Source organism: Ranitomeya variabilis, chromosome 6 (assembly GCF_051348905.1).
Source record: "Ranitomeya variabilis isolate aRanVar5 chromosome 6, aRanVar5.hap1, whole genome shotgun sequence".
Classification (NCBI taxonomy): domain Eukaryota; kingdom Metazoa; phylum Chordata; class Amphibia; order Anura; family Dendrobatidae; genus Ranitomeya; species Ranitomeya variabilis.
The window spans coordinates 407,733,232-407,805,320 of NC_135237.1; the positions used below are offsets into that span (position 1 = coordinate 407,733,232).

The window sequence follows — 72,089 nt, forward strand, 5'->3', positions numbered from 1 at the left end:
CTTGCGATGCCCCCCTCCTGTTGCTTCATCACTCCCCGTAAAGTACTGCAGTGCGCAGGAGCCGGGCCTCTCTGACCTTTCCCGGCGCCTGCGCACTGCAGTACCTTGCTCTGCCCTCAACAGGACAAAGTACGCCTGCGCCGGAGCGCGATGCCGGGGAGTGATGAAGCAAGCAAGAGGGCGGCATTGCAAGAGGATGGGAGGCACCAGACCTGTGACACCCACCAGACCAGACCGCCCCCAGGGTGAATATAATAAAACGTATTATTCTTATCTTGCAGGTTGAATCGGGCGCTTATCTACAGTAATATAGAATGCTGTATATCAGCCCTGAAAGGCGGTGGCCGCATCTTATAACGGCCAAAACTGTTGACAGGCTCACTTTAAGTTTATAGTTTTCTCACTTCACCGACTTAGGCCGGGATCACACACAGCGAGATACGGCCGAGTCTCGCAGGTTAAAACCAAGCTCTGGCACCGGCACTCCGGAGCGGAGCGTGCGGCCGAATAGCAATACATGGAGCCGCACGCTCCGCTCCGGAGGGCCGGTACCAGAGCTTGGTTTTAACCTGCGAGACTCGGCCGTATCTCGCTGTAGTGTGACTCCGGCCGACTACTTAGCGCTGATGCATCACACAAATCGGATTATAATAAACAAAGGTTGTAATGTAGCAACATAGGAAAAAAGCCAACGGGGTCAATATTTTCACAAGTCACTGTAGGTCCAAGCTATTGGTCCTGACACTAGTGCCCCCACCTCCTTAGGCTTACTTCAGTAATGCCCCCCATAGCGCCCACAGATGTCAGATGTTATGCCCCACTCCCTCCTTATAGCGCCCTCTCCCTTCTTCTCTATAGCCCCCTCTGACTTCAGCTGTGCACCCTCACTCCTAAGGTCCTCGCAGTACAGCTGAGGTCCAGGTCCTCCCCCTTCTAGCGCCCCCTCAGACGATAGCAGCGCCTCCTCCGCCCGCTGACTCCACCGTCTTGTGTGCGCTACGTCTCCAATGGCAAGAGATGAGCCGAGCGCGTCATAGCCAATCAGAAAAAAGGAGTGTGAGCAGGGCGTTCACTGATTGGATGGTGACTTATGAGACTCCAGACCCGGGCGAGATTCACAAATCGGGTCCTGCTGCAAGATCGAGAGAGCAGCCAGCGAGTGAGGAGGCGGCGAGGAGGGATTACCGCTGCTAAATCTCAGGTAGTCCGGTCCCGGTCACCTCTGCTCCTATACGCACAGCTGCCGGAGGGGGCACTCGCCAAGAAGCCATTCCTAAATTCGGAGCAAGGTGTTTGAGAAGCCAATATGCCAAGCCAGGTGAAGGCGACGTCTCAGGGGGCTCCAGAAGACGAGGGGATGACCTATCAGCCCGCAGAGCCCCTGCAGGAGCATGCCCACGTCCCAGATCTGAGGACATACAAGGATCTGTATGAGAAGTCCATCCACAACCCTCAAGGTATTCCTCCTGTAGAGGCCACTGTGCCCATCTCCCTGTAGCAGCAGGGCCGGCCTGAACGTATAGGCGAACTAGGCGGCCGCCTAGGGCGCCGACCCTAATGGGGTGCCAGAGAAAAAATAGAAAAAATTATAAAAAATCTTTTCAAAAGGCAAAAGGTGTATGGAGCGGAGCTGAATGTGTATGAGGTGTATGGAGCGGAGCCGTGTGTATGAGGTGTGCGGAGCGGAGTTGTGTGTGTATGAGGTGTATGGAGCGGAGCTAAATGTGTACGAGGTGTACGGAGCGGAGCCGCGTGTGTAGGAGTAGCTATGTGTGGCCATTATACGGTACGAAGTATCGTGTGGTCATTATACAGTATGGAGCATCATGTGTGGTCATTATACAGTATGGAGCATAATGTGCGGTCATTATACAGTATGGAGCATCATGTGCAGCCAGTATACAGTATGGAGCATCATGTGTGGCCATTATACAGTATGGAGCATCATGTGTGGTCATTATACAGTATGGAGCATCATGTGTGGCCATTATACAGTATGGAGCATCATGTGTGGTCATTATACAGTATGGAGCATCATGTGTGGCCATTATACAGTATGGAGCATCATGTGTGGCCATTATACAGTATGGAGCATCATGTGTGGCCATTATACAGTATGGAGCATCATGTGTGGCCATATTTTTGTTTATAATTATTCTTTATGAAACAGTGTTATCAGCAGGGCTAAATGGGTGTGGTTGGGACGTGGATATGGGTGTGGCTAGTTATGAATGGGTGTGGTCAGAGGCGTAGCCTAAATTTTGCCGCGGCGCGCGAAGCAAACTTTGTCCCTCTTTCCCATCTTCAAAGGTTGGGAGGTATGTTAAAAGTAGTAGGAGCGCAACAAAATAGTTTCGCCTAGGGCGCCGTAATCTCTCAGGCCGGCCCTGTGTAGCAGACCTGGGTGACCTCTAGGTGCGGCAGAGCTTAGCGACTGACCTGTAGGTGCGGCAGAGCTGAGCGGGTGACAGCTGAGCGGGTGACCTGTAGGTGCGGCAGAGCTGAGCGGGTGACCTGTGGGTGCGGCAGAGCTGTGGGGGTACCAGACTGCATTATGTGTAGTTTTACATAGGACTGCATAATATACGCCCAACACAGGTGATCTCCGTGTCTAAATACAGCAATATCAAAGGGTTAATGAATGACTATTTTCTGTCTGAAGAGCAATAGTAAAGCTTGCAGTGATGTGCTCCCAATGATGCCCTTGTCTTCCTTCTGCCCAGAATTTTGGCTGAATGTGGCTTCTGAGTTTTACTGGAAGTCGCCCCCTACTGGCAAAGTGCTGGATTATAACTTTGATATCACCAAAGGAAAAATATTTGTGGAGTTCATGAGCGGGGCCAAGACCAACGTCTGCTACAATGTCGTGGACAGAAATGTCCTGGAGAAGAACCTTGGGGACAAGACGGCATATTTCTGGTAATGTATATGTGAGAACGTATTAATACAAATGATGACGTGACGGAGACCACCTAGGTAGTACACTGCTGCCCCCACTTGCCACCTGGATGTGCAGGGTACTGCAGCTGGTCCCACTTACCTGACTGCATCTGTTCCATCCAATTGTAACCGATCCATTGCTAAGTCAATGGCTAAAAAAGCTCAGGCAGTCTACCTGTTTTACTATTTGGATGAAGGGGGGAGAAAAATTGATGCAAAATCGATAAAACGCAGGAGAAAAAAAAGTCTGATTTACACAATGGATGTGTGAATGCAGCTCTGGGCAGTGTTCAGGTGAGGAAATGGAAAAATCATGTTTTCCTTCTGAATTGACATTCGTATCCCATCAGTATGTGTGTTTTTGTGGTGTTTTTCTCTGGCTCTATTTTTATTGCAATGTATCCATAAGTCAGTTGTAATACATGATCTGCAGTGTGTGTGTATTATTTTATATTTTTGCCCACCCACAGACTTAAATTGGTGCGTCCCATCTAAAAAATGGAGGAGATTACCATACATCTTGCCATATTTATTTATTTTCCACGCGGACACCTCATCCATGTGGAGGAACCTGTGTAATGTGAACATTGGCCAGATCTGACTTGGGCTGAGCTTCTACTTCCAGTCTTCTCTTCTGGACAAGTCCTTAGTTCGGGATGGGGTGATTTGGAAGTAACAGACCGGTCTGATCAGCTCGCTTGTCTATTGACGGCCAGTATGCCGCCCACAGATCAGTACTTCTATCTGTAACCTGGTAGTAAGTGACATTATACCCATCTTACTCTGTAGCAGATGATGACCAGAAATTCTGGTTGGTGCACCGGTAGATGAAGAATAGAACCGGCTGTTCGAGTGGATCTACTTGTTTAGCCGTTGTTCATGCAACATAATTTCTGTACTATTTAAAGAATTTGTTAGGTTCCTTGGGGTAATGCTGTTTCTAAAAATACAAACTATAAAACCAACACAACTCCTTCTTGTAGTCACCCCGGTCTTGGGGGTGACCAAAATCCATTGTTGGACCAGGCATAATTCCCTTTGATGAAATTACCCAGTGACTAAAAAGTTGTGTGCAAATTGTTCAAACGGAACCTAATAAAACTTGTGTGCAGCACTCCTTTATGAAATCTGCGCCAATGTCCCGATTTGAGATCCCATTTTGTGATTTAGGAAGTTTTTATTCCTGCATTTGTTCAAATTTCTTAACTGCGAGAAAGGTGGGTCACCTAAATACAGTACCGTAAGTATGTTTTTATTAAAGGGGATCTGTCAGCAGGTTTTGCTATGTTGTCTGAGAGCAGCATGATGTAGGGGCTGATACCCTGATTCCAGTTATGTCATTTATTGGGCTGTGTGTTGTGGTTTCAGTAAAAAAAAAAATCTGTGTTTTATTAGCAGGAGATGATCACTACAGCAGTAGATGTCCTGTGCTGTTTGGCAGATATTTGTGCACACTGTAAATTGGCTAATCAGTGGTGTGGGCAGGGTTATAGCAGTGCTCAGAATGCTGTGATTTTATCTAAATGATGTGGAATGCAGACAAGCAAGTGGCACATTGTTGGAAGCAGGGTTTCAGCCCCTACATCATGCTCCTCTCAGATTACAGGGGAAAAAACTGCTGACAGATTTCATATAGTTTCCAATTGAAGGACATGGAAACCACTTTCTGGTTCACGGACTAACTACTTACCAGCTTTTCTTCTATCTTTCTGTGACAAAAAAATAAAATTGTGTGTGTGTGTGTGTGTATATATATATATATATATATAATTAATATATTTTTATCAGATTGCACTCATCCGTTTTTCTCCCATATGGGTACTTGCCCTGATCCAAATTCTCCAGTGCTTGAACGGCTATTATCCAATTACAGGCGCAGAAGACGTCTCACCCAAGCCTTCGAGGTGATTTTGGGGATGACCCAGATTTTGAAGCTAACTTGAGTTTGGGCCAGTCCACATTGCATCATGTCATTGAATAGAGAAGGACTACATTCTGTCCTCATTACAAAGGATCCGAGCCTGTGTCACCGCTAAGTGATATTCTTAGTGCCTTGCAGTAAGCAGGGTAGATATTGAATGACCTTAAAGGACGCACTGATAGATCCGAATGACAGTGACACACAGGGAACGCTGATTCATTATTCACTGCTGTATGTTAATTATATTTAATAAACCAATAATATGCACGATAAGATCCATTACATAGTTGGTTATTATCAGAGAAATCTACTTCATTCACCATGTAGACTGCTTTTTCATTCCTGGTTCTTGAGTAAAATCTGTACTCTGAAGTCAGATATTTCCACCACTAAGAACGGACAGTTGGTGCTTTTAAAATTCTATGGAAGGAGGAACTAGAGGCAGAAATGGACATTCTGCTGTAAGTTCTCCTAGAAACAGATAGTTCTCCATAGAACATTATGCGCACTAACTGGCATCTCCTGTCTCAGTAACAGGGAAATCTGTGTTCACTTAAGACAGATTCCTCGTGAATTGAGAATGAACGATCAGTGAAGGAGGAGAAAGAAGCAGATTTCTCTTAGATATAATAAAGCTGTGTTACTGTTACTCTAAGGGCTCCTTCTCACTTGCGAGAAATACGTCCAAGTCTCGCAGGTTAAAACCAAGCTCTGGCGCCGGCACTCCAGAGCGGAGCGTGCGGCTTCATAGCAACACATGAAGCTGCACGCTCCACTCAGGAGTGCCGGCGCCAGAGCTTCCTTTTAACATGCGAGACTCGGACGTATTTCTCGCAAGTGAGAAGGAGCCCAAACTCTGTGGTCTTGTATAAGCAGCTCTGTAAAGTCTGGCTGAACCTGGTCCTTGTAAGCATGACGTTCTTGCTGGGGCTGTTGGTTCTCAGCTAACCCTATCGTATAATTCCCCCATAACTGTGCCCGTTCAGGTCAGATGAGCAGTTTTGTGACTTCTATGGTGGGTGCAGGCATGGGCTGGCACCACACACTATTGGGGTTACTTTTTTCAGGTTGAAAGTGTGATTCAGATTAAAATCCAACTTGTCTAATTCCTTTACACCATTGTGACTGCTGACTTCAGGGAATGATTGACCGCTCACCGTAGATGGGAGATAGACATGACAAAGACCTCAGATAGATGCTTCTTCTGACCTTTGTAGTCCAGGTGAAGGTGTTCTGTAGTTTTGGCCCTGGAATCGTTATCCACCTTTTCCAATCGGTAGAAGATTCATCTTGCCGACCTCAACGGCAAGTCGTTTCTACATAGAAACACATATGTTCATTCTTTTGAGCGTTTAATTAACGTGGTTTTTTTTTGTTTTTTTTTTTTTTTAATTTTTCTTTTTTAAGGTAGATTTCGGAGCATAATCCTCCTGAAAAAGTTGTTTTGTGCGTATATACTGATACATTTTGTTAAATCGAACACTTTTTTTCTTTCTGTGAAATTACTTTTACAACTTGCAGAACTCTAACTGGACACCTTCATATTCCTCATTACTTGCTTGTACAAAACCTTTTCACTGTACTTCAATATAAACCCAACCTAAGGCTGAATGGTGCCCTTCAATCGGGGACATTGGGACCAGTGCTTGGTGCAAACCACACTATGTACAGTCCATTCACAGAGGAAACGATTTGTCATAAAAGGGATGACACCTTATCGGGGTTGGCTGAGAGCTACACATTTATGATATTCTTCAGACGTTCGTTAGCAGAGTTGTTATCTTTATATAGAACAATGACGGCAGAAAAAGGGAAGAGCTTTGTGCTATCGAGGTCAATGCTAATAAATTGTGAGATAATTTTAGATCAAGTCAAACTTGTTATCTCAACGCTATTGATGTCTTGTACTAGCTCATAATCCAGGATGTGCTGAACACTGCTGTTAAGACCCCCGAATAGCTACACACAAGCCTATCAGTGGTCCTTTAATGGCCTACTAATGTTCTATACTAAGAGAACAATGGCCGATATGCTGGTTCTGTGCATAGAGTATATCATGTTATTGGCAGCACTTGTCCTGTATATATGGAGCACTGCGCTGCTGACTACGGTTATTTTTAAGCTTGCTTAAAAATTATCGCTCCCAATGAATGAGCATAATTGCTGGACTGATGATTGGGAAAGAGCATTCCTAGGAACACGTTTCCTGATTAATATGAACCTTAATATAAACTTGAATGTGACATTTGAGAATTTATTTAAAAATAATCTATAACCAGTTTTGGGTTTAAAGTTTACAGTATGCGTGCTTAGGAAAAAAACAAACATTTGACCTGTCATAAAGATATGTCCAAAATTGTGATCAATGGGGGTTTACTTGCTCTCCTCCCACGCTAAAGAGGTTCCCCGGAGACTTTCTTTTCCACGTATCTTCAGTATATGTGTATCTACAGCTGGTGAAATAAGTATTGCGCGCGTCACCAGTTTTCTAAGTAAATATATTTATAAAGGTGTTATTGACATGAAATTCTCACCAGATGTCGGTAACAACCAATTCAATCAGCACAGGCAAAGAAATCATCCATAGATGACCATAAATTAAGTTATATATAATGGAATTGATACAGGGAAAATGTATTGAACGCTCTTACTGGACTTTAATACTTTGTACAAAAGCCTTTGGTGATGACAGCTTCAAGATGCCTGCAGTATGGAGAAACTAGTGTCAGGCATTGCTCAGGTGTGATTTTGGCCCATTCTTCCACACAAACACTCTTCTGAAGGTCCATGGGCTCCTTCTATGAACTTTGACTTTTAATTCCTTACATTAATTTTCTATTTTTCACTAAGTGGCAGGATTGCTTTCTAATTGCTTATTTCAACAGCTATGAATAGATATAATCTTTAGCTGCATATATATATTTCTATCTTTCTGATATGTACATTTCAAACCACCGAGCCCTCATGCATTTAACGCAATGAGGAAAAAGTCTAATCTTCTAATAGTGACTAGTGCTGTTCCATGACTTTGTCTTGAATTTCATGAAATTTTTTTCTACTTTTCTCCTAAGTAAGCCAAGTCCAGTCGACTATTATTTCCATTAGCATGTTTTGTAGTGAATTGATTACTTTGCAGCCAATATTTTTCTAGTGACAGGTGTAATATTTCCACGGACTTGTGTTTTGTTTTTGTTTTTTGTTTTTTTTTTACCTGGTCATTTATGTAACAACATCTGGTTCCACGTCAATAGGGCAGGGCTTGGGACTCGCTAGTGTACACACCACAAAAGGATCTGCGTCCCGTTAACTGCTGAATTGCCTGATGACAATCTTGTCTCTAATGTGTATTAGTGTTGTCTAGTATATAACACCGCATATATAATGAATTCTATACTGAGTAGAGCTGAACATTTTTATTGGTTGTCAACTTTGTCTTCAGGGTGGCAGGTGAAAGAGGGCCTGTAACTAGGATAAAAATGGTCAGTTATTGTATGTGGTGTGGTGTGTTTTTTTTTTTTTTTTCCCCTTCTCTTTTTCCAATATGATTCCAGTGATATGGGCCTTTTTAATTTAGTGATAATTTTTATGGTCTGTACCAATGGGGCATTGCTTATAGGGTAATAATGCAATCTGCAGGACAGCCATGAAACATGACGTCGGAGAATTGTGCTCCATTGGTGAAGGCAAAAATTTGCATGAAATAAGAAGGCCCATATCTATGGAACTGTATGGTGGGGAGAAAAAAAGATCATTCAAGGGAGCAGCGGGAATAAAATAAGACCAAAAGCTGGCAACTTTTGACCTGTTGGCATCAAACAATACACTAACAGCAGTCACTGGTGCTAATGCTCATATAAGGCTAAGGGTGGTGAAGAAAAAACTCTGAAAAAATGTAGGTATCAGGTTTTGCTGTGTGTTTTCTTTTTTTTTTTTTTTTTTTTTTTTTGCAGCTTCTTTCCTGCAAAGAGATCAGGTTTTGCTGCAGAAAAAAACGCTGAAAAAAAGAAACCGCCCAGTGTGAACTTACCCTTTTATAAGAATGCTCCACAGTCAGAGAAGAGTGCACCTGAGACCGAGTTCTCTCCTCCGTACATGAAGAAGGGGCAATGTGGCCTGGTATCAAATATTCTCATAAAGCTAGGGGAATAAAACTGACATACTCTTCATTTTGTATTTTAGGGAAGGCAATGCTCCCTCCGACTCTTCAGTCATTTCTTATGCCGAATTACTCAAACAAGTGTGCAAGGCGGCAAATGTCTTGAGGAATTTAGGTAAATAATGTTAAAGATGTCTGCATAGATAACACAACCGTACAAATACTTTCTGAATATGGTTGTTTTTATTACTATACATACAATGTTTAATGTAATCTTGAATATAAATGTATGGTTGTCGGTGACTGGCTTTTGAGACCCCTACTAAGCTCAAAAATGGGGCCCAAAATTCCCTGGATCAATGTAGAGATGGTGCACATGCGTGACTGCTGCTCCTTTTACTTCTTTGGCGCTGATAGGAGGACTATATGTGGAAATCAGTGAGCATTCCCACATGCTGTGAGACCCCTGGATGGGTGAGGGCCTTCTCTGGATGGGTGAGGGTCTGGACAATCCGTGCCCTCCTGATTTCATACATGTTCCACTTTTTCCTGTGGATAAAAAACCCCCAAAAGCATTAGGTGTGATTCTTTGGAGTTTTGCCTTATTTTGTAAAATTGTACATCTCTATGAAAACAGTTAGGGTATGTGCACACGTAGAACGGTCCTCTTGTCAGGGCAGGAGCAATACAGGGGCACGACTGGGGTAGTACAGTGATCATTTCCCCCTCCCCCCTCAAGCATCAATAGGTTCCTGCCAGGAACAAACAACTAATTTGGTGAGACAAAACCATTTTTTTTAATGAGCACTGAATGCACTGTTTGCACTTTATCACGTTCACGTTTACTGTCCATAAAAATGTTTTTACATTAGTAGTATTAAAGGTTATGTTTTAATTTACTTTATAAGGTATTCTCTTGGCTATATATATTTACATTGTAATGTAAACTCATGGGAAACTGCTGCGTACCCGCAGCTGCGGAAAAAATCCGCATCGTGTGCACATAGCCTTAGACAGCTTTTAGATATGGCATTACTCCCAGTGGCGTAACTACAAAGTTATGGGCCCCGGTGCGAACTTCCAAATGGGGCCCCCCCCGCCATAAAATTCAATGTAAGCCCCATAGAATACAATGCAGCCCCCCTCATAGTATAATGCAATGGAGACTGACACACGGGGACAAGGGACAAGCACAAGGGGACAAGGGAGACAGGCACAAGGGGACACATAGGGACTAGTGAGCAAGAGACTGACACAAGGGAACAAGGGATACAAGCACAAGGGGACACACAGGGACAAGTGGGAAAGGGAGACTGACACACAGGGACTAGTGGGCAAAGGAGACTGACACAAGCACAAGGGGACAAAGGAGACTGACACAAGCACAAGGGGACATAGGAGACAGGCACATGGGGACACACAGGGACTAATGGGCAAGGGAGACTGGCACACGGGGACACAAGCATAAGGGAGACAGGCTCAAGGGGACACACAGGGACTAATGGGCAAGGGAGACTGGCACACGGGGACAAGGGACACAAGCATAAGGGGACAAGGGAGACAGGCACATGGGGACACAAGCATAAGGGAGACAGGCTCAAGGGGACTCACGGCCCCCTGACCTGCCAGAGCCGCTTGCAGCTGCGACCGTAGTAGTTACGCCGCTGCCTCACACACACACATACTACAGATATCACACACACACACTACAGATATCACACACACACACTACAGATATCACACACACACATCATACTACAGATATCACACACACACACACACACACATCAGTTATTACACACACTACAGATATCACACACACATCATATTACAGATATCACACACATACTACAGTTATCACACACACACACACTACAGATATCACACACACACACAGACATACTACAGATATCACACACACACATCATACTACAGATATCACACACACACACACACACTACAGATATCACACACACACACATCATACTACAGATATCACACACATACTACAGTTATCACACACACACTACAGATACCCCACACACACACACACACACACACACACACACACACACACACACACACACACACCAGAGATACCAGCTCATATACACAACTCACAATCTCCTCTCTGGTACAGGGGTGGCTGATGTAAACCGGCTGCAGCTCCTCAGCTTCTCCTGACTAAGGCTAGTTTCACACTAGCGTCGGGAACAACCCGTCGCTGTGCGTCGGGCCGACGTTCCCGACGCTAGTGTGGTCTCCGCCGCACAACGGGGGCAGCGGATGCATTTTTCCCACGCATCCGCTGCCCCATTGTGAGGTGTGGGGAAGTGCGGGGAGGTGGGGGCGGAGTTCCGGCCGCGCATGCGCGGTCGGAAAAAGTGGACCGTCGGGAGCAAAAAACGTTACATGTAAGGTTTTTTTTCTCCCAACGGTCCACTACCACACGCCCAAGCGTCGCAAAACGGACGCGACGTTTGGCAATGTGTCGCAAATGCGTCGCTAATGTTAGTCTATGACGAAAAAACGTATCCAGCAAGAACTTTTGCTGGATGCGTATTTTCGGCAAAACGACGCATTTGCGACGTATTGCAGTTAACGCTAGTGTGAAACTAGCCTAAAGCGGCTCTGTCCCGCACCTCCCCCCTGCTCTCGCCTTCTGTCCTGGGGTTATTTTGGCTTTCTCTTAAAGGGAACCTGTCACCCCGTTTTTTCCGTATGAGATAAAAATACTGTTAAATAGGGCCTGAGCTGTGCATTGCAATAGTGTATTTTGTGGACCCCGATTCCCCACCTATGCTGCCGAAATACATTACCAAAGTAGTCGTTTTCGCCTGTCAATCAGGCTGGTCTGGTCAGATGGGCGTGGTGTCTTCCCCCAGATCTTGCTTAGTTTTCCGTTGGTGGCGTAGTGGTGTGCGCATGTCCAAGGTCCTGAATCCTGCACAGGGGAGTGAAAATAGCGTGATGTGCGACATTTCATTGGTGATCGGTGGGGGCGGCCATCTTCCTTTGGCCGCGCGTGCGCAGAAGCGGCGCTCTGCTGGCCGCGGCTTCAGGAAAATGGCCGCAGGATGCCGCGCGTGCCCAGATGGAGATCGCGGCGGCCATTTTCCTGAAGCAGAGATGCGACACCTCGTACACACCCGACTCCGCTCCGTACACCTCGTACACACACGGCTCCGCTCCGTACACCTCGTACACACACGGCTCCGCTCCGTACACCTCGTACACACACGGCTCCGCTCCGTACACCTCGTACACACCCGGCTCCGCTCCGTACACCTCGTACACACCCGGCTCCGCTCCGTACACCTCGTACACACCCGGCTCCGCTCCGTACACCTCGTACACACCCGGCTCCGCTCCGTACACCTCGTACACACACGGCTCCGCTCCGTACACCTCGTACACACACGGCTCCGCTCTGTACACCTCATACACACCCGGCTCCGCTCCGTACACCTCATACACACACTGCTCTGCTACATCCACCCAAACCCCTCCTGACCTCACACAAAAGCTTACCCTCCTCCAGCATGATGACAAACAGCACTGCACTACTGTCCTGCACTACACGGAAGCCCTTGATCATGTGACTCCAACTCCTCCCCTCCTGTGACCTCATCACAGGTCCTGTGCGCACAGAGCAGTGGCAGCCATAGTAGTGGTGTGCGGCTCTCTGCGGTGGAGGGGCTCTGCTGCGGGTCAAGTGCAGTCCCACCCGTGATCGCGAGTGCACGCGCAGCAGGGCCTGTAAGGAAGAATTATTTAAAGGGCCGGCTGCCCATTTTGTAGCTTAGAGTTCTTAGGAGCCCGCCCAGTCTGCTGGACTGGGTGGGCCCCTAAGCACTGCGGGCCCCGTCGCAATTGCGACCCCTGCGACCGCGGTAGTTACGCCCCTGATTACTCCCTAATCAGTGGGATTTTTATTCCTCGCCCTCCCACCAATCCTCAGAAGTGGTTGCAACGCAAGTTATACATTGGGGTCCCTGTAGCCACTGTGCAAGGGAAGCGGTGAATCCATTCACTATAATGAGGCAGGTGGATCAGAGTGCGGCATGCTTCCTTCTCAGGGTCACAGATGGTGACCAGGAGCTGAGCATTTTATGTGGCCATTGCAGTGACACTGCTGCAATGTAAAACTATTTTGTCTAATGAGTATGAAGAAATTCCGTCCCATAAATGAATATTTATGCTGATGTCATAACATTAGAAGCATTACATAACCAAAACAGAACATATAAAACGAGTGATACATTTACAGACGTGGATGTTAAATGTCTTCTCTGTCTATAGTTTACTCATTTTATAACCATATCCAGTTAGTCATTTTCTGCTCATTGTGCCCAGAAATGCGGCCTGTTGTATGAATGACTTGATTTAGTTTTGCACCGGCTGGTCTGACATCTAAGGCAAATGTTCACAATATCATTACAGAATATAGATTATGTGATCTGTGCTAAAATGTGCAGGTTTGTTATGGGTGAGGGTGTGGAGCGCTCATCTCTGGCTTAAATTTAAAAGTTATCCCTTATCCTTTTGATGAGGGATCCAAGTAGTGCTGGGACACCCACCAATCCCAAGAACCGGGGCTCTTAGAGGTCGATCATCCGCAGTGCCGCTCCATACACTCTTATGTGAGTACTGAAGAACAGCCGAGTGCACCGCTCAGCAATCTGCCTCCCAGACATTCAACGGAGTGGTGCTGCGCTGGTGTGACTATCACACTACTCAAATGGGCTCACTGCACAGCAGGTTATCACCTATCCTATGGGTAGATGAGAATAATGCTTTTAACGGGGTTACAAGAACAAGTTACACGGCACTCTATAAATTTGGGAGTAGAGGTGCTCAAGTAGGGTTTCCAGCCCCTTAAATCAAATGTATCAAAAAGCTTGGCACTCAATAATGCTTGTAGAAAATAAAGTTATTTATTTTACATCTGGACAAACAGATCAGCGGTAGCTCGTTTCCTGCTAAACGTTTTCGGTCCTTTGTGGACCTTCCTCAGAGCAAGTTTATCTGGAGCGTAGGATCTGGACTTATAATCAGATGTATGAGTATATTGGCAATATATGTGGAGGCTAATTTCAGAGGCAGTAATGGAGACCGTGACTGTGAGCAGGATAAGCTGCTTGGGCATGCGATGTGCCCACACTGTGTACTAAACGTTCTGTTGCCTGGAGCGCTGGTGGCGTGTCTCCCTCAGCGTCTCAGCACGCCACCAGTGCTCCAGGCAACAGAACGCATACAGTGTGGGCACATCGCATGCCCAAGCAGCTTATCCTGCTCAGTCACGGTCTCCATTACTGCCTCTGAAATTAGCCTCCACATATATTGCCAATATACTCATACATCTGATTATAAGTCCAGATCCTACGCTCCAGATAAACGTGCTCTGAGGAAGGTCCAAAAAGGACCGAAAACGTTTAGCAGGAAACGAGCTACCGCTGATCTGTTTGTCCAGATGTAATATAAATGACTTTTTCTACAAGCATTATTGAGTGCCAAGCTTTTTGATACATTTGCTTTTAACGGGGTTGTCCAACTTTGGAGACTATATTTCATTAAATCAATGCAGTTGGGGCTATAGATCATTTCTGCCAAGAGATCTTGAGGAGAGAGTTTGGTGGAGTTAGCAGCTTCTGATTCATTAAGAAGTGCATGTCTCTTAATTAATCGGGAATACCTGACAAGTAGCGTGCACCCCACCACAAATCTTACTCCAGTCAGTGAGTAGAATAAGATTTAAGATTTATTCAGTCGCCATGACAGCACCACGAGAGAGGGGATCCGCCCTTCAGGGACAGGAAACCTTCAGACATAAAAGGGCGGCACCTCTCCCCTCCGTCAGTTGGTTTCCTGTCCCTGACAAGCGAACCTCTTCAGACAAGACCTCATGAAGAAGGTTGAAGATTAAGGAAGATTTCCCAGTCCTGGTGGTCCGATGCAGGTAGCGGGAGGGCCCCTACCTCGGACTAGCCAGGGCGCCGGAAGCACCACACAGCAGGGGGACTGCTTGTGTCAGGTGACAGCAGAGAGAAGCAGCCTTCTAAAACGGCTCGCTTCTGAGTGACCCTTTTTGCTGCAGGTACGAGGTAAGTATAGGCTACCTGCTCTGCGGCTGTGTCTGCACTCGGGTCCGGTCGCTTCCTGCCTCTGCACCAACCATGTGTCCGTGGGCTCGCCGCGCTTGCTGGGGGGCGTTCCGGGTGACGTCTCTGGTGGCGCTTCCTAATGATGCGGCCGGCGCGGTCCATTGGCGCGGCTGGGCATGCGCGGTGGCCGCGCCGGGTGTAGCGTTTTTCCGGCTTTTGCGGTGGGAGCGCCTGTAGCCGGAAGGGGCGTTCCCTAGTGGCGTCCCCGTCGGCGCCTCCTGATGCAGCGGCGTAGTCCATTGGCGCGGCTGGGCATGCGCAATGGCCGCACGGGGCGGTCAGCGTTTTCCCTTCATTGGGGCAGAGGCGGGGATGTGCCGGGGCCTGGACTAAGGGCCCGGCTTTACGAGCGGGGGCCAATTAGGAGTGTACCGGACAGGGCACGTGGATTTTCCTGCTGACCCCCATCCGGGGGTGGTACCGTTGGGGGCAGAATTTAAGGGCAATATGGCGGCCGCTGCATGTCTCTGACCCTTTATTATAATGGAGTCACTGGAGCAGGAAGCACCGCAGGTGCGGCAGCAGCCTCAGCCTCTTGAAGAGACCCGTGCCATCTCCCAGCGTCGATCTAGTGGCAGTAGTCGCGCTGGTGGAGCCAGGAACGTTCAAAAGTCAAGCAAATCCTCAGGTCATAAGACTTCTTTGGCCAGAAGGGACCCCCCATTATCTACGGTACCATTCACTACGCACCTGGGTAAGTGATCTACGTGAAAGTTCACCTAGTGATCATATGTCCCTGTTTATGCCCCCCTTTATCCTTATCAGGGGAGAAAATGTACCGCCAAGTCCAAACACAAGGAATGTGGCGAGTGTGGGGATCTACTCCCGGATACTTATTAGAAAAAGCTGTGCAGACCTTGCATACAGCGCCTTATAGAGGAAGAAGCTCCCGACCTTACGTCTACCTTGAGGGATATGGTTAGACAAGAAGTCAGGACAGACTCTAAAAAAGGGAAAAAACTTAGTTCCCCAGTCTCAGGAATTGAGTCAGACTCGGCTGAGCTAACCTCAGACTCCTCTCCGTCTTCTTCTTCATCTATAGACATTGAGGCAGGATATTCCTGTTTACCACTAGATAAAGTAAATCGGTTAATCAAAGCGGTAAATAACACTATGGGGATTGAGGAACCTCAGTCAGAGTGGTCTATGCAGGACATAATGTTTAAGGGGTTGGATAAAAAATCCCGTAGATCTTTCCCGGTGGTTGATAAGATAAAGACTCTAATCACAAAGGAGTGGAAGAAACCTGAAAGGAAAGGTTCACTCCCACCGGCATTCAAGAGAAGGTATCCCTTTGAGGAAGAGGCATCGTCCTCTTGGGATAATGCCCCGAGATTAGAAGCATGTAAAAAGTCCTCGCTGCCATTCGAAGATTTGGGCGACTTAAAAGACCCGTTAGATAAAAAGGCTGACTTTTTTTAAAGGGGCCTGGGAAACAGCGGCAGGATCCCTGAGGCCAGCAATTGCGGCCACCTGTACAGCTCGGTCTCTAAGGGTGTGGCTTGACCGTCTAGAAGACCAACTTAAGAACAAAGTCCCTAGGAATGAAATCCTATCTTCCCTTCCTATAATTCAGGAGGCAGCAGCTTCTCTCTCAGATGCTTCGGCGGATTCGGAAAAATTAGCCGCAAGGTCTTCGGCTCTATCAAATGTAGCCCGCAGGGCTTTATGGATTAAATGTTGGCCGGGAGATTTACAGGCAAGGTCAAAATTGTGTGGCATTCCCTGTGAAGGGACACATTTGTTTGGGCCAGTTCTGGAAAATCAATTAGAGAAAGGTCCAGACAGGACAGTAACAGGAAAAGAGGTAGAGGCTATATGTTTAACACCTCTCGGGACTATAAAAAGCCTCAATGACTGCCGGACCAGGTGGGGGGGAAGACTTTCAGCCTTCTTTCCTGCCTGGTTGAAAATTTCTAATAGCCCATGGATCCTCAGTGTTATTTCAACTGGTCTAAAGTTCGAGTTTCAGACTTTTCCCCAAAACAAATTTTGTATAACGCCTGTCCGTTCTTCTTCTACAGAACAGTTGGCTCTAGAGTCGGAAGTCCGGGGTCTACAGCAAAAGGGAGTGCTGATTAGAGTACCCACAGTGCAGAAAGGTAAGGGGTTCTATTCCCCTCTCTTTCTGGTTAAAAAACCTGATGGATCCTTCCGTACGATCATTAATTTGAAAGGTCTGAATAGATTTCTGCTGGTTCCCTCCTTCAGAATGGAGTCGGTAAAAACCGCAATAAAGCTTTTGTTTAACAGCTGTTTCATGGTTGTCTTAGACTTGAAAGACGCCTATTACCATATTCCAATACACACAGACCACCAACAATTTCTTAGAGTGGCAGTTTCAATTAATGACTCTATAGAACACTTCCAATACCGAGCACTTCCCTTTGGAGTCGCGGTCACACCCTGGGTATTCACTAAAGTAATGGCGGAGGTCATGGCACACCTTCACGAGCAGGACGTCTTAATAATACCCTATCTGGATGACCTGTTGATTGTTGGTCATTCGGAATCACACTGTACTGACCAATTGGGGAAAGTAACATCAGTATTGCAAGAATTGGGGTGGATAATTAATCTTAAAAAGTCCCGCTTACAACCCTGTAAGATACAGGAATTTTTGGGCCTGGTCATAGATTCTAGCATACAGGAATGTCGCCTTCCAGTTGCAAAAGTAAATAAGATTCGTCAATTAGTGATTAAAACGGTCAAGTACCCATCAATCTCTCTGAGGAAAGCGATGTCTCCTTTAGGGTCCCTTACATCGTGTATCCCGGCGGTTCTCTGGGCCCAATACCACATTAGGCCGCTACAGTGGGACATATTACATAAACCCGTCGCTTGTCAGGGCACCTGGATGGTATATTTTCAATATCCACTGAATCTATACAATCTTTACATTGGTGGACACTCACAACAAATTTATGTAGAGGGGTTCCCTGGACAAACGACGTGTCACGAATATTAACTACAGATGCTAGTCCCAGGGGATGGGGAGCGCACATGGGAAATAGTTGCATTCAAGGACTATGGTCCCAAGCCGAACAGAACTTGACATCCAACTTAAAAGAGTTGTTAGCGGTGGAACGCGCCTTATGTAATTTCCTCATACCTCTTCAGGGTAGACATGTCAGAGTGCTCTCAGATAACCAAGTGACTGTAGCCTATATTAATCATCAAGGGGGTACTCGGTCAAATTCATTAATGAATGTTGCGGATCATATTTTTCAGATGGCCGAAAAACATCTTCTGTCTCTTACGGCTCTCCACATAAAGGGGGAACTCAATGTCGTGGCCGACTATTTAAGCTGCAACAAACACGGACAGGGAGATTGGACCTTGAACCAGACTATCTTCAATCAGATTGTACGCTTATGGGGGTGCCCAGACATAGACCTTTTTGCGAACAAGGAAAACAGGAAACTACATCGTTTCTGCTCCTTAAACCCCAGGGAAAACCCATACGCAGTGGACGCTCTCTCAATTTCATGGCACTTCAATCTCTCTTATGTCTTTCCCCCTCAAAATTTAATACCATTAGTTCTGAGGAAGATACGGGAAGACAAGGCTCGGGTAATCATGATAGCCCCGTTCTGGCCCCGAAGATCATGGTTTCCTTGGCTGAGGAAGATGTCCATTTCTCAGCCTTGGATTCTTCCAGAAACACCAGATCTCCTCTCCCAGGGCCCAGTTCTCCATCCACGAGTCGCCAACTTACATCTAGCGGCGTGGAATTTGAAAGGTCACTGTTAAGGGCAAAGGGGTTTTCTCAAGACCTTATAAACACGCTACTAAAAAGTAGAAAACCATCCACAACAAATATCTACGTCAGAATTTGGAACACATTTTTTAGAGGTTTTAGGGTCACATATCGGCCAAAAAATCTGTATTAAGAGAATTTTGGAATTTTTGCAAAAGGGCTTACAGATGGGACTGGCCACAAGCACTCTGAGTACAGGTATCGGCCCTGGGGGCTCTGTATAATAGTAAATTAACCAATAATCACTGGATATCTAGATTTTTCAAGGCTGCGTCTAGGTCCAGACCTCTAATTAAACAAAAATTGGTTCCGTGGGACCTAAATTTTGTGCTTTCCGCTCTAATGGAAGCACCATTTGAACCTATTGACAAAGTGCCAATTAAAATCCTATCCTTCAAAACTGCCCTTTTAGTCGCGCTCACATCCGCAAGAAGGGTTAGTGACCTGCAAGCTCTATCTAGACAGCTTCCATACATGTAGTTTAGAGAAGATAGAGTTATCTTAAAACCTGATCCTCTTTACCTTCCGAAAGTAGCTTCAAAATTCCATAGATTACAGGAAGTTGTTTTACCTTAGTTTTGTTCTAACCCCACTAATAATAAGGAACGAAAATTCCATGCGCTAGATGTAAGAAGATGTCGTCTTAAATATATTTCGGCTACTAATACTTGGAAAAAAGATAATTCCCTATTTGTATCCTTCCAGGGAGTTAGAAAGGGACTTAGGGTGTCCAAAAACACATTAGCTAGTTGGATCAGGGAGGCAATTTCTCTGGCTTATTCAGCAGGTGGTGTGCAAATCCCGGAGGGTATAAAAGCTCACTCCACTCGGGCCATGGCAACTTCCTGGGCAGAAAGATCGGAGGTATCGATTGAAGACATTTGTAAGGCGGCCACATGGTCTTCTCCGTCTACTTTTCTTAAGCACTATAGACTAGATTTGGGTACCTCCTCAGATCTCACATTCGGAAGAAGGGTGCTTGAAGCAGTTGTCCCTCCCTAGTCTCTTTCACTTCTCTGCAAGTCTCTCGTTGTGCTGTCATGGCGACTGAATAAATACGTAAGCTACTTACGGGTAGCGGTGTTTTTCAGGAGCCCATGACAGCACCCTTATATTCCCTACCCTCTTTTCTTGTATGGGTCAGCACCTTCTTTCCATTAGGTCCTAACTTTATTCACTGGGTGAATTGTACCGTGTTTTAATGTTTATATGCTACTAACCTAGGAGATTCTCTCATGCTCTGTAAACCAACTGACGGAGGGGAGAGGTGCCGCCCTTTTATGTCTGAAGGTTTCCTGTCCCTGAAGGGCGGATCCCCTCTCTCGTGGTGCTGTCATGGGCTCCTGAAAAACACCGCTACCCGTAAGTAGCTTACGTATTTCTTGGTTAAGGAAAGTCACAAGTCGTCAAGAATTAGAAGACCTGTGGTGTCACACCCCCAGGGCTGACGAGTCTGTAACCTAAACCTCCCACTTCGACTGTGACTCCTCAAATTCTCTGACTCCGACTCCCGTCTCCAAAACTGACTCCCTCATACATGGCTCATGTTTAAGTGATCAATTTACTGTAGTAAAATGGTAGCAGACATTTTATCACCATTATGACTTAATAATCAAGCTATTTACTTGCCTTAATCCTGTTTTCCTGTACATGTGCAGTTCTTAGATGAGTGCAGGCGTTCCTTCCCAGTGCCTTTTTCCTCTGATAGAGGTGGAGCATCACTACTGAGCATGTACGTAAAGTGCAGCACAGATTCATCTCCACTAAGAGCCTTAGATCAGGAACAGAACACACATTTATAGGACATATCAGAACTTTCCCAAATTCTTGTGATAATATATTCAGCACTTCCTGCACTGAACTGAACCCAATTTATTCTATATTTTAGGAGTCTGAGTCGGTCAATTTTATACTGACTTCAACTCCACCAAAATGGACACAGACTCAGACTCCACTGCCCTGCACTTCCCCATCCTGCTTCAGCTCTGCCTGTTTTGATGGAAGTGGGAGAAAATTGAATAAAGTTGCAACATTTTTTCAACTTTTCCAAGCTTTGTACTCCAATTTTCTTGTGACAAAGCTTTGATTTAGGACCCTTATTATTGTTTTATCAGATGTGTTGGAACATGATTTTGTGGCACTTAGTACTCTCTAGCTATGACCGGTTCTCCTCCTGCTCTTGTTCGAGCAGCTTTCCTCAAACTGCACAGTTCTCCAGTCCATACAATGGCTGCTGGTGGAGGAGCAGTGACCAGACCTGCCCTCAGTTTCTCCAGTAGAAAAGCACTTTTCCCATGTGAAATTTTTCTATTGGACAAGGCTGATCACATGCTCCTCCACCAGTAGCCACTGTATGGACTGGAGATCTGTGCAGTCTGTGAGGAAATCCGCACTAAGAAGAGCAGGAGGAGAACCTGTTATAGTAATATCTTGGCAAGTGCTACAAAATCATGTCTCAACGCATCGGGTAAAGTAAAGGCACCAACTCTTTTAAGTATTTTTCCAATGGCGCTATCTTTCTTGATTTTTTTTTTTTTCTTTGCTCCTAATGGTCAGAATAGCATGGTAGATCTGACAGATCTAACCCAAGTCTATGGGATCCATTATGTTGCCATCACAAAATGAGAGAACGTGGATCTGCCATCTCTTTATTGACCGAACCCACGGCTCCTGTTTGATACTCTGGTGAGGACGTCCAGAGAGCACAGGAAACACTTCTATGTTGATAAGCTGAAGATTGCGTTCAGGTGTCTTCTGACAAAGTGAAGTAATCGGCCATATTTTACAATCATCTGTAATAAAGATAGGAAATCGCAGTGGTTTTTTCTTAAGCCGTGTCAGTAAGTTTTGCTGAGATAACGTACAATTCACGGGGTATAAGTAGCAGATGACTTCGTTATCATTGCTTTGCTTAGTATTATTGAGGAAACCCAAGTTGGTGATAACGTTCATGTCTGCTGTATAGTGAGTGTTAGGGAATTACAATGATGGCATTGTGTTTTCAGATACAGGCATCATGGTAGATGGGGTCCATCATGGGTAACTATTATGCTGAGCCAAATCCTATTCAGGTCTTGTCCTCCTGGCGCACAATACATCATAGACTCGTGTTACTGTGTGCAGGAGACTTACACCCAATAAATATCTATATTTTAGTAATGCTGTAAAAGTTGGTTGTAAGGTGCCCTCCATTCTGATTTCACTCTATCTTGTTTTTGTATTTATTTTCAAGGAGTGAAGAAAGGAGACAGGGTGGCCATTTATTTGCCAATGATCCCAGAGCTGGTATATTCCATGTTGGCATGTGCAAGAATTGGCGCAGTTCACTCTATAGTGGTAGGTGCCTCTTTTAAAATTGGTCTCATAGCCTGTAAATGTCACTACTGCGGCATGGTAGCACTGGTTACAGGACAAAAAGGATGAAGGATTGTTCCAGCTCCCTGACGTTGCCATGTTTTAGGGCGGTTTCACACGTCCAGATAATTCCGGTACCGGAGAAATCTGTACCGGAGTTATCCGTGTGTCCATGTGCTCAAGTGGCACACGTGCGGCATCCGTGTGCCGCCTGAGGACCACACGGACCGTGCAGGAGAGACAGCGCTACACTAAGCGCTGTCCCCCCCGCATGTGGTGCTGAAGGCAGAATTCATCTCTTCTCCCCCAGCGTTCGTTGGAGAGAAGAGATGAAAGATCAATTTTTTTTTTGGGGGGGGTAAAAAATAAAGTTTGCATGGAATATTCCCTGACTGTAATAAGTGGTACCACGTGACCGCTCACACAGGAGAAGCTGACAGAGGAGACATCGTGGGAGCTAGGTGAGTATTTCTTCGGCAAGGGGCCAGGTGGCGCACTGGGGGGGGGAGGCGGGGGGCACATGCAAACTTTATTTTTCACCCCCCCAAAAAAAATTGATCTTTCATCTCTTCTCTCCAACGAACGCTGGGGAGAAGAGATGAATTCTGCCTTCAGCACCACATGCGGGGGGGGACAGCGCTTAGTGTAGCGCTGTCTCTCCTGCGGCGGTACGTGTACACGGAGGAGAGTGCACACTGTTCTCCGTGTGCATGTGTGCAGGACGTATTGCAGTACGTGCTGCGGGAGAAAAACGAACATGTCTCCGTGTTTTGCACACGGACACACGGTCCGTGAAAACACGGAGACATGTGCATAGACCCATTAATTTGAATGGGTCTACGGGTGTCAGTGTCTCCGGTACGTGAGAAAACTGTCACTACACGTACCGGAGCCACTGACGTGTGAAAGAGGCCTTAAGAATATTTCAGTAATGAAAAAAAAAAAATCTTTATCCTTCACCCAGCAGCTGGAACAAGCCTTCATCCTTTTTGTCCTATAGCCACTGATGTAGCGGTGAGCTGGCTTCCTTTTTCTACATATAGTCCAAGTTAGAGCTTTGGCGCCCCATACACATTACATTATTTTGGGATAGGTCATCAATCTAATGTTATGGGGGTCTCATAACCGATGATGATGTGGGAGATAAGGATCGGGCACTTTTTTATTCAGCAGATCTGCTGCTGTCTGTCAGCAGCTCTGTCCAATCTCTCTTTTCACACCCAAAGATTTGGCCACGCTGTACATTAATGTGTATAGGGGAGTTGGGGTTCAGCTGATGGCCATCGGCTATTGTATGTATGTGGCCGGCTTTTGTCTCTTCTTGTGTTTTTCCTGATTTTAAGTCAGTGAAGAGATGCGTCTTGTCCATCTTTCATGCTGTAAGAATGAACATATGGCAAATATGATTTATGGGGGTAAGATCATTGCCTCCCAAACCACCACCAACAACACCACCATCTCCTCCCCGCAAATCACTGAGAGTGGTGGTCCCACATGCACAATTCTGGTTTCATAGACTGAAAGGAGAGGTCAGTGTGTATATGAACTACTACTCCATGTACACGAGGGTCACAGGAACCTGTTCTCATAGTGGGCCCAGTGGTTATCATATATGTATCTTTGTAGAGGTAATTAATGTTGTTATTGAACTAAACCCTGAAGACCTCATCCTCTTGAAGAGAATGAGTTTTGAGTAAAATCTTTTAACATTCAACTCCTTTGACTAATTTCCTCATTTTTGGGAGGAAAGTCCAATGCTTGTGATGGCATAAAATATCCCCCTATGAGGAAATCTGCTCCTTCACTTGTAAGGATGACTTCATGAATGATACCTGTGATCTGCATGTGACATCTGATGAAGCTTCATCACTAGAACAATGAGACAAGTCAGCCTGGAATGATATCATTGCTGAGATTTTGGGATAACAAAACATGGCTGTTAGTGTATACAACCTCCGAGCTGTCTGAGTGTATGGTCACTTCCACTATGGTCACCTCCAAGCCAGTATGTTTTTTAGAGATTGTGACATGGACCCTCATTGTGTATCTGCATGTCCCAATGGTTCAACATGAACGTTTGTTAATTTCACGCATGTTGCCCACAAGATGCGTTTTGGAATCTTACAATAATAAGCATGTTCTTGATTTATACCTTATTCAGTTTGCAGGCTTTTCCTCTGATTCACTTTGTGAAAGGATCTTGGACTCCCAGTGTGCTGTCCTGATCACTGCAGGTATGGAAAGTCTACTGATCTCGACACCTTCTCACGTGGCAGGTGTTTGGGGAGAACTTGTTTTATGTATGATTATGTAGTTATTCCTGGACATATGCACAATTGTTAGAAACCAATTTGAAAAGTATGTGACTGCTGCAGAAATATCTACAGAAAATCTACCATGTGTAATCACGCTCTTATTTGTTGATCCAACATTTGTGTGGCCATCGATCATGGAAAAAATTAATGTTTCTTTTTAAGATGGGGTATTCAGAGGAGAAAAAATCATCAACTTGAAGCATATTGCTGATGAGGCTATCCAAAAGTGCAAGGAAAAGTATGACTTTCTAAATCCTTTTCCTGTTGTCATTTCTATAGAATATATTACAGTAAATAAAATACACACAGGTATAAAAGGAATGTGTGGATCTGTCACTAGATTTCATAATTCAGTACTCAATAAATCTTTGACCTAATGAGAGAGGTTTACTTACTTTTGAAAATTAATGTCAGTTTGGCTTTATAATCCTTTATTATAATGTTACCACTGAATATGAAAACAACTATAGACTCCTAAAATGATGATTTATTATCGGTACTATATAGCCATCAGGATGTGGATTTTCAAATTGAGTACACCAGTCTCAAGTGGTCTGAAGGCTCCCAAACAAATGAGACTAAAGGTGGCCGAGCCAGCAAATATCAACAGGATCAGCCAACAATATGAGGTGTGGCTGACTTTAGAAATGTAACTAATAATGATCTGCGGAGAGTCTAATGTTAATGGGGGGCCTCCTGACTCTCCCCTCGGCAGATGATGTTGTGGGAGAGAAGGACCCAGCCTGTTACATTCCCAACAGCTGATCCTTTTATTCTCCAGAAAATGCGCTGCCAGATGAATATGGCAGTGGCTACCTCCTAGATCTGAGCATCCTGCATATGGGAGAATCGGGGGAGCCAAACGATTGATCCAATGTTTATCGGGGGTCATTAGAGATCTATTAAATAATGTAGGCACACTGGATTGTGAAATGTGATAAAACTGATAGAAATTCCCCAAATGGAGTTATTTTTCAGTGTCAATGCCTGTGGAACCAAGAACCTATTTTGGCCATAGATCTATTTGGCAAAAACCCGATGGAGCCTAATCTAGTGCTAGTATACACCGAACCTTCTAAATCATAGGATTGTCTCCATTGCTCGGAGCACAAGGAGGATAACCACTCTATATCTCGTGTCACATGTACATTTCACCGTCCCTCACATTATACCGTTTTTCTTGTAGGTAAGGTTGAGTTCACTTGTCCAGTAATTATCTGTGGATGTATCCAATAAACCAAAAAATTGGATCAGCTTCAAACTAATGAAAAACTGATACTTTAAAATGGATTCATTGACATTGACTGACTTGACTGTTGTTTTTAGCCAAACAAAAATCTTTGCATACAATGTGTTTGATCTGGCTACAAAAAAAACAACCTGATTACTTCAGGATCAACTTCTTACATGGTTTAAGTCAATGTGGATGGATCCATATTAAAGTATCAATTTTTCATTAGTTTAAAATGGATCCCGTAAACAAAATACTGGATCAGGCTGAAACAGATGATTACGGGACTTGTGAACTGTGCTTTAAGACCCCCAAGACACGAACGTCGGCCAATATTTGCTTTTCTGGATGACCTTCTAATGTGAATGGGGGTTCCAGACAGGATGATTGTCAGGGGAGATATAGATTGGACATTTATAATTTCGGATTGGCTATCCTTTTGTAATCCCTGACATATGCTGCTAAGGCCGGTTTCACACGTCAGTGGCTCCGGTACGTGAGGTGACCGTTTCCTCACGTACCGGAGACACTGACACACGTAGACCCATAAAAATCAATGCATCTGTTCAGATGTCATTGATTTTTTTTGCGGACCGTGTCTCCGTGTGCCAAACACGGAGACATGTCAGTGTTCGTGGGAGCGCACGTATTACACGGACCCATTAAAGTCAATGGGTCCGTGTAAAACACGGACCTCACACGGACGTTCTCCGTCTGGGGTCCGTGTGCGTGCAGGAGACAGCGCTACAGTAAGCGCTGTCCCCCCCACATGGTGCTGAAGCCGCGATTCATATGTTCCCTGCAGCAGCGTTTGCTGCAGAGAAAATATGAATAATAGTGTTTAAAATAAAGATCTATGTGTCCGCCGCCCTCCCACCCCCTGTGCGCCCCCCCGCTGTCCTGAAAATACTCACCCGCTCCCACGTTGGCTGTCACTCCTTCCTCTCTACCCCGCGCCTTCTACTGTATGCGGTCACGTGGGGCCGCTCATTTACAATCATGAATAGTCGGCTCCGCCCCTATGGGATGTGGAGCCACATATTCATGACTGTAAATGATCGGCCCCACGTGACCGCATACACTAGAAGCCGCGGCCAGACCAGGAAGCAGCGAGGGAGGCGGGTAAGTATTTTCTGAACAGCGGGGGGTCGCACAGGGGGTGGGAGGGCGGGGGACACATAGATCTTTATTTTAAACACTATTATTCATATTTTCTCTGCAGCAAACGCTGCTGCAGGGAACATATGAATCGCGGCTTCAGCGCGATGCAGGGTACCACACGCGTGGGTACCACACGCTCCGTGTGGTACCCACTCGCCATACGGGCGGCACACGTGTGCCGCACGTATGGCCTATGTGAGTTCCCAGGCACACGGACACGGATAACTCCGGTACCGATTTATTCCGGTACCGGAATTATCTGGACGTGTGGGACAGCCCTAACAGAGATGTCTGACATAGACTTTCTCATAGAGAACACATGAGCGCTCGGCAGAGTGAGCTCCTATGTATGGGAGATGTAGCCAAAATAGCTACTGGCCAAACGGTTGTCTGACCGCCATCTAATGTGGATATGAGGCCCTAAACGTCAGGACTGGCTGACCGCCTGATGTGTAAGGAGGCGTCCTGACTATGATCTCGGGGAAGGTGACAGTAGGGCAGTTCGATTATATATGCCCGATTCTCCTGTTCTCTGGAAGAAAAGCTGATGCCAGATGTGTCCGGCAGCCCTGTCCTCCCTGAAAACAGCTGGACATTGATGTGTATAGTGGAGCAGCCATCTATGGCCTACAGACGTCTTAGGAGTACAATGTACAGGATCCTTTACAGATATTACCACAACTACAAAGTTTAGCTGTTAAAAAAAAAAAAATTGTGATTGGCAAGTCGGTGAGCTTGGCATCATGGTTGCGATGTTATGGTTATGTGTTGGTTTATATATTGCATGTTAAAATTGTATTTCTTTTTTCTGTCACACAGGGCACACGCTGTGAAGAATTGCATCGTGGTGAAACACCTTGGGGGGAGACTAAACAACCAAAACACATCCAAACTTCAGGTAAATCGTACATCGATATTGTTTAATTATGTATTTTTTGCCCCAAACTTAGAAGAACGTCTGTCTCATTTTATGACAAAAAAAGGGAGAAGCCAGCACTGCTTAAGGTCAGGACACAATACATAAGGTGCAAATGCACATACTAAATTCTATCTGTATTTCAAATATGAGACATTTAGCAAACAATTGAGGCAGTCCTACTCTACGTATTTTATTTACATTTCAGAATCACTCCCTTGGTGCCGCGAAAGGCAAGCGCAGGTAAAAGCCGATCAGGTCCTGTGCGGACATTTCAGATCTGGCCTCCACACTGCCAAACCAGCAACAAAGTTAAAGGGTGAAACAGGCTGAGACACAGGTGCACAATTAACTAGAGCCTGAGGCAGGGCAGGGCTGCTGTGTGTGTGCACAGCAGCCTATCAATCACAATGAACACAGAAAGAAAGGCGTATCTAACCCAGCGTGCGCGGCAACAGTGGTGGTCAGCCACTAACCAATGTAAAGACAAAAAAAAAGGGAGAAGCCAGCACTGCTTAAGGTCAGGACACAATAATTAATTGTGCACCTGTGTCTCAGCCTGTTTCTGAAATGCTCCAGGTACAGCTTGCTTGTTATGGTAATGTTATCTAATGTGGTCTTTCCTTTTTTTTTTTTTCTCACTCTTAATACATGTAGGAGGCCGTAATGGCACAATGTAAATAAAATACGGAGAGTAGGACTGCCCCATTATGAGAATGCCGTGAAGTGGCGGGGTAGCTCAAAGAATTCATCAATTGTTTGCTAAATGTCTCATATTTGAAATACAGATAGAATTTAGTATGTGCATGTGCACCTTATGTATTGTGTCCTGACCTTAAGCAGTGCTGGCTTCTCCCTTTTTTTTTTTTTTTTTTGTCTCATTTTATGGTTCACTACACTTAGTCTTCCTTATTTAGATTTTTTTTTTTCCTTTAACTTCTGTTCTTTTATCCCGTAACACTTGTGTCTTGAGCACCATTTCACACAGTCTTGTTTACCGCCACTCTATTATGTAGCCCTTCCAGGAGAGAATAATCCTCCTGTACATTCTCTATTTTGGGCCTGAGTGCACATTACATTATGTTTTGCAGCTGTTCATGGTCGCTGATGAATATTTTGTCCCTGTCTGCAGACTGCCTGGAATCCTGATACTGACAGGTGGCTGGATGATCTGATGGCCGCGGCAGAGGAGGAGTGCGAACCGGAGTGGATGGATTCAGAAGATCCTCTGTTTATTCTTTATACAAGTGGCTCCACTGGAAAACCAAAGGTAAGGACTGGAAAAGTCTTTGCAACATTGAATTTCACAAACCATGAGTTATTATTATTAAAAAAACAAACCAAACACTTATTTTCCTATATGATGCTTTTGGTCTCATTGGAAGCAGCTATTCTGGACTCCATCAAACAACCAAGAAAGTGATACATACTAACCCCACCACCATTTTTAGCACATTGGACCTAGTGATTTCCTCTTTAATTGTCTGACATCATTTAATCCACCATATGTTTTCTTATTGATGTGAATGTTGACTTGTCATCTTCTGATTTTCTTCAAACCTTATTAATCTGACCACACAGTACCAGGAAACTCGAGCAAGAAAATGTCACGTCAGTCGTGTCCACGTATGCAGGGACATTTGTAAACATTCTTTGTTTTATGACATGTACAGCCGTGCCTCTCCCTGAATAAACATTCCAGCAAGTGCAGGGTGACATTTTTTTTGTCTAATACAATATCCTGGAAGGCATACTGTTTATTGTGTTATTTAAAATGTACATGCTGTTTCTATAAAAAAAGGCAAAGTCCAGCACTCTGATTCCAGACTGTAAAAACGTGCAGCTTTTCACCTAAGGAACACGGCATATAAAACCGAAATATCCAACAGTGCAAACCATCACATTCGGACCTTGATCAAACACTTAGGAAATACACACCGATTAAAAACCTTTAACATCTGCAATATGGTATACAAAAATGTCATGGGGTACAGATTGATAAACATCTTATTAATAATGATCTAGAAGATCTTGTCTGATTTAAACTTGTAGGGAAATGACCATTGAAAAAATGACAAAAGTCTTCATGGGTCAATAATCTTTCTTTCGTCACCTCTGCTAGACATATTAACCTGCTCCATACCAATAAATCAGAAGCCCATAGTATCATCTTTTATGTTGCTATAAAACATTTTTTTTAGAAACTGCCAAGGTAATATTGGCACTAATATTATAACTGTTAATTTTTCTCTAATTTTCAAATTTAGGAAACTTTTATAGGACCGTCACCATGTTGGTCATAAAGGAGATACTATGGGAGACACTAACGTGCGCATAGAGTAACGTAATAAAAAACCTAAAGCCGTCCACACCATCTGACTGCTCCTACTCTCACATCTACAGACATACATAAATGGTGTCCTCAACCATCTAATTAGTGGCCCAAAAATCTATGAATCCAAATTAGAACATTCGATAACTCCTAGACAAATAGTACGTAATACATAGAATAAATACAAATAAAACCGTGTCCATAGTGACTTTTGTGAGTAGCCCGGCATAGAAGAGCAAGTCTGGAGGCATATGCTGTATACTGGTGGTGAGAAAAATATAGTAAGCTGCCAGCTGGAGAGGTGCGTGAGGCTGGATGCGTTATTGGGGTAGCATGGTCGGAGTGCTATATGCAAGATTACCAAATGGGGGTAAGGTGGTAACCCCTGGATGTAACTGTACTGCCTAGAAAGGTGGGGGGCACATGGCCCGTGTGTGCTTTGTATGGGGAAGCTTTGGCTGTTATTTTACTGCTAATGGGGGGCTCTGAGCTTCACTACTGTGTGGGAGTGTGGTGCTGAATGTGACTCTCAACGCCAGAAAGGTTGGGACCCACTTGATGCCATATCCATGATACAATACAACCTGGTAAATATGGGAAATGGCAGAAGTCCTCACGCCTTAGACCATTCACATTTGGCTTCCTCAGGGGTAATGGTAGAACTGCTGTGAAGATTATATAATATGTGGAATTCACAGCAGACGTAACATTCGGATTACCATTGTAAGATAACCTCCCTAAATCTATCACCTGTGACAGAACCAGAAGTGGCATTTATAGACCACGTGATCGGAATCTGCGTCCATCAGTGATTGCTACTCATTTACTTCTGTCTTTTGGACTTTCAGTAACAGTTTGTACAAAATTGTTGATACCCTTCTGATAGTGAGTAAACCCCACAATGGTCACTGATTTGTCTGATTTTCACTACATCACTTTTGTCAGGCGATTTCCATGACCACTGTTTGTTTTTCTTTAACAGAAGGGTATCGGGTGAATCCACGTCTATATATGCATGCATCAATCCTGGATATTCATGTGTTATTGTGTAATGTAATGATTGACTCCTTGTGTTGCAGGGGGTTTTGCACACCGTTGCAGGATACTTGCTCTACACGGCTCTAACATTCAAGTTCGTGTTTGATTACCACGAAGATGACATTTATTGGTGCACAGCCGACATTGGTTGGATCACAGGCCATTCTTACATTACCTATGGGCCATTAGCTAATGGGGCCACGAGTGTAATGGTAAGTGTTCTCAACTCATTACCTAAAGTACATGTTCTCTACCCATGAAAGGAAATGATATATTGGACTTTTATATCCAGTTAAGCCCCTGTACAAGGCCCAATGAGCACCAGGGTACAGAAATGTCACCTGCATAAAGTTATCAATTACTCTAATATGAAGCATGGCGATCCATCTCTCTTATCAGCCACATTTCACAAATACTAGTAAACTGAAAAGGGCTTATTTCATGTTTGCATAATCTTTTTTTTGGCTACAGATGAATTATTAATGTTGTATTTCATGTAGGTGTAAAAAAAAAAATAAAAAAAAATTATTTGCTTTATCTTTGGCGGTTTTTTTTTTTTTTTTGTAGTTTGAAGGCATTCCTACCTATCCACATGTGGGGAGATTTTGGGAAATCATTGAGAAGTACAAGGTGAACCAGTTTTACACTGCACCCACCGCCATACGCTTACTGATGAAATACGGATGTGATGTCATTCAAAAGTAAGTTTGTTCAACATGTCTGGGGGAAAAAAAATAAAAATATATACACGTTCAGGATTTTTCACGGTTTTTCGCTATAAAACCGTGAAAAAAATGCATACATTAAGCATTCTATTATTAGAATGCAATGCGCACTTTTTGTGCACATGCTGCTTTTTTTTATCCGCGGCGGAATCGCATTCCGGAAAAAAAACGCAGCACGTTCATTCCTTGTGCGGAATCGCGGGATTCCACACACATAGGAATGCATTGATCCGCTTCCTTTCTGCATGTGGCTATGCCCAACATGCTGGAATGTAGCGGATCATGTGCGGTTGGTACCCAGGGTGGAGGAGAGGAGACTCTCTCTCCTCCAGGCCCTGGGAACCATATAATTGTTAAAAAAAAAAATTTAAAATAAAAAAATTATGATTTTCCCTTCCCCCATGGCGGCACACCTGAAAGAAGGGATCCGCCCAGCCAGGACAGGAAACCCTACTGAAAATAAAAGGGCGGTACCTCTCTGTCGCTTCAGTTGGGTTTCCTGTCCTGACAGGGACCCTCGTGCTGAACACGGCGGTAGTTTCCACTTACCCAGGTCCTGTCCCGGCGTGGAAGTACAGGCAGCGCCTGTGCGTCGGTGTTCGGGAGTCTGGAAGCGCCGTCCGCAGGTCCTCCGGGTCTCTGCGTCCGAGCGGGCGTTGTTGCAGCACGGTCGGATATTCCAGCTCCTTCCGTGGCTGCCACGCGGCCCTCCTCCCTCTGCCGGCATCCAGGTGCGGCGGCCGCTTCCGTTGGGGGCGGGCGCCGGATCCAAGATGGCGGCACCCATTAAGAAACGCCGGCCGGTGGAAAGGGACTCCGGCGGCGTGGCAGAGGAGGGGAGGGGCCACTATTGGGCACCGGAGGAGGCGGGGAGTGCAGTGGTCCCCCCATAAAAGGGTGCTTGACCACATAAGACGCGCTCATGTCCAAAAGCTTCAGCATGGAAGTGGGACAACAGGAGCAGCAGCAGCCGCTGCCATCACAGCAGCAGCGTCAGGAGCTCTCGCCAGATGCCTTGCCGAGCCACCAGCACAGGAGCAGCCGCTCAAGTGGTAGGAGCAGAAGCCGTCCTGTCCGGCAAGACTCTTCAGCGTCCAGAAAGGACACTGCACGTGCATCTGTCCAGCCTCCAAAACCGGTACCCTTGACTGTTGGCGGTGGTGAGTGATCTACGTGAATGTCACCCTTATGGTAACAGGGTCCATTTTTTCTGTTTGATCACTAGGGGTCGAGGAAATCTAGCGGCAAAACAAAGAACCGTGAATGTGCCCTTTGTAAAGCCCCGCTTGCAGTTCAGTGGCAGAAGGACCTCTGCTCTGACTGCATTTATAAAACCATACAGGATGAGACCCCTAATTTCGCCACTAGCCTTAAAGCCATAATACAGGCAGAGATAAAAGACTCCTTAAAACTGGCCTTTAAAAAAGCAGGGAGGAAAAGCCGTAAGGTGTCTACGGATTCGGAGGCCTCTCAGAAACAGGAGAGTCAAAAATCATCCCGGTCTCCCTCTACCTCCTCCGCCTCTATCCAGTCCTCAGATTCCTCCTCAGATAGTGATACAGGGGGTCGTCCATGTTTCCCAACTGAGGATGTAGAAAAATGAGTCAAAGCGGTCAGAACTGCAATGGGTCTTAAAGAGGAAAAGACACCTATGTCACTTGAGGATGTCATGTTTGGCGGTTTAGAGGAAAAAAGAAAACAAACATTTCCGGTCAATGCAAAAATCAAAGCATTGATCGAAAAAGAATAGAAAAAACCCGAAAGAATGGGTACCTTACCTTCTTCATCAAAAAGGAGATATCCTTTTGAAGAAAAAGACTCCGAATCCTGGGAGAAAATCCCTAAAATTGACGGTGCGGTAGCCAAATCTTTGAAAAAATCGTCCCTTCCATTTGAAGATTCAGGGGTCCTAAAAGATCCACTGGACAAAAAAGCAGATGAGTTTTTGAGACACATCTGGGAAGCCGCGGCAGGGGGCTTGAAACCAGCTATAGCTGGGACATGAACAGCTCGCGCTCTTATGGTCTGGTTACAGCAGATAGAAGACCAGCTAAGGGATAAAGTTCCTAGGAATGACATTCTTGCAAACCTATCCCTAGTTCAAGGGGCAGCAGCTTTTTTGGCAGATTCCTGCGTGGACTCTGCAAGATTAACAGCTAGGGCCTGTCCAATGCCGCCAGGAGAGCCCTATGGCTTAAAGGTTGTCCGGGAGATTTGCCATCCAAACATAAGCTATGCACCATCCCATGCGACGGTCAACTCCTCTTTGGGAAAAAGTTAGAAGAGATCTTGGAACAGGCAGGAGACAAAAAGAAAGCCTTTCCAACCTTCCCTAAAGATCCTAAAAAAACCTTTTTTACGGAGAAGATTTAACAGAGGCCGACCTCCAGGAGATAGGAGAAATTGGGACTTCAAAGATAAAAGGAGATCAGGCTATATGTTCAAAGGGCCCTCTACATCAGCGAAAAAGTCCCCCCAATGACATTACATCAGAGGTTGGAGGAAGACCATCCATTCTATCCATTAAAAGGGCATTTGGAAGGAAATCTATGTCTTCATCAGGATGTAAGAAATTCCTTAATTTGGTGGACCATAGAGGAACATCTCACTATGGGAGTCCAGTGGCAGAAACCGGTCGAGGACATCATCACGACCGACGCAAGCGGTTTAGGTTGGGGAGCTCACTTAAGATCCCATTCAGTTCAAGGAACTTGGTCCTCCCAAGAAAGGAGCTATGGCTCGAACGTAAAATAACTATGGGCAGTAGAAAAGTTCTTGAAACATTTTCTTCCCCTGCTCGAATCATGACGGACAATCGAGTAGTGGTGGCCTATATCAATCACCAGGGGGGGACGAGGTCTTGGAACCTCATGGAGGTGTCAAACTTACTATTTCATTGGGCAGAACAACACCTGTCTTCCCTAACAGCACTACACATAAGAGGTGTAGAAAACTCACAGGCAGACTTTCTGAGTTGCAGAATTCTGAGACAGGGGGAATGGTCCCTGAATCCCGAGGTGTTCCAACGAATAATACAGGCCTGGGGTACACCAGAGATAGACTTGTTTGCCACCTCACACAACAAAAAAGTTAAAAGATTTTGCTCACTGAACCCAAAGGAACATCCTTTCGCAGTAGATGCCCTACTAATACCATGGAAATTCTCTCTGGCCTACGCATTTCCCCCGATAGTGATTATTCCAACAGTAGTCCGGAAGATCAGAGAAGACCGAGCAAAAATAATACTCATAGCTCCATTCTGGCCAAGAAGGCCATGGTTCTCCCTTCTAAGGCAGATGTCATTAACAGACCCATGGATTCTGCCAGATGTGCCGGACCTGTTAACCCAGGGACCAGTGACCCACTCTCAGGTGAAGGGCTTCCATCTGGCAGCCTGGTATTTGAGAGGGCGCTACTGAGTCGCCAAGGATTCTCACCAGGGTTAGTCTCCACCCTGTTAAAAAGCAGAAAGCCTATAACCTCTAGAATCTACGGTAGGACCTGGAAGAAGTTTATAGACTTCCTGGGTAAACCATTAGGGGATGTAGCTCCAGTGGGTCCCATCCTAGAATTTCTACAAGCAGACTTGCAACTAGGATTAGCAACTAGCACCCTTAAGGTTCAAGTTTCAGCCTTATGGGCCCTATGTAATTGCAACCTAGCATCTAATAGGTGGGTTTCACGATTCATAAAATCCTGTGGCAGGTCTAGACCGGTTATTATCCCCAAAATCCCTCCTTGGGATCTAAATCTAGTCTTGGAGGCTTTAACTAAAGAGCCTTTTGAGCCTTCGCAGGAGTTACCACCTAAATTACTCACCCTGAAAACAGTCCTACTAGTAGCCCTAACATCGGCCCATAGGGTAGGTGATTTACAAGCTCTATCAATATGCCCTCCTTACACTCAGGTTCTTGATGACAGGATAATCCTAAGACCAGATCCAGCGTATCTCCCCAAAGTAGTCCAAAAATTTCATAGGAGTCAGGAGATTACGTTACCATCATTTTGTAATAATCCTAAAAATCCGGGGGAACAAAAGTTCCATATGTTAGATGTAAGGAGATCCATGTTACAATACATGACCATGACTAGTCAGTGGAGGAAAGATCAAACCCTATTTGTAGCCTTTCAGGGTAGTAAAAAGGGGTGTGGGGTAGCTAAAAGTACCATTGCTAGATGGATCAGGGAGGCCATTAGCCTGTCCTATTCTGCAAGTGGCACTCCGGTTCCTGACGGCATCAAGGCTCACTCCACCAGAGCTGTGGCTACTTCCTGGGCAGAGAAGGCTGAGGTATCAATTGACCAAATTTGCAAGGCCGCTACCTGGTCCTCACCCTCAACTTTTTTCAAACACTACCAGCTAGACCTTTCCTCCTCTGCTGACCTAACCTTTGGTAGAAGGGTACTCCAAGCGGTGGTCCCTCCCTAAGGTTTTTTTCTTTCTACAAAAGTCTCTCAGGTGTGCCGGCATGGGGGAAGGGAAAACACCAAGGTTACTTACCGGTAGCTGGTTTTTCCGGAACCCATGACGGCACCCGTATATTCCCCCCCCTTTATCACCCCTTCGGTGTGCACTATTGTTTTGGGTGCTTTTAGTTAATATGATGTGGTGTTGGATTGCCATGTGTACTAACCAGGGGGGCCTCTCATACTCTGAAAACAAACTGAAGCGACAGAGAGGTACCGCCCTTTTATTTTCAGTAGGGTTTCCTGTCCTGGCTGGGCGGATCCCCTCTCTCAGGTGTGCCGTCATGGGTTCCGGAAAAACCAGCTACCGGTAAGTAACCTTGGTGTATTCTCACCTTCTGGCGCCCCTCGCAGCGTTCCCGCTCCTCGCGATGCTTCAGTTCCCAATAATGCATTGCGAAGATGGCCTGTGATGACGTAGCGGTCTCGCGTGATGCTACGTCATCGGAGGTCATTGCCGCAATGCATTATTGGGACCGGAGCATCGCGAGGAGTGGGAAGACTGCTGGAGACGCCGGAAGGTGAGAATATCATGATTTTTTTTATTATTTTTAACGTTCTATCTTTTTACTATTGATGCTGCATAAGCAGCATCAATAGTAAAAAGTTGGTCACACTTGTCAAACACTATGTTTGACAAGTGTGACCAACCTGTCAATCAGTTTTCCAAGCGATGCTACAGATCGCTTGGAAAACGCTAGCATTCTGCAAGCCAATTCCGCATGCGATATACTCTCGGCAGGAGTTGTGGAATTGCCGTGGAAATTTCCGCGGCAATTCTGCAACATGTGCACTTAGCCTAAGGGTACCGTCACACTGAGCAACTTTTGAACGAGAACGACGACGATCCGTGACGTTGCAGCGTCCTGGATAGCGATCTCGTTGTGTTTGACACGCAGCAGCGATCAGGATCCTGCTGTGACATCGCTGGTCAGAGCTAGAAGTCCAGGACTTTATTTCGTCGCTGGATCACCCGCTGTCATCGCTGGATCGGTGTGTGTGACACCGATCCAGCGATGTGTTCACTTGTAACCAGGGTAAACATCGGGTTACTAAGCGCAGGGCTTACCATTGTAAATGTAAAAAAGAAAAAAAACAGTACATACTTACATTCCGGTGTCTGTCACGTCCCTCGCCGTCACCTTCCCGCACTGACTGTGAGCGCCGTAAAGTAAAAGCAGAGCACAGCGGTGACGTCACCGCTGTGCTGTGCTTTACGGCCGGCACTGACAGTCAGTGCGGGAAGCTGACGGCGAGGGACGTGACAGACACCGGAATGTAAGTATGTACTGTTTTTTTTTTTTTTTTTTACATTTACAATGGTAACCAGGGTAAACATCGGGTTACTAAGCGCCGCCCTGCGCTTAGTAACCCGATGTTTACCCTGGTTACCCGGGGACTTCGGCATCGTTGGTCGCTGGAGAGCTGTCTGTGTGACAGCTCTCCAGCGACCACACAACGACTTACCAACGATCACGGCCAGGTCGTATCGCTGGTCGTGATCATTGGTAAATCGTTTAGTGTAACGGTACCTTAAGTCTTGTTACTTGCTGCAAACCATTGTCTGTTTAAATGGAATCTGTTGTAGGATCAACCCTCCAAAGCCATTTATATGGGCACGCAGGTCATAGGAAGCTGATGATGCCTTAATGTCTGTGATCTGATGTCTTATTCCAGAGAAATTCACGTTTTTTTCCTTAATGTTAAGAGCTATGGGCCAAACATAGATCTCCCTGAGAATCTGCCTCCAGAGAGTATTATAAATGAAAGAGAGAGTTACCAGTGTGAAACGTGTAGATCAGGAGAAAAGACTGTCAGTCATTTAAAATAAGCCCTAGAGGCAGATTCTCGGGAAGATTTATGTCCAGCCCATAGATCTGAAAGGAACTCGGCCAGCACAGAATGACTGTTCCAACTAAGTCCCACCACTTGGTGCTTCACAGCGAGGCCAATCATTTGTGTCACTTCCCACCTGCTTGCTTTCCCTCTGTCTCCACCCCCCTCTTCTTAGATGGAAAACAGAGCTGTCAATCAATCTTTACCTTTCTCTGACCCTGCGAAGCCTATCAGCTGAGAAGGTATATAAATGTTTAACCCCACCGTGAAGCACCGAATGCCTCTTCTTGGTTTAAACAGTCATCCTGTGCTGACAGTCCTTTTTAACAGCTCAATTACAGATTTAAAAAATATGGATTACTCTGGAGTAAGCCATCAGATAGTAGATATAGAGGTATCCATTTATATTCCACTTCCCATGTCCTAAATGCCCATATAGACTGCTTAGGAGCGTAGATCCCACTGACAGATTCCCTTACTGATCGCTTATCTGTAAACCCCTAATGTTTTCTTATTTCCTTTCAGGTACAATCTGAATTCTTTAAAAATACTGGGTACAGTAGGAGAGCCCATAAATGCAGAAGCGTGGCTGTGGTACTACAACGTCATCGGTAATCAGAGATGTCCCATTGTTGACACTTTTTGGCAGACAGAAACCGTAAGTAGTCTTTAACCAATTCAAGACCAGACCATTTACATCTGTTCCTGATGAGGCACATTTTCGGTTTTTTTGTTTGTGTTTTTTTTTTTGTTTTTTGTTTTTTTTTCTCTACGTGCAGTTTTTAGAACTATAAAACTTTCTTATTCTGATATTCAAATGGTTTTTGCATCTTTTCCATTTGTCTTGTTATCCTTTTGTTATTTTTGTTATTTTCATACTCTTAAATTTTTTTCCGATGTCTGTGGGAAAATAAAAACAACTTTATTCACTTTTTGTTTTTACCACGCTGGAACACTGAAATGCATTTTAAATGCTGTTACCCTTTTTAGAACTATTATTATTATTATTATTATTATATGTTTTTTTCCCCTTTCCATGACCATTTATTTCCCTATATCTATATTGGACATGTGTGTGAGGTTTTTTTTCTGTTTGTTTTTTTAGACAGGGGCAAGGCTAGTAACCGCAACTGTGTTTGCTTCAGCTTTTATTTATATATATTTTTTCCTTTCAATTATTTGTAATTTAGTGCACACATTATGCCCCCAATAAGTGATAATAAAACAAAATAACAATTCCCCTTTAACTTGGGGTTAGTATATTAACCCCCAGTTGCAAGAGAAATTCGGCCTACTGGCTGCATAGCAGAGCTGAGTGGGTCTCCTAGGACAGCAGTTCTTGCTCCCTCTGTAGATCCAGCTATCACGGGGTCTAGAGAAAGCAATGTCACAGATACTGTATACGGGGCATTTCTTCAGCACTGTGTATACAGTAAAGGCAGAGACGGTAATAAACTGTCTCTGCATCTTCTGCGGGGAAGTCCAGCTGTGTCTGACATTCTGCTCCCCACTCTGCCAGCTACATAAACTCATGCAGCTGCTATGAAGGGGCGGACACACCACTGGTGCAACATGTGCAGTCACACGGGGGCCCAAGAGGTAAGGGGGTCCTCTTCCACCTCTAAAGAAGAGCAACTGTTTAATTTCTAATAGTAATAACACAGGAATGGCAATAGTCAGAGTTGCATAAAATAATATGCCAGAACTTCCCGACATATTGTGTCATCTGTTGGGTCCCCATGTTTGATGTAGGCTCAGGTGCTGAGCTTGTTTCATTCCCAACAGATGGTGGCTGTGTTACACAGTCCTCATTACAGTAACAAGTGAGGTACAGCTCTGCCTGCTGCTATTAATCCCTTAAATGCCGCAGCCCTGTATCTGACAGCGGCATTTGCGGACCTTTAATACACTCCGCAATACTGTGGTATAGAAGTATATAGTACAAGTGATTGTCCAATTGCTGATTCAAATCCCCTGAAAATTAAATGAGAAAAGGAAAAAATGCAAGAATGTTGAGAAGAAAAAATAAAAAATACAAATCTGAACTGCACACCTTTTCCACCTCCCGCATTAAGAATACATGACATATGTGGTATATCTGGTTTGTAAAAGTCCGTTTTATCAAAATATAAAATGATCTAACCTTGTCGGTAAAGGCCATACAAAGGAAAAAAATTGAAACGCTAGAATTGTAGTTTCTCTGATGCTGCAATGCCATAAGGAAATGCATTAAGAAGCTATCAAACTGTGTTTAATCTACCTCAATACAACACATGAACTCCGCTACACACAAAAAAAACAAAAAAACCCTCACACCACTCCATCAACCGAAAAATGAAAATGCTTCAGTTATCAGGAAAAAAAGGCGATACAAGCAAGAAATTTTTATTTTATGAATTTCCACATTTTTTTTCTTACACCACTTTAAACTAGCAGTAGCAGGAAAATATTAGCAAATGCCTCCAATTTTATAGTATAGTTCTTCAGATTCACTATGTCGCTTACCCCATGTGCAGGGCATTGCAGTAGTTTAGGAATCCATGGTTACTACCACTCATAGTGACAGTTGGTTGTTAGTGGTTGTAACCATGGATACCGAAGCTAAGGCAATGCCATTCACATGGAATAAGCGACATGACGAATCAGAAGAACATTTTTACATTTTTAATTGGAGGTATTTGCTAATATTCTTGTCAATACATCTACTACATATTAAGATAGAAAACCTGCTAGGCTCAAAACAATAAAGGAACATTAAGTTATGACTCATGTAAGTAGTATAGGAAAAATTAAAAGTGCAAAAAATAAATAAACAAAATGGATTATCGCCAGGTCAGGAAGGGGCTAAATGGCTAATACGAATGTAACCATTCCTGACATGTTTGTGTGTTAGTTATCTTCCTAAGTTAACTCCATCTTTTCAGATGCTTGTTAGACAAAATATGGAAAACTTAAATGATTTGTTATAAACTGAATATATATATATATATATATGTATATGTATTTTGTATTTTCAGGGAGGTCATGTCATAACTCCTTTGCCAGCCGCTACGCCTCTGAAACCAGGATCTGCTGTAAGTGATTGTCATCTATGATATATCTGCTGATAGAGATGCCGCTATGCTGTTAAGGGGAATCTGTCAGTGGGATCAACCCTCCTAAGCCGTCTATATGGCATGTAGGTCATAGGAAGCTGAATACAATGATACCTTGATATCTGTGATGTGATGTCTTATTACACTGACATCTGAATTTTTCTTATATGTCAATGAGCAATTAAGAGCTATGTGCCGGACATAGCTCTCCCTGAGAATCTGCCTCCAGAGATTATTTTAAATGAAAGGGAGAGTTACCAGTGTGAGACATGTAATGACTGACAGTCTGCTCTACTGATCTGCTTTCTTTCATTTAAAATAAACTCTGGAGGCAGATTCTCAGGAAGTTCTGTGTTCATCCCATAGATCAAGGTATAATTTGAATCCACTTTATATGGCCTGCACGCCCGTATAAACAGTTTGAGTGTGGATCCTACTGCCAAATTACCTTTTTAAGAGCCACTGTTCATGTCAAACCAGGCCTGGGGAGACTGCGGCCCATGGACTGGAAATAGTGTCTTGAGATGAGGGGGGGAGGGCCAGTTCCAGTTTCATTCTCCCCGCCCTCCGAACAACCCCACTCTTATCCATCTGGCATCTCGACTTCAACAATTGTAGAATAGGGAACAGTCAGACATACAGGTTGAATTGTGAAATGGGAAACCACCATATTTTGCGGTTTATAAGACGCACCCCAAATTTTGAGGAGAAAAATAGGAAAAAAAACTTTTTTTTAATAAAATGGTGATGCTTCTTACAATCCATTATTGTTTACAGGGGGTGGCTGTGGTGAAGCAGGGTCCCAGGGTCGCTGCTGGCGGAGGCAGGAGTGGGGTGATGCTGCAGACCCCAGACTGGGAGAAAGGGGTGTTCGGATGTGCGGCGCTGCGGGTGTTCGTTGGTGCGGGGCTCCGCCAACATTTTGTGAAAGCCTGAAGCCCCCACACTCCCATGGTTTACTTTGCAGTGGACTCTGGTAAAATGGCTGCCGGGGGCGGATGGAGATCTCGGTGATGAGATCTCATCTCAAACAATTTTCCTGAAGTCCACCGCTTAGTAAACCATAAAAGTGCGGGGCTCCGGTCTTTAACAAAATGACGGTGGAGCCCCCGCACCACCGAACACCTGCAGCGTCGCACATCCGAACACCCCCTTCTCCCAGTCTGGGGTCCGCAGCATCACCCCAGGACTCCAGCGCTGCAGTGCTAACCTCTGAGCCACCGTGCTGCCCATACTGACAGATTAGTATATATGCATACACCATTCATTGCCATAAGTGCCTCTTGTATGCCACACAAAAAGATGATGCTCCCCAGAAATGACCCCGCTATATGATGTCCATAGTCCTTCTACACAAATTTTCGGTCCCCAAAGCCCCCCAATACCAGACATTAAATATGATTTTTAAAAATAAAATAATTAATTAGCGAAACTGGTGAAATAAAAGGGTTAGACCTGCAGGGAGTATTGTGTCCTACTTTCTTGGGTGTCTACATAGTTACCAAATATATTTCTTAGGGCACTAAACTAATGAGTTAAATGTTGGCAACCATAATGCCGCACATAAGTCAGGAACTGAAATGTGAACTATATATGGGTCCTTGGGGTTAGAAACCAACAAGCCTTTTACAGCTATTAGTTTGTGTCCAAGGCAGACCAAAAAGCTCTTGGCATTCCAGGTCTGTTTTGGGTTTTCCGCTGGCATGTTTCCTATTAGAAGGTCCCTCTTCCCCCACATTGCCTCAGGCTTGGGTTGTATATCTGCAGGCAGAAGTTTCTAACCCTGAGGGCTCATTTCCACTGGCGAGAGACAAATCGGTCCGTAATCTGGACCGAAAAAAGGGATGTAGCGTATGCGATTGTCTTGCGAGTGCAATGCGATTTTTAATCGCACCATCCGTTTTACATCCGTATGACATCCGTTTTATTTCTCTGCAACTATTTTTCTACAGTCATTTACAGGACCATGGACAGTGTTCTAGGCCACAGAATGGTGATGTATCCGTAAAAAACGGACGGAATACGGATGGTCCGTATTCCGTCTGTTTTTTTCTCGCACCCATTGACTTGCATTGGCGAGTCTCGTCCGAGACTTGCAGCAAATCGCAGCATGCTGCGATTTTTTTCTCAGTCCGATTTCGGCTGAGAAAAAAATCGCAAATGAAAAGACACCTATTGAATAACATTGGTCCGAGTGCAATCCGATTTTTTTATCGGATTGCACTCGTCCGTTTTCCTCGCCAGTGGAAATGAACCCTGAGACTCATTATCTGACATCTCCTAAACCTGCCTTATTTATTTGCACCCGCCGGTCTCTAACAGGAATGTTGCATTTTATCTTTTTAATCTTTCTGTTCACATTAGTAGCTGTATAATCCTCGTTGGTGACTTGTAAACATGTTGATGGTTTCTCAATGTATATTTTGAAACCCCCTATTTAACTTATAGTTGAATATAGTTCTGAGCTTTAGAGCTTGCTCGTATCTTGGTTTGATCGATTTCTGGGTTTTATAGACTCTCCCATTCTTTGGAGTGGTTCCTGCAGTACTGAATGAGCACGGAGAGGAGCTGGAAGGGGAGGCCGAGGGCTATCTGGTAAGTGGTGTCCCCATAATTCGGTGACATCCAAGTAATCTAAAATATGTATATGTGTATATATATATATATATATATATATATATATATATATATATATATATATATATATATATATATATATATATATATATATATATATATATATATATATATATATATATATATATATATATATATATAATATATTCTCATAAAGGTTGCAATGGCGAGGATGAGGTTATGAAAGTTTGCAAATTTGCTTCATTAGGGAATTTTGTATTTGCATGTAAGTGGCTTCCAACCCCCTGCTTTTCCTCAGCCAATTTTCCTGCCTTTGGATGCTTTGATGACAGAACTTACGCCATTTGGAGTACAGATGATTGCAGTGATGGGTCAGCACTTTTGCCTTCCTCCTGAGTGTTTGTGTTATCTGGTCAATCTCTCCTGCAGCAGTTTATCCCTAGAGTTAAGGTACCGTCACTCAGCAACTTTACAATGAGAACGACAACGATCCGTGACGTTGCAGCGTCCTGGATAGCGATCTCGTTGTGTTTGACACACAGCAGCGATCTGGATCCCGCTGTGATATCGCTGGTCGGAGCTAGAAGTCCAGAACTTTATTTGGTCATCAGGTCGGCGTGTATCGTCGTGTTTGACAGCAAAAGCAACGATGCCAGCAATGTTTTACATGGAGCTAACGACCTGTGAGAACGATAAGTGAGTCACCGTTACGTCACAGGATCGCTCCTGCATCGTTGTGGAGCTGTTGTGTTTGACGTCTCTACAGCGACCTAAACAGCGACGCTCCGGCGATCGGCTCGTTGTCTATATCGCTGCAGCGTCGCTGAGTGTGACGGTACCTTTAGTGAAGCACAGACGGTGAGCCTTTCACTTCTATCATCTGTATTCCAAACAAGTAATTCTTTAAACCACTGGAAGGCTAAGTTCACATAAGCAAATAAAGAAAAGTTTGTCGTTCATGTGCAAACTGTGTTTATACATGTATTAAAAACTCCGACAAAAGACCGTTTCCTGTGTTTAAAGAATATATAATATATCTGTAAAAATGGGATGATAATCCATATGGGATCTGGTTGTTTTTTTTGTTTGTTTTTTTCCCCTTGGGGGGGGGGGGGGGAAGGGGGGTTGTACCCAGAGACTTGTATGTGCATGTCTCATCTGACAAGGGCAGTAGACTAGTATATGCTGCAAATTTTATTTCCTTTTTTTTTTTATTTCTTTTTTCTACTACTGATGGCAGTTGGACTGAAAATATGGTTGTGTGATCAAGCCCAAAAGGTGATCGGTCATTGAGCTTCATGGCAAAAATTGTATAACGCCACTTATCTGCAGTAAACCCTAGAATGTCACTCAATCCTAGGTACTAATGTACAGCAGCTTTAGTTGTCCTTTTTGTCAATCCGAGAAATGGTGATATCAAGGTGTTCCTGTTGGATATAGTTTCTCCTGGTTAAAAAAACAATCACCAAGTATCTTAAACAGTGATGAGTGAATGTGCTAGGGTAAGGTGTTATCTGAGCATGCTTGGGTGCTAACCGAGTGTCTTCGGCGTGCTCGAATAATATGTTTGAGGCCAGCGGCTGTATGTGTTGTGGCTGTCGAATATCTGCGATACTTGCAGCCACGGGGCTTGAACTGAGCACTCTGACGTCACTCGGTTAGCACCTGAGCATGCTCCGATAACAACTTATCCCAGCACATTCACTAATCTTAACTATATCTTGACAACTTTAGGTCTTCAAGCAGCCATGGCCATCTATTATGAGGACAGTGTATGGCAACCAAGAACGCTTTGAAAATACGTATTTCAGGAAGTTCCCTGGATATTATGTTGCTGGAGATGGTAAGATCAGTACTGGTGTAGAAATTAATGTCTGACCCAAAATCCTGAATTCTCGGTAGTGATCCTAATTATTTTATTTTATGTGAGTGATGCACAAACGTCAACACTGATCCTTGTAGCCGCCATGTTGCATTTTAATGCTAGTTTCCATAATTACAAATATTTAATTTGAAAAAAAAAAAATCTTTCCAATGACTGCCGATGTTTCTGCCCCTCCATGATTTTGAGGAATATGGTTGGATTGGTATCACATCTATACATCATTGTAAAGATTCAGAACCTGGACACTGGGTGACAACCAATGTCTGTCTATATACCACGACCACAAGAGTGGTCCCCTCACCTTACTGCAATACTGAGTAGCAAGTCTGCCTAGTCACGCAGGTATAACTCATGTCTCCTGCAGATTATTGCTGTACTCTGGGAAGGTGCCGAAGAGACAGATGGAGTAAGCCCATTAGACAAGTGGATAATCGGTGAATGCTCGTTCCCGATTGTCGGCCTGTGTAGACACGCCAGTGATCAACCAATGAATGAGCAAAACATTTGCCCGTCGGGTGATAGGAAAATTTAGGCCAGCATTCAAATCATTCTTATTGACCGCGAGGGGGCAGGTGGTGGATTAGTTAGGCAGAAGAGTTTAGCATAGATTAGAGGGTGCGAGAGAGAAGAGAAGGAGGCCACACAGCAGGAGGTTGCAGTAGAGGTAACTACCTACATAAATGAACAGGAAGCAATGGACATTTCAGTTTAGTGACCTTTTCAGTATTGCAAGTACCATGGTGATCTGCTAACCTCAGACCTTCTCATCTGCTTGATAGGATGCAGAAGAGATAAGGACGGATACATCTGGATTACCGGGCGCATTGATGACATGCTGAATGTTTCAGGTAAGTGAAATGAATAGATAGATGTTTAGTGTATATTACACTAAATACACTACATTATCCAATGTGGACCTTTGTGTAGTGCACACTCTGCTCACTGTCAGGTTGTATGCACATGGCAACTCTCAGTACACAGGGCCTGTACTTTAGGGTATGGAGGCCATACACTACCACTGGTCCCTAGTAGGGATGAGCGGACCTGTTGAAGTTCATGTTCTGGAGCACAATGTTTATTCCAAAGTTCCGGTACCCGAACTTGAACCAGAGCCTGAACCACATTGAAAACAATGGGGACTCAAACATTTCAGTTGGAAAATATTCTCGCTGCCTCTGTCCTTCCTCCTTCCGGACTTCCCCGAAATGCCGAATGTTGTGAATTTGGTTTTTGGGCTCCCCCGGTGGTCACTGGTGGTACTGGACTTGTGTGCTTCACTTTCTCTGTTCACCTGTTTCCATCAGGATATGGGTGTATCCTATTTAGCCTTGCTGCTCAGTTATTCTAGTGCCGGCCATCAATGTAACCAGAGCCTTTCTGTTGCATGTTCCTGCTTCTAGACTACTATCAGCTAAGTTGGACTCTTAGTCCTGAGTTTGTTTTGCATTTTTGTTCCAGTTCAGTTATGTTATTTTTCTGTAGCTGGAAGCTCTTGTGGGCCGAAATTGCCACTCCGGTGTCATGAGTTGACACATGAGTCTTAAAGTAATTTCGGGATGGTATTTTAATAGGGTTTTCAGCTGACCGTGAAGTTCCCTATTGTATCTTCTTGCTATCTAGTAAGCGGACCTCGCTTTGCTGAACCTACCTTCATACTGCGTATGTCTTTTCCTCTGAACTCACCGTCAATATATGTGGGGGGCTTCTGTCTCCTTTTTGGGGGAATTTCCCTAGAGGTAAGCCAGGTCTGTCTTTTCCTCTATTAGGGTTAGTTAGTCCTCCGGCTGGCGCTAGGCGTCTAGGGATAAAACGTAGGTACGCCACCCGGCCACTGTTAGTTGTGTGGTAGGTTTAGCTCACGGTCAGCTCGAGATTCCATCACCCAAGAGCTAGTCTGTTGTTTAAGTTCTCTGACGTTCCCTTGCCATTGGGAACCACGACAGCCGAACATTACAACGGACTTCCTGGAGCAGTCAGTGTTCGGCGTTTAGCACTGTACACTAAGACTATGTTCACACGTGTTGTTGGTTTTTTTTTTGTTTGTTTTTTTTAAGTACAAATTTTCAGCAGTGCTTTACAGTACTAGCAAAGGCTGAGATTTCAGAAATCTCATGCCCCCAGCTTGTTTTTTGTCCTCGGTATTTTGTGCAATACCTTGTTTTTTGCAAAATGCAGCATGTCGTCTGTTTCAGCGTTTTTTGTTTTTTTTCTGCGTTGAAAGCAATGGGTGCTGCAAAAAAACGCTGAAAAAACTCAGGTATCAGTTTTTTGCCGCATTTTTGGTGCCAAAACGTGATGAAGTAGAACCAGGCTGGTGTCACATTTGCGGTTGTGTCCGCAGCATTTCTGACGCATTCATCCGCATGCGTCTTGATATCCTATTTTTAACATTGTAGACGCAGGTGCATGCGTTCGCCCGCGTTTGCTTACACATGTGTATTTTCATGGTGCGCGGCTGACGCACCATGTTAGAATTTTTTTTAGAGTCAAATTTCCGCCGCCATACGCATGCTGACGCTTGCGGAAGGAGTGCGTCAAAACAACACATTACAGTCTATAGGAACGCAAGGACATGGGTTCGCTTCCGTTTGCACAAGGGTCTATATACAGAAATCTCATGAGCCTCGCCCATTGTGCATGGCTTGTGTCAATGAAATTGTCCTTGAAAAATGTTTTCATAACAAGCGCGTAAACAACGCGTGCAACCGTTGCGTTTTTTTTATCCTTCATGCGTATATAAAATGCAGCGTTACCATGAATCGCTGTGGACTCAGCCGCAAATGTGAACCTAGATTTTTTTTTTTTTTAATGCACTAAATGTTATCAGCATGTACAAAAACAAATGTACCTTGACAAAAACGATGGAAAAATGCACACCAAAAACGCAGCAATGGGCACAACAAAAAGTAAGCAAAACTTGAGATTTTTTTTTTTTTCTTTTTTAAGCAAGTTCTTCCTGCAAAGAGCAAGTTCTGCCTGCAGGAAAAAAAAACACATCAAAAAGGCAACGTTTGAACATAGTGTAACTGTTTTGATACGAACCCCAAAGTTTTAAATTCGTGTTTCCTCATCTCTAGTCCCTAGTACAAAGTATATGGCCTCCGTGTACTGAAGTACAGTCTTTTTAGGCTTCTACGAGTGATTGCACGCCCTTCGCGCACTGTGATTACGAACCACGCAATGGGGTGTAGCCACGCACCAGATTGGCGTATGTTGAGACTAATAGCAAACATAAATACCTGGTGTACCTCTCCTGCCACTCCTACCTTGTGTATGAAAAAGCGCTGTTCAGAAAGAGCTATCCGATAGCGCTATCCATGAAGAAAGTTAATGGGTGGAGCTATCCCATAGCCCTATTCCTAAAGAAAATGAATGGGTAGAGCTATCCGATAGCGCTATTCCTCAATGTTCCTGAGGCTATGTGCACACGTTCAGATTTTTTCGCATTTTTTTTGCGATAAAAACGCTATAAAAACTAATTAAAAACGCATACATTATGCATCCCAGCATTTAGAATGCATTCTGCATGTTTTGTGCACGAAAAAAAAACGCATCGCGGTAAAAAAAAGCAGCATGTTCATTAATTTTGTGGATTTTCCGCGTTTTTCCCGCAATTCTATGCATTTGGAAAAAAACGCATGAAAAACGCATGAAAAAAACACATGTGGATTTCTGGCAGAAATGTCCGGTTTTTGTCAGGAAAATTTCTGCTAGAAATCCTGACGTGTGCACATACCCTGTGCGTAAGCTATTTCACCTGGTTGAGCACTTGGGATCTGCCCCCAGGGATCTGCCCCCAAGGCCCTGCCCATGCCCAATGTTTGGTCCGTAGACTGCGGCTAGGAGTTAGTCCCGCTTTTGTGTACATAATTTTTTGGCTTTTACAATTGTTAAAAAGCTTAATAAAAGACTTCTTTGCACACAGTTGGCAGTAAACCATTTGTCAACGTTAGTAATAAGTTTACCTTGCTTTGTGTCTCAAATATTTTGACCCTTATTTGTTGGCTTTTCCTTCCCCTGGAGAAAGCTACATATAACTACCCGTGTGAAAACGCTGGGAGAGGCAAATAAATTCCTACAATATCCAAGGACTGTCCCTGAGATTTATTGATGGTCATTGCAAAAGTCAACATGACAGGAAACTGACGCCGATGCATCTGGACTGGCAAGATTTTATCTTTGGAAATCAGGTCAATTCTTGTAATAAGAACTGTCTGACCCTTTAGGCCATGTTCACACTTTGCGGGTGACCTCTGCGGGTTCTCCCGCAGCGGATTTGATAAATCTGCAGGGCAAAACCGCTGCGGTTATCCCTGCAGATTTATCGCGGTTTGTTCCGCGGTTTCCGCTGCGGGTTTACTCCTATACTATTGATGCTGCATATGCAGCAATATGCAGCATCAATAGTAATGTTAAAATAAAAAAAAAAGTTTATATACTCACCCTCTGACGTCCCGATCTCCTCGGCGCTGCACCCGGCGGTCCGGTTCCAAAGATGATGTGCGAGAAGGACCCTTCGTGACGTCACGGTCATGTGACCGCGACGTCACCGCAGGTCCTGTTCGCACAGCAACTCTGACCGGCCGGCCGCGTGCAGCGCTGAGAGGTGAGTATAACATGATTTTTTATTTTAATTCTTTTTTTTTTACACACAAATGTGGTTCCCAGGGCCTGGAGGAGAGTCTCCTCTCCTCCACCCCGGGTACCACCCGCACATTATGCGCTTACTTCCCACAACGTGGGCACAGCCCCATGCGGGAAGTAAGCGGTTCAATGCATTTCTATGGGTGCAGAATCGCAGCGATTCTGCACCAAGAAGTGACATGCTGCGGGTTGTAAACCGCTGCATTTCTGCGCGGTTTTTCCCGCAGCATGTGCACAGCGGTTTGCGGTTTCCATAGGGTTTACATGTAAATGTAAACACAATGGAAACGGCTGCGGACCCGCAGCATCAAAATCGCGGCGGTTCCGTGGTAAAAACCGCAAAGTGTGAACATGGCCTTACTTTTCCATTTAAAGCAATGGCATGAATAACGTTTGCTTTTAAGCTTTTCACATAAAGCCTTTTGCCATTACAAAGGCCACGCTTTCTGTTAAGATTACGCAGGAGCATAATTACAGCTCCTGGTTTCAGCTTTAGTTCATGAGGAGGCATCCCAGTGGGATTCAAAGAGTTAAGAAACTCTAGAGGGTAATCTGTGAGAATCACACCCTCCTCTTCCGCAATTGTGTCGACGGAGCGAAATGTTGAGTATTCACCTTGAACTTGACCAAGAATTTTGTCGTTCAAGGCGTGAACGTCATCATTCAATGGCATAAGAATTGTGTCTTCTGGTAGACCATATACATTTGACAACTCTCCATTACCAAGTTTCAGTAACCGTGAGTTGTACTCAACTTCGTCCTGAGACGTTCTGATATTCTGTTGTAACTGGAACCGTGAAAACTGATTCCAGGATTTTGAGTATTTAATGGTGGACTGTACAATTTGGGCTCTTTTTCCACCTTCCACTATTGGTAGGGTTTGACAAAAGTCACCACCGTTTATGAAAACTTTTCCACCAAATGGTCTTTTTTTCCACACATGTCTTGGCACAAATTATCCACAGCGTTCATATTAAAACAGGGAGTCATTGTTACTTCGTCCCAAATAACGACAGATGACTACCTAAGGTCCTTTTGCTTGAAGTGAGGTTGGCTTAATTTTTGACACTGTGGTCTCATTTGTTGTAATTCCAAGGCCAAACTTGGAATTGAAGGTGCTACTGTTTTGTAGTAATGTAGCAGCCAATCCAGTGGAGGCTACTGAGCAAATAGACTTCTTTTCTGCTTGTAGTGTCTTGTGCAAGCAGTTGTACAAAAATGTCTTCCCACTGCCTCCTGGGCCATCCAGAAAAAAACAGTGTGAGCTAGTGTTGTCTGGCTGTGATGCAGCATTGACTGCTTGCATAATTGCATCGACAGCTGATTTCTGAGCTTCATTAAGCATAGCTTTCAATTGCTCAGCCTCCTGCTTTTTTACAGCATAATTCAGTTGGTCCAGTATTTCATCTGGAACATTTACTGGAGTTGGCAATCTGTAGTCGGCACAGGACTTTTTATTGCTTAAGAGCACTTCATTAATATCACAAAGAGCCAGTTGCTCAGCAATTTCTGGAGTATACCGCCTGGTGTAATTCTCCATAAATTCGGTTTTATATTTTTGCCATAATGCCAATGTTTTAGCTGGTTCCCCATATACACAAATTATAGCAAATAATTTGTGAAGTTGGTAGGGCATTTGGAAAGCGATTGCATCCGTTATACCGTCTTCCCATTGGGAATCGTCTTCCAAAAGATGAAGATCAATGCACGCATTTTTATACTTGTCATGTACGACTCCATTGACAGTCCTTAAGTCAGCATAAGACTTTGCTCCTCTTATGTGAAGTAAATGGAGTCTTAGGTAATACAGCTCACCATCTGATAAAGAGACTGTATACATTTGGGCAATTGTTTTCCCAAATTGAGCCCGTCGTTTTTTCCATCGTACTGGTACAGCTTTTCGATCCCAGACAGTATTTGTCCAGTGAAATCCCTGAACACTATGACGGGCGGAAGCGTCAACACTGTTTAGCGCAAAATAAGCCTGCAGAGTAGAGGCTTTTGAGTCCAAAATAACCATATCCACCTTACCATCTTTGAAACACTTGCTGCATGTTTTCAAGGTGAACAGCAAGCCTTTTAATGGTATGTGAAGCATCATGCATTTCATTTTTTTTGATTCTCCACATGCCCTCAGGGGCGCTTATATACCAAGTATCTAGGTACATGGCTGGTTCATTCCAGTTTATCGTATCAAACTTGATATTGGCACAGTCATGTCCTTTGTATACATGTTTGAAAAGATATTTAACACTTTTTATTCAAGCACATAGCTCAACATTGATATGGCAATTGTACATGTAATAAATAGGGGTTGTATGGAACTACCCATCTACTGTCGATTTCTCATCTGGTTTTCCCAGTATTGCGTTAATGGTACTGTGGGTAACCATCAACATTGGGGTTTGTCTCTGTATTAAATTCCTTTGGGATTTTTTTTTTGCGCATTGACAATCTGTCATGCATATAGCACCAGGTTGATCTTCGCCACATGGGCCATGAATCATGTGCTTCATTGGGTTACAGGTCATCGTAACAAAAAGATCTGGCTTTCTGAATTTTCCGACAATTGTTATGGTGTCTTGGTAATTTTGCAGCATAGCTCTTGGGCTTCTAATGAAAGTGGACGGTAAAATTACTGGTGTCCCAGCTTTTAGCCCTTGGTGTAACACATCATTATGGATGTGATCCATAACGCCAGCATAACTGTCGACGCGTAATGCCTTTTGATTTTGTTTTATATATTCGATCCTGTCGGATTCAATTTTGACATAACTGTCCAACGATAAATTGTTGCGTCAAGTTCCCAGCATTTAAAAGGGGATTGAACTCCTCACGAATGGAAAGCATGTACGCATAGTACTGCAACACGGTGATTTTTTTTTTTTTTCTTGTCGATCTTGATCCACTGGTATGGATGGTAGATGAATGTCACCAATTCCTTGATGTTGCACACTGAGTGCAATTTGAGTTGTCAAACTTATTGTCCATCCACTGTCGCCATATGGGAATAGAAGTGGATATGTCATTGCATCACACTTTCTGTTAGTTTGGTCTTCACTTTTGAGGTGAACTCTGATGTCCCTATTAAATGTGGGTTAATCCATTGCATTTTGATAAATTATAGCTACTTCATTGCACTTTGATGCATTGTAGCTCCTCTGTTCATCATTGTAGTCATTTATAATTGACATTGTTATTTCGAGTGGATCGCGATTTTCTAATTCAGCAATCCTCTCTTCCGCTATTTCAAATTCCCTCATCATTGTGAAGGCTCTTGCGAGTGGGCTAATTTCTTTCATTTTCTCTCCAAGAGATGATGGCAGTGCTGGGAGGCACTTTTTCTTTGCTTGACTTCTTGTACTTAATGCTTCTTCACTGTCCAAGATATAAATCTGGGCAAACTTGGGGAGTACTACCCACAGCGGGATTCAATGGGGCAGTTCTGTGGTAAATTTGTCCATGAATTCTAAAACCATATGGACCATGCCCAGGAGGTGGCGTTACTTGTGCTCCCATTGATGCCAAAGCAAGCGTGCTATTGTATTGCCTTATATTAGCCATAAAGTTATTGGAGTGCTGATGCTCTCCTTTCATCAACTTGACTAATTGATCATCCATATGAATGGGACGTAATTGGATGTGCCCTCCCTTGCAGCAGGAAGAGAATGTTTTGTCCTGCGTTATTTTCGTCTTTGAAATTTTTAGATTGGCAGAACTGATATCGAAATGTCAGTTTGCCAGCATAGTGCTCTTCAATACGTGTCTCATCAATTTGATTGAGAAGTCCTCTAGCGGCAAATGTAACTTGCCGTCGTCGAGTGGCTCTTGCATTTTGGACAAGTATTCTATCTTGTTCTCTTTTTTGTGAAATATGTGTATCACTGTGCATTGCGTGTTGCTCGTTGTCATGCAGCATTAGATGCTCTACGTGATTGTTACTTCATTCGTTTCTCTTGCTCTGGCCGCCCTCTGTCGGGCTGCATCAGCAGTTTTGACAATTTCTTTTGTCTTCTGTTTCATTAAGATGCAGGTTACACATCCGTATGCGATTCGCTTCTCTACGTGCAGCAGAGCACTCAATTGGATCCATCTTTGCAGTGTTGCCTCACAATGTTGCCTCAGTGTTGCCTCACAGGCTAACGTTCAAAAAAGGCCTCTATTGGAGCTTTATTATGGCTTAGTGGGTTTTTTTTTTTTTTCTGGTGACCAGTTCCCTTTAATGACATAAAATGCATCTTTTGACATATGAGTGCCCCATAGCAGCTATAGGGTTACACTGCGGCAATTGTACTGTGTAGTGAGCTTGTATTTCCCCTGCAGGTCATCTGTTAAGCACCGCCGAGGTGGAGTCTGCCCTAGCGGAGCACCCTGCAGTCGTAGAGGCCGCGGTGGTAAGCCGCCCACACACTGTCAAAGGAGAATGTCTCTACTGCTTCGTGATCTTAAAAGACGGGAAGAAATTTACAGAACTGATTTCAGAAGAACTTAAAAAACAAGGTAAGTTATTCACTGAGCTGTCCTTATTTGTTCTTTATTTTTCTCACTTTAATATAGTTGGTATCTTATGATTTCAAGGTTCGTTCAGCTGTACATTTAATAATGTGTTCTGTAAAGCGGCCGGTCAGGAGGAGGAAAGGCTATTGGCTTCATTTGGACACCGACTTTCCTGAAATCTGATGATCTACCTGTCCAGTCTTGTAGGTTAAACTAGACTTTAAAATCGTGCCATCTTTAGGGAGATATAGTAATAACTTTACAGTATAAGGGTCCTGTAGTGTTCTGGACTGCCCAGACCTTAAACCTCTTCCCTTGTTCTCCCGACTCACAGAAAGGAGCCACACTTAATAACCATTCAAAATTTTATTGGAGAGTAACAATGTAAACAGCTCTCATCTTTTATATATAGAACAACCCTTTTTTGATGGAGGGGTAAGGTCGCAGCTCTTTATTAACCACTGTTATTCTTTGTGGGGTTATGCCGCCGGACTTCCGGCACATGTTCCCATATTACACTTCTGCCGACCACTGCGACTTTCATAAACCTCACAATAAACAACTTAAACACCACCAAATATCCTTATAAGTCAACCAAACAAAAATTCAGCTCTATGATTCAATCGTTCAAAGAGGCCGGAACTCCTCAGGCCCCGCCTTTTATACTCCTGTCAGAGGAAGTATAACTAACCCAAAGAAACCCAGCTGGAAGTGACGCTGCCCTCCTAAGCTACCAGCTAATAAGGAGGGGGAAAACAAAACCCTTATTAACCCCTTCTGTCCGTGCGGGAGAAAAGATGAAGAAAAAAGGGGAATTTAACAAACTAGCCAGCCAGTCAAGGGGCCTCCGTCCAATAACAGCCGGGCCCCCGCAGACACGAGAAGCTAGCATCTGGTAATCTACTTCGTGATTGTTGCCACTGAGAATGCCACAGAATAACAGGAGCATTTTTTACTTATTTATTTTTTTATTGGTTGTCCATTTTTATTTTCCAGTGCAACTTGTATGTATTGTGACTTTTGCGGCGTTTCTAAAGATATTTTGAGTTATCCATGTAAATAGAGAACTTGTTTCATGTCACCATTTGCAGTTCGGGAGAAAATTGGGCCAATAGCAACTCCTGACTTTATACAGCATGCTCCAGGATTGCCAAAGACCAGATCAGGTGAGCCCGTGAATAATTCTGATTAATGGCAACCTGTAAATATGCAGGAATAGGTGCAATCATATAGTAGTCTCCAACACATTGCTTTGATCCACACCGATTGGCAGAAAGTATCAATAATTAGTTTAGTTAATCATTATTGACAAAGAACAATTCCAATAGAACATTGGATGCAATATATTATGTATTATCCGTGCAGTCACACGTAAAGGTCACCTTCCAGGTGTGATAACACACTTCCTAATTCCCTGGTTGATTCACACCATAATAGTGATATTCTATACACACAGTGGCTTACAAAAGTATTCAACCCCTCCCCCCTTTCCATGCCTTGTTGTTTATTTTTGTTACATTACCACCTGTGTCTAAATATCTTTGTGGTGTCATTTTGTGTGTGACGCATCAGCACTAAATAGTCTAAGTTGATGAAGTGAGAAAAATATAGGCATAAATAAAATTTATGGAATCAAAGAACTAAAAATTGGATGTGCATATGTATTCACCCCTTTGCCTATGAAGCCCCTAAAAATTTCTGGTGCAAACAATTATCTTCATAATTGACAAACTTAGTGACAGGAAGTGCACCTTATCCAAAGCGACCTGCAGCTGTAATTGCTGCTAAAGGAGGCTCTACTAAGTACTGACTTTAGGAGGTGAATAGTTACTTACAAATCAAATGCTCATTTTTTTTTTCAAGAGTCTGATAATCTTAAATAAATCTGTCTTGGTTCAATGACATTCTTATCTAATTCTCCTGATTGCACTTCCATGCTTTTGTCACATCTGTATGGTTATTTATTACCCATTGCTTATATAGCCGCATAGTATTCCTTGGTGCAGTACAGAGATTCTCAGATCCGTAACCACTGCTCCATTTTCGTCCTTGGTGTAAATCAATTGTTGTTCACTCTGTTTATTTCAAGTGAACGTATCTGAGCTGCAGTACCATGGACAAGGGTGGCACTGTATGAGGAGAGAGAAAAAAAAAGCAGACCTGCTTCCTAATTTTAAATACCCTCTTAACGGGAATCTGTCACCAGATTTTTGCTATGGAAACTGATTTTATGAAAACTACACTAAGCAGACCAGTAAGTGATACATCACTTGAATCATGTTCTCTGCCCCTACATCATGCTGCTCTCAGATTAGGTAGAAAAAAGAAATTTGGTAACAGATTCCCTTTGTCAACGAAGAACTGAAAGCATGGCATTTAACAGGTATGTCGCCATAAAAACGATACTTTGTTCTTGTAGGTAAGATAATGCGGAGAGTACTGAGACAGATCGCTCGCAACGAGAAGGATTTGGGGGACATATCGACTCTTGCTGACCCAAGTATAGTTGAAGTCTTGTTCAGCCAGCGTTGTGAAGCAGCCGCTTGAGGGATCTCCAGCACCGTCTTGTACACGACAATCTTTTATACCGATGCTTTTTATGGACTTAAAACACTTTATAGTTTGTATATTTGACATAAATCTGGAGATATCGGGATCCATTTGTGAAGAAGAGCCCAGATTTGCCTCCTTGGGCTGGTATGGCCCATTACTTGAGATTGGATCCTGGCTTCACTGTCTGGATTGGCTAATGAGCTTTCTAAACGATGATCCAACAATCTGATGATTCCTAGACCGGTGATATAATCCTATAGTGATTTGGAAAGACCATGCTAAGAGATTTGGAGCTGTAATTTATTATTTTTTCGCTCCCATCTCCCAGCCTTGAATACTGATTGTAATTAATATATATAATACACCTTTGTACATGAAATGAATGTAAAATAATGTGACTAGCCACCGTAACTATTCTTACTATGTTGCCCTGCGTCTGTCATGTCGTAGGTATACCTTCAAATCAGATCCATGGTGCCGACAGGTCAGTCTAGGTCATACCGTGCCCAGTGCATCCAACATAACCAATAGCCTGTGTTACTTATATAATGATATCGGAGGTCAGGGAAAATCTACAGAGAAGGATTCAATGAATTATTGTAACATCGGCTGTATAGGAGTTTCTTCAGCATTCTTGATAATCGTGTTTGATCAGTGAAATTGACTGATTTTTAAAGGGATTGTACAGGATTAGAATAAGGGGTCTCATTTTTTTTTCCCCAGAAACAGCGCCACTCATGTACATGGGCTGTGTCTAGCATTACAGCCCAATACCAAGGAGTTGAGCTGCAATACTAGACACTGCCCATAGGTAAGAGAGGGATTGTTTCTAGAAATTGGGTCCCTTTTAGTAATAATGTACACCCAAGTTACCATGATGATTTTATTTTTTTCCCTTTTTCATAACCTTAGTACCGTATGTTTTATTTGTTCTCGATTTTTTTTTATTTTATTTTTTTTTTTCTGCTGTATTTGTGTCACAGGAGTGACCCATAAGGAATGCTGGTGGATATGTGTCAGACTTTAAGGCCAGTGCCAGTTTTTTTCGGAGAACAACTGCGCTGTAGTTGAATTCAGTTTTTCAAAACCTGTTCCTAATCCTTAGTTGTTGGTGGAGGAACTATTGGAAAAATATCTGCGGATGTCCCATTCACGTGATATCCATGCACAAATTGCAGAAATGACCTCGTTTAAATTAATGGGAGGAGCGTTTCAGTAAAATCTGCCACATAAAAATGTCTTTACAGACTAGAAATATAAGAAGTCGAGTTATCTATTCACCTGCAGAAAAATCCCGAAAGCAAGAAGCACCGAGACGAAATAGGGAAGCCTTGCCCAGTTCTTCCCTTGTTTTCCCCGGACAACCCCTCATCACATATATAGTACATAGGATAGGTGATAACTTATTAATGGGCGTCCCACAGCTGGGACCTCCACCGATCGGCAGACTGAAGCACTTCTATCCCCTTTAGCGCACACGCTCAACCGCTGCTCAGTTCATCCCCCTGTGCGGCTGCCGAGGGCAGCACTCCGCTTTTTCCAGTTTCCTCATACTGAATGAGTAGTGGTCGGATGTCCGATCTGCCGATCTATTTTGTAATAGAGATATAAAAGTGCCCCGTCAAGGCTAAAAATGACCTGTTCTCCTGATTGGTGCATGGGCCCCCATCTATCAGTAAGTTATTAGGTGAACCTGCAGATAAGGGTACTGTCCGGCTAAAACAAGTTAACTGTCCATGCACATGAGATGTCTGTCAGCCGACGGCTGTCTCTTGATCCCCCTTACACACATGCATGGTCAGTTTGTCTGAGCATGCATGTGTTCTCTATGGGGCAAGAGGAGGCACCTTGGTGGTTTCTTGTCGTCAGGGAATGAATCGGGAAGCCCCATATACATTAGCTGGTCACTTTGTCCAGATGAAATCCGCAGCTGACTGTACGGTAATGTGTATTGGGGCCTTTAGAGACCTCTTTAGAGGTTTGTACTTACACTATACTAATCACACGTGGCTTACCAAGTTGTACAACTTATATGGCAATATCATTGTAAATGGCAGATGAAGAGTTTATACGCAGAAAATCTATTTCTACTAACTCGCATATATTGGGCTGGTTGTATTGGTTCACTAACAGCACTTTACTATTTCTGTGTTTTGTAAGCTTTTGGTGGAAATGAGAAATGTTACAATTATGACAAATCTTACAAAACATTTTATTAATAATAATAATAATAATAATAATACGGTAATACTAGTTGGACCCTCATTAATCGGCTGACGTTTAAGGGAGACGGAAGGATATGAATGATGGTACATATTGATTCTTATTCTTGCCCAATTTGACCTTCTTGCCGGCCCATGATTCATCAGGTCACATCACTGCACAGATGATTCATTCTTAAATTATTTGATTGGTTTTCTTCTTGTATGTTTTGTATTTACTATTGACCTTCTGTATGTAGCATATATGGGTGACCTGTAAATTACGTGGCCTGCAATGTAAGAAAGGGACTTTTTATCCGTTATTGAAATGTTGATGTCTTTTTATGATTTTATTGTAATACTGTGTTTACAAACCTGTTCCTGGGAAATAAATACTGTGTACATAAAAATACTGTAGCATCAATTCTTCCATTTATACTAGTTCTGTTTAGACTGGCCGTCCAATATTCTATACACACTGAACAATTGTTAGGATGATCTCTGCATAGAATGATCATATTGTTTTTGGCAGCACATAGCCTGTTTACACAAGGGAATTGTTACCACTGTCGGGTGTCCCGGGACCAGGAGCTCCTTCCCTGTCCCTAACACTAGGGGCACCCTAGCTCGCCCTGCTCTCCAGATTACTTCTGATGGTGAAGATGCCGGGGCCACGTAACTTGCCTTAGCTCCTGAATTCGCTCTCAGTCTGTACCCTTTTCCGACCCAGGGAAGTAGTAATTTACCGTAGTACACCAACCAGACTCACAAGGTAATACTCACACATATAACAGAGGAATGCATGGTGAGTGGAAGATGGGATTAAACCAAAGTAGGAGAAGAAAAGGAATTCTGACACACAATTATGAACTGCTTCTAATCAGTGCGGGAGTAGGAGAAATAAGACACTGCGGTCTTCTGGCTCATCTGTCGCAGTAAACCCGTGACAGCAACGTGGTATTGATTTTTTAAAAGGGCTTCATCAGAAAATAACTATGCAGGAAGCACAGAGGCCCTGTGCACCACTTAGGACAAGATTTTGTCGACATGTGAAGGAGGGCTGGCTTACAGCTTTTTTTCAGTAGCTAAAAAAGTCCTCTGGATTTAAATGGTGGCTGCCATTATAATAATCTTTGGCTCATATGACAAGTACTTTTATTTACCCAAAATTACTTTTCAGCATGAAAAATTGTTGCAAGGTAGAAAGAGCCCGATACATGGAAATTGGTGTTGTTCACACCGGTCTTGAGGAGATGTGCTGGACTTCTGATTCATGGAGAGATGTACGCACCTTCATGAATCAGGAGCCAATGGAAGAGTGGCATACACCTCTATCTGCCCCACGCTACAAGTCCTACTCCAGTTCCTGGAGTAGGAAGATTTGATGCACGGTGTAACGCCTCCATTTGTCATGAATTTGACCACTCAAATCAATTATGACACCTAGCCATTATTAATCCAATTGTCTGAAAGGGTTAAAAAACACACACACATTATTAAAAATTATTTTAATGAAATAAACACACAGGTTGTTTTAGTATTTTATTGCTCTCTCAATTCACCTGAAGACCCTCGCTTGGCAAAATAATAAACAAACAATATACATACCTTCTGATGAACTGTCAGGTCCCACAAAGTAAATCCATCTGAAGGGGTTAAATAATTTTACAGGCAGGAGCTGCGCTAAAGCACTCGCTCGTACCTGTAAACCCCGGGTGCTGAAAGGAAAGCTGGGTGATCTGTACTTACATTGAGTCGCGGTGAGGCGCCCTCTGGTGGATGTCCTCATGAACTGGAGCCTTGGAAAAGTTCCCACGCTCGAGTTCATATGAGTTCATCCACCAGAGGGCGCCTCACCGCAACTCAATGTAAGTACAGATCACCCAGATTTCCTTTCCGCACCCGGGGTTTACAGGCACGAGCGAGTGCTTTAGCGCAGCTCCTGCCTGTAAAATTATTTAACCCCTTCAGATGGATTTACTTCGTGGGACCTGACAGTTCATCAGAAGGTATGTATATTGTTGGTTTATTATTTTGCCAAGCGAGGGTCTTCAGGTGAATTGAGAGAGCAATAAAATACTAAAACAACCTGTGTGTTTATTTCATTAAAATAATTTTTAATAATGTGTGTGTTTTTTAACCCTTTCAGACAATTGGATTAATAATGGATAGGTGTCATAATTGATGCCGCTCCATTATTAACCTTGCTTAATGTCACCTTACAATAGCAAGGTGGCATTAACCCTTCATTACCCCATATCCCACCGCTACACGGGAGTGGGAAGAGAGTGGCCAAGTGCCAGAATAGGCGCATCTTCCAGATGTGCCTTTTCTGGGGTGGCTGGGGGCAGATGTTTGTAGCCGGGGGGGGGGGGGGGGCCCAATAACCATGGACCTTCTCCTGGCTATTAATATCTGCCCTCAGTCACTGGCTTTACCGCTCTGGCGTAGAAAATTGCACGGGAGCCCACGCCAATTTTTTCCGCCATTTCACCCTTTATTTTAGCAGCTACAGCGGCCAAATTTTGCACATACACACTACTAACATTAGCAGTGTGGAATATGAAAAAAAAAAGGGGATATGAGATGGTTTACTGTATGTAAACCATGTCTCATATCATGTCTGGTTTGGGAAGGAGAAATGAAAAGCCGGCAATTGAATTACCGGCTTTTCACATATATCGCGCTGAATTAAATATAAATACAGAAAATATATATATATCCATATATATAAATCCATTAGATGTCAGTTTTGCAAGCCTGCGAGAAAATATCGCAGTACGGATGCCATACGGATTACATACGGAGGATGCCATGCGCAAAATACGCTGACACACCCTGCCTACGGATGACATACGGACCACTATTTTGGGGACTTTTCTGCGTATTACGGCCGTAAAAAGCGGACCGTATTGTCTTACGCCTAGTGTGACGCCGGCCTAATAGTACTAAAACTTTAATGCATGATATGAACACCTGTCCTTCGTTAGAAAGGGCAGAACAGGAGGATTTATGTAAACTGGAAGCTTGGGCTGATAAATGGCAAATGAGCTTTAATGGGGATAAATGTAAGGTCATGCACTTGGGTAGAAGTAATAAGATGTATAACTATGTGCTTAATTCTAAAACTCTGGGCAAAACCGTCAATGAAAAGGACCTGGGAGTATGGGTGGATGACAAACTCATATTCAGTGGCCAGTGTCAGGCAGCTGCTACAAAGGCAAATAAAATAATGGGATGTATTAAAAGAGGCATAGATGCTCATGAGGAGAACATAATTTTACCTCTATACAAGTCACTAGTGCGACCACACTTAGAATACTGTGCACAGTTCTGGTCTACGGTGTATAAGAAAGACATAGCTGAACTAGAGCGGGTGCAGAGAAGAGCGACCAAGGTTATTAGAGGACTGGGGGGTGTGCAAGACCAAGATAGGTTATTACACTTGGGGCTATTTAGTTTGGAAAAAAGAAGGCTAAGGGGTGATCTTATTTTAATGTATAAATATATGAGGGGACAGTACAAAGACCTTTCTGATGATCTTTTTAATCATAGACCTGAGACAGGGACAAGGGGGCATCCTCTACGTCTGGAGGAAAGAAGGTTTAATCATTATCACAGACGCGGATTCTTTACTGTAAGAGCAGCAGAACTATGGAACTCTCTGCCGTATGATGTTGTAAATTACTAAAATTTAAGAGGGGACTGGATGCCTTTCTTCAAGAGTATAATGTTACAGGTTATATACACTAGATTCCTTGATAGGGCGTTGATCCAGGGAACTAGTCTGATTGCCGTATGTGGAGTCGGGAAGGAATTTTTTTCCCCAATGTGGAGCTTACTCTTTGCCACATGGTTTTTTTTTGCCTTCCTCTGGATCAACATGTTAGGGCATGTTAGGTTAGGCTATGGGTTGAACTAGATGGACTTAGTCTTCCTTCAACCATAATAATTTGTTATTGTTTAAAGTGGTCTTATCAACGGGTCAAGTGTCCTGTTTTTGCTTTTATTTTTTTCCCTGTGCTCCTTGACTATTCCATAGTTATTTATTTTTAAATCCACCATACTGTTCCAAAGATATGGGCCTTTTTACTTAGTGATAATTTTTATGGGCTTTTCATGGCTCACGGGATCCTCGGGCGGGTCTCCTTGGAAAACTTTTTACAAGATTCTGGAGTGTTTCTTTAAGAATTTTTACAAATGTACCCAGGAGAGCTTTTGTGAGGTCATACACTGATTGGAAGAGTCGGCCTGGTTCATAATCTCCATTCTTGTTCATCCTAAAGTTGTTGAAAAGGGTTGAGGTCAGGGCTCTGTGTGGTGACTCAAGTTCAACATTAAACTCAACCAACCATGTGCAGTCATGCTGGAACAGAAAAAAGGCCTTCCCCAAACTGTTCCCACAAAGTTAGAAGCTACAATTGTTCAAAATGTCTTGAATGCACAATGATTAACATTTTTTTTTACTGGAACTAAGAAGCCTAGACCAACCCCTGAAAAACCACTCCAAAGGATGTTCCCTCCCCCACAGTACATTACAGTTGGCACAGTGCTGCCAGGCAGTTATTGTTTTGGCATTTGTCAAACCTAGACTCGTCCATTAGACTGCCAGATAGGGAAGCTTGATTCGTCACTCCACAAAACATGTTTAGACTGCTCCAGTGGTGACGACTTTACATTACTTTATCCAACGCTTGGTATTGTGCTTGGTGATGTGAGGCTTCCATGCAGCTGCTTGGCCATGGAAACCAATTCCATTACGCTCTTGACATAGTTCTATGCTAATGTTAATGTCAGTGGAGATTTGGACCAAGCAATTATTGGTTCAGTACAGCGTTGATGACTTTTATATACTATGACCCTTTATACACTTTTCAGTAATACACTCACAGGCAGAGGTGTATGGGGGGGAGCAGCAGGGCTTTTGTTCCGGGCACAGCAAGCAGGGCGGCACAGTTGGGCTGCCTAACGCGCCGGTCCAAAGTGTCTCCCCTGGTGGCTGAATTCTGATGAGAGTATTTAATGTGTGTGGGGAGATTTAGTGTGGGGATGGGAATATTTAATGTGTGTGGGGAGGGGGTATTTAATGTGTGTGGGGAGATTTAGTGTGGAGATGGGGGGTGTTTAATGTGTGTGGAGAGATTTATTATGGGGATGGGAGTATTTAATGTGTGTGGGGAGGGGGCATTAATGTGTTTGGGGAGATTTAGTGTAGAGATGGGGTATTTAATGTGTGTGGGGAGATTTAGTGTGGGGTGGGAGTATTTAATGTGTGTGGGGAGGGGACATTTAATGTGTGTGGGGAGATTTAGTGTGGAGATGGGGGTATTTAATGTGTGTGGTAAGATTTAGTGTGGAGATGGGGGTATTTAGTATGTGGGAGAGATTTAGTGTAACAGGATGGGGAAGATTTGAGGACACAGCTTGAGCAAGGAAAGGACAGGTACAGACACAATATGGGCAGCTGGAGAAATTTGAAGATACAAAATGAGGAGCAAGGAGGTAGATGGGCAGGCTTGTATGAGGAAACAGTATGGGGGGATGGCTGCAGGCAAGGTATGGTGAGTGGGCGGATGGGTGGGAGCACAATATTAGGAGTGGGGGGATGGGTGCAGACACAGTATGGTGAGTGGGGGATGGGTGCGAACGCAGTATGGGGAGCGAAGGGGGGAATGTATTCAGACACAGTATGAGTAGAGATGGGAGTATTTAATGTGTGGGGAGATTTAGTGTGGAGATGGTATTTAATGTGTGTGGGGAGATTTAGTGTGGGGATGGGAGTATTTAATGTGTGTGGGGAGGGGGGTATTTAATGTGTGTGGTGAGATTTAGTGTGGAGATAGGGGCATTTAGTGTGGGGGAGATTTAGTGTAACAGGATGTTGAAGATTTGAGGACAGTTTGGGGAGCAAGGAAAGGACAGGTACAGACACAATATGGACAGCTGGAGAAATTTGAAGATACAAAATGAGGAGCAAGGGGGTAGATGGGGGGCATGTATGTGGAAATGGTTTACTCAGCAATTATGATAGATTTAGTGTTTGCACTTACTGGACAGTGCCAGAATGAATAGGAACACACCTTATTGACAAAGGGAGTAGTAATGTTCAGTGTTCATTTTATTTATGCATTTACAAGAAGAACAACAGAGGATTGAAGTTCCAACACAATATGCCCTAGAATTATTTTTATATGGAATGCAGGAACACTAACTAATTCTTTTGATTATCTATATATATAATTGTCTAAGGGGTACTTCCGTCTTTCTGTTGGCAACTTCCGTCACGGATATTCATTCGCTGATTGGTCTCGCCAGCTGCCTGTCATGGCTGCCGGGACCAATCAGCGACGGGCACAGTACGATTAGTCCCTCCCTGTTATGGACCTGGTGGTTAGGAGCACCCGGAATGACCTGATGAGTAAACTCAAAATCGGGACTAGCTCCGGGGAAGTGGGAACTCTGCTGACCGCAAACCCTACTCCTATCACACACACTAGAAATAGCCGTGGAGCGTACCTAACTCTCCCTAGACGCCTCTTCACAGCCTAAGAGCTAACTGCACCTAAAGATAGAAATAGAAGCCTTACCTTGCCTCAGAGAAATTCCCCAAAGGTAAAGGCAGACCCCCACATATATTGACTGTGAGTTAAGAGGAAAGTCACAAACACAGGAATGAAACAGGTTTTAGCAAAGGAGGCCAGATTTCACTAAATAGTCAGAGGATAGAAAAGGGAACTATGCGGTCAGCACAAAAGACTACAAAAAACCACACAGAGTAAGCAAAAAGACTCCCCACACCGACTCACGGTGTGGAGGTGCCACTCTGCAACCCCAGGGCTTCCAGCTAGCAAAGGAATATCATGATAGCAAGCTGGACAAGAAATTAGCAGTACTAAGAAATATATTCAGGAAGCAGTAACAACAAATGAACTAGCAAAGACTTAGCTTCTGCTGGAGTAGACAGGTCCTCAGAGAAGTCCAAGAGAGATCTGAACCAATACTGAACCATTGACAGCTGGCATGAAGTAACGATCTGAGTGGAGTTAAATAGGGAAGCCAGCATAGCAATAAACGAGAGCAGCTGATAAGCCAACCTCAGTGACCAGCAGTTCCGCTCGAAGCCACCAGAGGGAGTCCAAGAGCAGAACTAACCAAAGTACCATTCATGACCACAGGAGGGAGTCCGAGAACGGAATTCACAACACCTCCCTACTCCCCTGCAGTCACTGCCCGGCGCCCGCTCCATACTCCCCGCAGTCACGGCTCACACAGGGTTAATGCCAGCGGTAACGGACCGCGTTATGCCGCGGGTAACTCACTCTGTTACCGCCGCTATTAACCCTGTGTGACCAAGTTTTTACTATTGAGGCTGCCTATGCAGCCTCAATAGTAAAAACATCTAATGTTAAAAATAATAAAAAAACCAAAAACAAATCATTATATACTCACCTTCCGCCGCCTTTCCGACGCTCCGGTGACCGGTCCATGCAAGCGGCAGTTTCCGGTGCTAAGGTTGGTGTGCGACAAGGACCTGCCATGATGTCACGGTCATGTGACCGCGACGTCATGACAGGCCCTGCGCGAGAAGGACCTGCCGTGACGTCACGGCCATGTGAGCGCGACGTCATCACACCCTCGGACCGGAAGCTGCCGCCTGAACCGAACACAGGCAACAGGACTACAAGGGGCCCCTCGGAAGGTGAGTATATGTTTATTTTTTATTTTTTAACCTGTGACATACGTGGCTGGGAAATATACTACGTGGCTCTGTGCTGTATACTACGTCGCTGTGCAATATACTACGTGGCTCTGTGCTGTATACTACGTCACTGGGCAATATACTACATGGCTGGGCAATATACTACGTCACTGGGCAATATACTACGTAACTGGGCAATATACTGCGTAACTGGGCAATATACTACGTCGCTGTGCAATATACTACGTGGCTCTGTGCTGTATACTACGTAACTGGGCAATATACTACGTAACTGGGCAATATACTACGTGGCTGTGCAATATACTACGTAACTGGGCAATATACTACGTGGCTGTGCAATATACTACATCACTGGGCAATATACTACGTGGCTCTGTGCTGTATACTACGTCACTGGGCAATATACTACGTCACTGGGCAATATACTACGTGGCTGTGCAATATACTACGTAACTGGGCAATATACTACATCACTGGGCAATATACTACGTGGCTCTGTGCTGTATACTACGTCACTGGGCAATATACTACGTGGCTCTGTGCTGTATACTACGTCACTGGGCAATATACTACGTCACTGGGCAATATACTACTTGGACATGCATATTCTAGAATACCCGATGCGTTAGAATCGGGCCACCATCTAGTGTTTTATAAGAAGTTTCCATACCTCTGGCCTGTAGATGGCAGTGTCTTCTTGACTTCTAATAAGGAAATGTTCTCACCTTTTGCACAGACAGAATAAACTGATCACTTTAGGAATAAAATAAAATTAAAGGGGCATTATCAAGTTTGAAAATTATTCCCTAGTCATGGGATAGGGGATAGAGGTGGGCAAACCCGAATATTAAAGTTAGAGGTCCGTACCAAACACCTGGTGTTTAGGCATGGACTTCTCCAGGAAGTCTGTGTTACTGTTCGGGTTCGGCAGTCTGAACATCGGCTGTTTCCCACGCTGTCATCTGCATGACAGTGCGAGAAACACCGACGGCTTTGATTAGGGGTAAGATCATTACCGCCAGTCAGAGAGCTGCGGTTCCCACGCTGTCAGATGGCAGCATGAGCCAACAGCTGTGACCGGTGGTAAAAAGGTTAAAACTTATCACCTGTCACAGGCATTGGCTGATGAGGGAGTACTACTCCCACCAGCCTACGCCTGTTGTCGCTAATAACAGTAAAAGCAGGTACCGCTGATGGGAGTATTCATCAGCCAGTGCCTGTGCTATAAATAATAATAATTAAAAAAATGATGATGGGTCTCTTTTATTTTTGATAACCAGTGCAGGCAAAAGTGACAGCTGTGGGTTGCAACCCTCAGCTGTAAGCTTTATCATAGCTGGCTATCAAGAATAGTGGGGTCCCATGCCTTTTTTTAATTATTCACATGGGGGTCTTCATATCCCCGGTGCTGGAGATTGGCTGGGGTCCCATTGGTTGGACTCACATCGGTCAGGAAGTTATCACCTATACCCTATAACCTGAATAGGGAATAACTTCCAAACTTGAAAATACCCTTTTGAATACATGTGAACCCATAGGACCCAAACATTAAGGGGTCTATGCCAGAATTCTGGAGTAAAACACCTTAATAAGTTGTAAAATATTGCAACTTGTGAGTTGTACAAAAATACTGCAGCTTTTGTCATTTATATACCAGTGTCAGCCAGCTACGCCAATATGGGTGTAAAATGGGTGAGATGGGACGTGGCTTCGCCCGCCAATCACATTATAGAAAACTTACGCACACAATATACCCCAGTCCCTGACTGCTGTAACATTTCTAGCAGCGCCAGTTAAAAATACGCTGCCTAATGAGTTAGGCTGCCGTCACACTAGCAGTATTTGGTCAGTTTTTTACATCAGCATTTGTAAGCCAAAACCAGGAGTGGGTGATAAATACAGACGTGGTGCATATGTTTCTATTATACTTTTCCTCTAATTGTTCCACTCCTGGTTTTGGCTTACAAATACTGATGTAAAATACTGACCAAATACTGCTAGTGTGATGGCAGCCTTAGGCCCATTGTACGCCAGACAGACCCTTTATTAAGACTTGCAGTGCAATGCCATTAGACAGTAGAATTGGCACCATGGAGGAATAAATGGACGTATGAGTAGATCCGTCATCTTGCACATTGTAGTTAGTTTTCATTTACATTCCATCTGTAGCTAACTTTGGCATGCAAGTAATTTATCTTGTCGTATTTACTCTGACAAATGTATAATCTTGATTAATGACGACTCTTGCAGTATGTACACTGATCACAATAACCATAAAACCACCTGCCTAATATTGTGTAGTTCTCGTTTGTACTGCCATATCAGGTCCGGTTTAGTCAAGCCTGGAAGTCTAGGCCCAGTGTGAGAAATCCGGTGATTCCAGTGCGAGCAGCAACGATCTCAAAATGCCGCAAGAACTGGATGAGTGAAGCGAGGAGCCGAGGGGCTGGAGAGTTTAGCGGTGAAGTGAGTATAAGGAATTAAAATAAAATAAAAAATTAATGGCCTTTTACAGTTCAGTTTACAGCTTTTGCTGAATCCATACGAAGGTGAATTACAAAAATTCTGCATTTTAGGTAAATGTTGATTTTTGTACAATTTGAGTAGAATATAACTTCACTCAAATTTATTCACTCATCTTTATTGTGTATGTATATGCTCTGTGTATACATGTGTGTACAGTATGTCCTATATGTGTGTTATTTTTGTACATATACTTGTGTGCGCATGTGTTTTGTGTATACATATAGGTATGCTCTGTGTATATATACATGTGTGTGTGTAACATACAGTGTTTGTGTCACGTATGGTGTTTGTATGTAGAATCAACATTTATAAATACTGGCAGACACTAGCTCATATGTATAAACATGTCGGCAATCGCCCAATGAATGAGTTGAACGCCCGCCAGGGCTGTGGGGTACTCGGTACCGGGTCCGGTCATTATTAAAGGGGTGGTCACGGTGGCAGCAAAACGGTCCATGGCCCTGGGCACCCAAGTAAAAAGGACGGTCTTTAAAGGGGTTTGAATAAAGTCTGTAGAATAGGAAATGTTCATGACGCCACTTGTGGTACTCGGTCAGGGGTGGTATTACTTCCCACAGGTGAAGCTGGGTCCCCAGGGTTCCCGATGTGTTTGGCAAGGATGGTGTGGTGCCGCAAATACACGGAGGACACAGGGTTGCAGTCTCTTTACCTGGTTTACTGATGTAGACAGTCTCAGTCCAGGGTACCAGCAACAGGTGTTGATGTGGTCTGGCCGGCCTGGAGGCAATAATGGGTGAGGTTTGTAAGCCTCCCTTCTCCCTTCTAGCGCTCTTTTGTGAGGTCCTTGCTGCCTGTGGCTCCCTTACAAGGTCCTCTCTCTCCTGTCCTGGGACAGTACCCCAATGCGAGCCTTTTTACAGGGTCTCTATCACGACCTGGGCTCTTTGTGTACTGCTGCACCTTGGGGTGTGGGTGCTGACAGACTACATAAAGTCTTCTGCCTTCCGGTTCTGCTGTGGGACGTGAAGTGCAACACAGCCTCGGGCTCCCGGTGCCTGGTTCCTGCGCTTCAGCTCAGTGGGTGCCCAATCACAGTTCCCCTCTGAGCTCCTGACTTCTCCTTTGCTTCTCCCCTCCAACACTTGCTATCACTGCAACCCTTCTGGTTCTCTTCTGTCCTGGAGCTGCAGCTTCACACGTGGCTGCACGGCCCCACTCTCTGCTCTCACTCCTCTCTCCTTCACTATCTCTGAACAACTGCCTAACTCCTCCTCCAAACCAGAATATATATATCTGGAGGAAGTTCCCCTGAATCCGGGTTCAGAGCTCCATGGATTCGGAATGTGTTGTATGCAGATGTATTACCTGTTAAAGGGAATCCTCCTTGCCTCCAGGCATGACATCACCCTCCCCGAAAGGAAGGCAACATCACTGTAACAACCGGTTACCTGGGGTGTTACATGAGCACAATGATGTTCATTCATCTGGCGATTGTACTGTTTGTGTCGGAAGAAAAATCATTGTTCTCAGCAGCACATGGCCCGCTGTAAACTGCAGAGGTGCTGCTGATAACATGATACTGTATGGGGACAGATTGATCTACTAGTGATCGTTCTGTGCCCGTCATTCTTCCGAGGACGGTAAGCAAGCGCCAAATGACTTACATTTTGTCAATCGTTGTTGTTTAACTTACTGAACTCAGCTCATGTAAATTAAACCTAAATGTTTATGTATGGTGATGCAATATGTTAGCATTTGGGGCACCACTTTTAACTTTTGCCCACTTTTAACTTTGCATAAAACCAGCACTGCCTATAAGTGTATTTAACATATAATTGTGACATATTACAAGTAATTATTTCAGCTACATACTGCATTTATTCACTTTTCCTATAAAGTAGTTAATATTGTATTGAAAACTGCTGAGCTGAAGAATGACTTAAAACACACAATGAAATATTATTGTAGTGGATACTCTAAGTGGTTGAAGTATGGTTGAGTCACAAAATTCTGCCCCCACTCTCCACTCCTCTGCAAATACTTGTTGGATTTTACAGTGAATTACATTATGTTCAGTTGGCTCTGTTCTAAATACATAGGTTCAGTTTAACTAGTTCCTTTCACGTTTTGTATGCAGTCCAATCTGTGGACAT

At 44.1% G+C, this 72,089-nt stretch overlaps 1 protein-coding gene across 1 annotated transcript; it reads left to right on the forward strand.

Annotated features, from left to right (window-relative positions):
* Positions 1–1,110: 1,110 nt before the first annotated feature.
* Positions 1,111–60,141, forward strand: LOC143782602 (acetyl-coenzyme A synthetase, cytoplasmic-like). Its single transcript, XM_077270215.1, has 18 exons — positions 1,111–1,457; positions 2,724–2,919; positions 9,041–9,132; positions 22,114–22,217; positions 24,397–24,469; positions 24,713–24,788; positions 27,762–27,840; positions 28,991–29,128; positions 31,270–31,440; positions 31,796–31,929; positions 38,782–38,914; positions 41,274–41,330; positions 43,866–43,946; positions 45,684–45,792; positions 46,614–46,682; positions 54,802–54,978; positions 56,067–56,141; positions 57,395–60,141. Exons 1-18 carry the CDS (start codon positions 1,307–1,309, stop codon positions 57,520–57,522), a joined length of 2,043 nt encoding a protein of 680 aa, XP_077126330.1. The 5' UTR covers positions 1,111–1,306; the 3' UTR covers positions 57,523–60,141.
* Positions 60,142–72,089: the final 11,948 nt, after the last annotated feature.

What these genes read in the sequence shown, in the direction of transcription:
- LOC143782602 (XM_077270215.1), top strand. Translation starts at nt 1,307, where the DNA reads ATGCCAAGCCAGGTGAAGGCGACGTCTCAGGGGGCTCCAGAAGACGAG. An exon ending in ATGGGGCCACGAGTGTAATG is followed by an intron (nt 31,441 to 31,795) that starts GTAAGTGTTCTC and finishes TTTTTTTTGTAG; the next exon opens with TTTGAAGGCATTCCTACCTA. An exon ending in AGAAGAACTTAAAAAACAAG is followed by an intron (nt 54,979 to 56,066) that starts GTAAGTTATTCA and finishes CACCATTTGCAG; the next exon opens with TTCGGGAGAAAATTGGGCCA.